Source organism: Aegilops tauschii, chromosome 5 (assembly GCF_002575655.3).
Source record: "Aegilops tauschii subsp. strangulata cultivar AL8/78 chromosome 5, Aet v6.0, whole genome shotgun sequence".
Taxonomy (NCBI): Eukaryota; Viridiplantae; Streptophyta; class Magnoliopsida; order Poales; family Poaceae; genus Aegilops; species Aegilops tauschii.
The window spans coordinates 54,904,564-54,976,652 of record NC_053039.3 but is presented as its reverse complement, the minus strand read 5'-3'; the positions used below and the strand labels follow the sequence as shown (position 1 = coordinate 54,976,652).

General features: G+C 46.0%; 1 protein-coding gene, 1 long non-coding RNA gene and 1 pseudogene across 2 annotated transcripts; 2 read left to right on the top strand and 1 right to left on the bottom strand.

The window, feature by feature from the left end:
* The first annotated feature begins 6,278 nt into the window (after nucleotides 1-6,278).
* Nucleotides 6,279-7,930, top strand: LOC120963839 (uncharacterized). The gene is made up of 4 exons (XR_005755545.3): nucleotides 6,279-6,434; nucleotides 6,983-7,209; nucleotides 7,280-7,329; nucleotides 7,403-7,930. It is a non-coding gene; the product is annotated as an uncharacterized lncRNA (long non-coding RNA).
* Nucleotides 7,931-23,502: 15,572 nt separating this feature from the next.
* LOC109787561 (uncharacterized) lies at nucleotides 23,503-25,161 on the top strand (annotated as a pseudogene).
* Nucleotides 25,162-42,383: 17,222 nt separating this feature from the next.
* On the bottom strand, nucleotides 42,384-49,872 carry LOC109787570 (protein ACCELERATED CELL DEATH 6). Its single transcript, XM_020346110.4, has 3 exons — nucleotides 49,005-49,872; nucleotides 45,641-46,191; nucleotides 42,384-43,161 (listed from the first exon to the last, which is right to left on the bottom strand). Exons 1-3 carry the CDS (start codon nucleotides 49,771-49,773, stop codon nucleotides 42,460-42,462), a joined length of 2,022 nt encoding a protein of 673 aa, XP_020201699.1. The 5' UTR covers nucleotides 49,774-49,872; the 3' UTR covers nucleotides 42,384-42,459.
* Between the last annotated feature and the right edge of the window lie 22,217 nt (nucleotides 49,873-72,089).

Here is a 72,089-nt window from a genome sequence, read left to right as displayed (position 1 = left end):
GAGGCGCGAGATCCTGCGCCCGCTGGCTCGTCGACACGTCGGGAAAATTCATCTCGCGACGAGGCCGCCGGAGGCGCCACGCCGCCGTGTCGTACGCGCGGGCCGCATCCTCTGCGGTGTCGAAGGTGCCGAGACCGAGGCGTTTCTCGCCAAACCAGATCTCGAAGGACAAGGCGCCGGAACGGCGCTCGCGGACTCCACGAAAATCCTACGCGCCCAGGCGGCGCATCAACATGGTGGCGCAGAGGCGGCGAGGCTAGTGAGAGGGGGCGAGGTGAGTGGGCGGCAGACAGAGTGTGGAGGGAGCGCCTTCTTAATAAAGCGTGCCGGACGCGGCGCGCCAAAACTAGCGCGCGCTAGGCCTATTTTTCCCCGCACGTGCAATCCTTTCCCGCGTGCTGGAGCGCCAAAATCAGGGCGACGGCATGGCCGCTGACATGATCTATGACCGTGAGTATTTTTTAAAAATTACGCGCGGACATGAAATGGGTCGGCGCATTGAGCACACTGCCGATAAAACCGCCGTCCATTTGAGTCGCCCCGTTAGAGTTGCTCTAAATGATTGGATTGTGGATTTGAACTGTTCATTCACGCATGAATCATCAACATCGAGGAAACTAAACTACGGAGTAGCTTGTACGCACTGAAACTGAACTAGCTAAGCTGAACCAACGAAAACACACGCCGGATCGACGGACGTCAGTAAGCAAATAGCGGGACTGCGGGAGGGAGGAGGGAGGGGCTCTGCGGCTGTGTGCGTAGACCTGGAGGCGCGCGGGCGTGGGCCGGTGGATTGTCTGGTCGACGGAGGCCTCCCACTCTGAGGGTCGTGGCTGCTGGGAGTGGCGGCGCGGCGACCCCCCGGACCTCGATGTGCAGCTTCAGCTCAAGTGTCTCTGCCAGCGCGCTTCAGCTCGAGCCTTGATTAGTAGCTCCTTGGAAGCGGATCCTCTACGTCGTGGCTCCTCCCCGCCACGCTCGCACAGGGAGCACGTGCACTCCTCCGCCACGGCTCCTCTGCGCCGCCGCCGCCTCCTCCGTGTGTTGACCATGCCACCAAATCCATGTTGCGTCGAAAAAATCGCTGGATCCATGTGCTACCGGCCACATCACCGTCTCCGGGGATCGCGAGGGAATTTCGCCGGGAAGGAAGGGGATGGAGGACGTGGGCAGAAAAGGTGGGAGGTGCAGCTCGTCTCCCCCGAGGTCGCACCCGAGAGAACCTCCAGCGCCTGCCGCCTTTGCTCCCCATGAACACCACCTCCCACCGAATGACTTCTCCTCATCTTCCTTGACCACGCACGGCGGCATCGCCGCGAAGTAGCTTGCCGGTCGCCTCGGTGAGTTTGTGCAGAGGAGTGGAGAAAAAAGGGCAGAGGAGTGGGGAGAGGGGAGGTGGTGTTCGCGACCAAAGCTGCTCAAATGGGCCGTGCCAGCTGGGCCGGCCCGTTAGCACCCATACACGGCACGGCATGAGAAACGGGCCGAGCCCGGCACGCGGCACGCTAGGGGCCGTGCCTGGGCCTGAAGGCTGCGCACGCAGGCCAGCACGGCATAGCACAATTAGGTTTTCTTATTTATTTTTCCAGATTTTTTAAATATTTATAGGCTATAAAACAGATCAAAAAGGAAAAAAAAACATCCAAAATACGCCCAGCTGGCCGAAAGTACACGGCCAAACCGTGCCTTACGTGCCAACGGGCCGGCCCGATTAGCTAAGCAGTCGTGCCTGGGCTGTTAGGTGCAGCACATGGGCTGGCGCGAGACGACCTGCTTACTAATCGTGCCCATGTGGGGACGTGTCGTGCGAGGCACGATTAGCATGGGTCACGTCATGCTGGGCTGGTCCGGCCCATTTGGCCAGCTCTGTTCGGGGCGGATGGACTAATTCCCAAACGACTTTGTGCGCTGACGTGGCTACATACCCTGCTCCAAGATTTGTAATTGATATCCTACTATCCAAAGGACATTCACATCCAACTTCTAAAATACTGGTCGTTCGGGAGTTATAGATTCCACTTTTTTAGGGTTTATTTGTATTCATATGGAAACGAAAGCAGCAGTACTATATCATACAAAGTTTGAGGAATTGGGGATTAGGGTTACCTCTCCTCTCACGACCCCTCTCTCTAAGTCTATTTTTAGGGAACTCTTTCTTTCTCTCGAAGCTTGAGGAAAGTCGGTGGTATTGACCTCCGCCTGGCCAAATGGGCCCAAAGTATAACCACCAGCTCAACATCAAAATAGTACAATCGCATTTACTTGGCCCAAACGGTTAGTTCCCTTTTCATTTTCAGCAGCTTCAGACTTGGAAGACTTACTTATAGAGGATATTTATACTCCTAGGGTTTTCCTACTCCGGCGACTCGCACACACTCGGGGGGGGGGGGGGGGGGTTCTCTTGGTTTGTGCTTAGATCTAGCAGAGTCAGGATCCCAGGCGCCTGGGGGCGCATCCGCGGGGAGGAAGAAGGGGGGGAATGAAATTGATCTGGAGGAAGCCATGAAGCGGATGAAGTTGAAGGTCTTCGAGTTTTTTCTTTTGTGAGAAAACTTCTGATCTATTCATCTTCAAACATGGTAGTACAACAAACACCAGAAATAATAAAAATTACATCTAGATTCATAGACCACCTAGCGATGACTACAAGCACTGAAGCGAGCCGAAGGCGAACCGTTGTCATCGCCCCTCCATCGCCGGAGCCTGGCAAATATTGTTGTAGTAGGCAGTCGGGAAGTCATCATGTTAAGGCCTCATAGGACCAGTGCACCAGAATAGCAACTGCCACCGATGAAGACTAGTGTATCTAAAGGATCCAATTTGAAGACACACGAACGTAGACAAACTATGACCAAACCTAAGCATATCCATCGGAGACACACCTTCACACGCCTACCAAGGATGCTAGACGCACAACCAGAATGGGGGTTAGACGGGGAGAACCTTATTCCATCTTCAGGGAGCCTTCGTAGTCTCGCCTTCCTGAGCAGGACACAAACTCTAACGAAACTCACAGAAAGATCTAAAAACAGAGCCCTCCTACCGACAAGGGTCGGGATCCACCGCGCCCCCATGTCCCTAAGGCCACCAGAGATGATGCGGACCGGTGGCGGCGCCGAAAGTAGGCGAAGGAACTCTAAGCTTTTTGGAGGAGTGCAGCCAGAGGCGGCGGCTGCTGCATGTACTAACTGGTTTCCTTTGGTTCTGCTTTGAAGGTCTCCGACCTTGATGACATGTTTGTGTGCGAGGAAGAGATCTCGATGCTCTCTAAGGAGGCAAGATGGCTTTGTTGTTGCTAGGATTAACACCTCAGAAACGTTCAGTGTCGATGCCTTCAAGAACACCATAAGTATGCATGGCGACTTGCTAACGAGAGCGAGTTCTGCGAGGTGGAATCGGGTAACACACTAGGGGCCATGGACCTTCCTTTGATCTGGTTGGGCAACGGAAGGGGTAGACCGAGGGGTGTGGTGCTTAACACAAATCATGTTTAGGTGCAGATCCACGACCTCCCGGATCTTTATCGGTCACAACCCAAGGAGGATTGTGCATGTAAAGAGTGTGGACATGAACCCTTCTAAGGTGTATGAAGGAAACTATCTGAGAGTAAGGGCCAAGATAGCACTTGCCTAATCCGTTTTGCACCTCTAAATTTGAACGGGAAAGAGAGAATATACTTTCTTGTCAAATATGAAAATATAGGATTTTTTGCAAGGTTTGTGGTGTCTTGGGTCATATCAAAGTGGAATGTGGTGACAGAGTACACAACTCGAAGGAAATCGCATATGGATTGCGGATGGTTGTGGTCAGAAGGAGCATGCCGAGGAACCCAAACTTTGGTCGCGGGAGTGCTTCTCAGGCAGGAAGGGCCCCTGTGAGAGGAGCACGGGTCGGAATGCTGGGGTACAGTGTGGCAATGCCTATGTCCCACGAAAGAGTACGACTAGTGATGCCGGCATGGAGGAGGAGGAGGAGGAGGAGGATCTAAATGACACTACGGAAAATCTATTGGAACCTGATGAAGGGGAAGAAAATCGAGAGAGAGACAAGGAGTCAGCTTCAGCTAAAAATAAGCTTGATATGGATGTGGAGCATGACAAGGAGCATGGTGCCAATGCCGCCCCCACCCCCGCGCGCAAGGTTATGTTCCTCCACGGGAGCGAAAGAAGATAAGGAAATGGGCGTCCCCTGCCCTGCAGAAGCAAAACAAAATTATGAGTTAGTAAAAAATAAGAAAATAACTTGGCAACATCGGGGGCTCCCTCACGAAGGACCACCGTGCCTAATGTCTATCCTATGTTGGAACAGTCACCGGATTGTGAATCGGCTCGCATGCACACTAGGATTAGGAGATCATGCATATGCATGAAATCACTTAGAGTGCGTGGGTTTTGAAAAGTTTTGGATTTTTCTAGAAACGCGGTTCATATATCTCCTCTCCCTGACTTAATCGAAGAAGACAAGTTGTTGGCACCGACGATGCGATGGCAGCCGCGACAGGCTCTTTAATGTATTTTCATCTACTATTACTGTGTTAAAATTTATTTTGCCCTCGTAGCAAGCACGGGCAAATAGAAAGTAAGAAAAAACTATACTTTTAATTACCTGCAGGTCTAATTAACTATCTGCCTGATTAACTAACTAGCAAAAGGGCCCGTGTGTTGCAACGGGAGAAAAAGATAATATAATCTCCAATGGCCATGACCATGTTTTGCTACATCACCGAGATACATTATCGCTATCAATTTTGTGAAATCATGAATAATTTTTGAAATCATGAACATTTTTATAAACTTGTGCACATATTTGAAATCATGCACACCTTAACGAATTTTCAAACAATTGCTAGAACCAATAATTTTTTTTAATTTGTGAACATTTTATGCTATTCCAAACATTTTTTTAAAATTGTGAACAATTTTCTTGAATCGGCGAACATTTCTAGAATCGACGAACATTTTTCTAGAAATTGGCGGGACAATTTTTGAAATTCATGAAACTTTTTTTGATTTAACAGACATTTTTTGAAATGCATAATCATTTCTGAATCAGCGAACATCTTATGAATGAATAAACTATTTCGTAAGTCACAAACTATTTGAAAACTTTTAGGATAATTTTCCATTCATGACCATTTTTTGAATTGCCAACATTTTGTTCAATTGCATTAACATTTTTTAATACAGAATCGTTAAAAACAAGTTCAAGAACACTTTTTGATTTTCTGAACATTTGTTTTCAAAATCTGGAACATTTTTTGAATAAGCAAACAGTCGTTTAGAAAATTGAGAACATTTTTCTGAATCCACAAGCATTTTATGATTTATGAAATATTTTATTTCAAAGTTCTGATTTTCTTAAAATTTTGAAATTTTCTTAAATTCGCAAATTATTTAAAGTAGAAAAAGAAAAGACGAAATTTGAAAAACAGGCTGCCTAGACATGGGCCGGCCCGAACAAGCACGTTGTGTCTTGTTCCAGCGCGCAGAGCGCAGTATAGGAGGTCCCTACTACATGGGCCGAATCAGGCAAGGATTCCTTGTGTCTTATGAATTATAGGTGGTATTGGTGGGTGATATTTTACAACTTTGGGGGTAATTTTCGCGACGTACCGCCAGAAGGAATAACAGTTTATTATTTGGTATATATATAGATATAGATTATATTAATGACTTGGTTTCCAAATCAATTCGGTGTGAAAAAAATATTTATTTAAAGTAAACTAACTAATTATATGAGTAATTAATTTTTGGCTAATTAATTATATTAATGACTTGATTTTTAAATTGATTCGGTGCTCGATTTCTAAATTATTTTCGCTTTAATAGCTGCGTGAGAAAGACGTATATACACGCATCCTCTTTAATAAGTAGGAGTAGTAGAGATTAATTGTGATAGCAAAATCCACCCCCCTACCTACCAAATTTATTCAAATTTCCACTGCTGACCGGGTAGCCCACCTTGCCAGCCTCGCACGCGGCCGTTACAGTTTGTGTCGCCAGTCTATAGCTAGCCACCCTCTCTCTAGTCTCCAGTCCTCAATCCATCCCAAATCTTCTTTGGTTCCTCCACGCGAGAATTCCAGCCTACCACCGCCTGCGGCGGCGGCCGCTAGGGCCAGGGCCTGATGGCTAGGGTGTGTGCTAGACCCTGTGGCACGGCCGAGTAGGGTGGCCAGGAGCTGGCAGGAAGAGGCACCGTACCGGGCGTTTCTCCTCGGCCGCCGCCGCATAGGCTGCTATCGATACCTCGCCGTTATTTACCTTTGATCTTCCATTTCCCGATCTGGTTCTTCATCATTTTGTGTTTTTGTTGGATGAATCTAGTCATTGGGTGCTGTTGCTCGCAGGCTGCGGCCATGGAAGATCCCGGAGGAAGATTGACACCAGCGGATGCCGATCTTGTACAGAGCGATCGAGGATCCCGTCCCACAGGTTTGCAGATCTTAACCTGTGATTCCAATACATGTTCTAGATCAGAACTTCTGATCTTCAGCAGCTGGTAACGGAAAAACTTGCACGGTTAGTAAGTTTCCATGCCATGTCGAGTTTTACTTCGAATCTCCGCCACAAGAGATAAACATGGCCTGAATAATGATTAATGAATACTGACATATTCTAGTACATGGAGTGCTTCTGTAAGGAAACAACGATCGAGTATGGGAAATTAAGAACACCGTTGTAAGGCTGCTTGTTATCAAGTGAGAGGCTGTGGACTCGATTCTAATCATAGGGGATTTAAGTTCAGGAATCAGGAATTCTTCTTTCCACTTCAGTTGAAACTTCAACGTTGCTTAGCAACTCTAGCTAGCAGAGTGGTCAGATAACATATGGATGCAATTTTATTTTATTTTGAGAAGTATATAGATGCAAATCATGCTACACTATTATTGCTTGCCTATTAATTCACTGCCGTTACAGTTCTAATTTATTTACTATTATTCAATTTATTACCTACTTACCAAATTTACTCAAATTTCCAGCGCTGACCTGACGGCCTACCCTGTGAGTAGCCTCGTTCACGCGGGCGTTACAGTTCGTCTCGCCCGTCTATACCATGGGATCGGAGGCCAGGACGCCAAGTTTCCAAATTTCCCGAATTGGTTGCGGCGAGGGGCTGGTGGCTGGACTGTGCGCTCGGCACCGCGGAGCATGGTGGCCGGAGCGTGCTATAGGTGTTCCAGGTTTCTCGTCACTTCTTCATAGACCTGTAAGCTTCCCACCTCACTTCTTCCCGTGCTGCAGTATAAACTTTGACTGATCGGATTGGTTGGGCACAGGGTAGACGCGAGCAGGAGGAGCAGGAGATGTGGGTTTCGCAGTGGTGATGGTTCGTTTACCTTTGATGTTCTTCTTTTTCCCTTTGTCTTTGTGGACACCGTGGTGATTTCTGTTGCTGGTAGGCTGCAGCCATGGGACGTTAGGATGATCTCGGTGGGAGATTGAGGCCAGCGCGGATGCCGATCTTCTCTGGAGCCCCATGAGGTTTGCCTTAAACTGTTGGATCTAGTGCACATTCTATGGTCAGAGCTGCCGGCTTTTAGCAGGTGGAACTGAAACTTGTACCCAAGTTTCCATGTCCATGACACAGCACCATACCGTAGAAAACTTTTCTTTTTGTTAGCAAGATAGGAGGAATGTGAAGTCTTACTTGAAGCTTGGCGACAAGAGCTAACATGGTCTGGATAACTAATATCATAATATAGTACATGGAATGATTCTGCAATATTCTTGGTAGGTGGCATAGGTACTAGCAAGACCAAGATGAAGGCAGTTTCCATTAGCAGAGAGACAAGCGTTGTCATGTTCTCTTACATAGGCACTCAACGAAGCTTAATCTTAATTATCAACATACGGGCAGTGTCGATCGATCATGTGGGCCTAGCTTGTCATGTCTTGTCTTCCACACTTCTACGTCGGTCCATGGCATAAGGGGATATGAATGGCCATATGTTCGTCTGTGTGGGGGAAAATCCTCATAGGGCTGAAAATTTTAATATCTCTCTGTGGACTCAGGAGAATTCCATGGGGCCTACCCTTGCCTCCGACTGCTCCCATAGCCTACTTTGTTGGTGCGTAATCCAAGAGCTGCGATGTCCCGCTCTATGGGACAGGAATACCATGGCATGTGAGCTAATAACTGGTAAGTCTTGGTGGTATCTAGTCATTTCCAGCGGATGGAGTCTAGCTAGTGACCCGAGATGGGGCATACCGAAATCCCAATAAAATTATCGAGCGGTACCTAGTTTTCGAGTGGGTCGGGTCAAACTGGTGTCCCTCAAGGGTAATATCCTCAGGATTCATTTCAGAACCAGAACACAAGTTGTGATGCTTCAGTCATGAGTTGTTCGGTATCCGACTGGTGTCTTGCTGGAGGCGGAAATTAGCTTCCCTTCACTTGCATGTATTCGAGTGGTCCTAGATCCCTTGAGGTCAACCATCGGAACCCTCAATCGGCAGTACTTGGGTCTCGAGTGCCCAATTCTCGAATGGTTGTCTATTGGAGGCGTATTGTATTTGCATTGATTTTGGTGCGTAGTCGCGAATGTGGCACCCATGAAGGTCAACCATTGAAACCCCAATTCAAACAAGCACAAGGGCGGGAATGGTCATGTGGTCCAGGAGTCTTCGGGCAAACTATTGTGAGGAAGCAGTCATTGAACGATCTCCATGTCTTCAATTGAGCAAGCATTAAGGTGGAATGACGTGTCATTAAAATCACAATGGGATCTATAGTGGAGGGGCCACATTACATGTTTAGTTTTCAGTTTCAAAGGGCCTCAACCCTCAGGAATGAGGTGCGGCATGACATGGGACCACTTGCAGCTTTTTCATGTTTTCATGGTGCGTGGCGAAGTGGCGCGCCATCTCGGTTTCCCCCTCTATAAAGTAGAGGGGCGGGGTAAAACTAAAAGTTAGTTTAGCCAGTTGTCAATTTTGCTTCTTCTTCCTCGCGCCTCCCTGTCGCCTCGCTTTCCACTCGCCCTGTGCTCTAGGCAACAAGCTTGTGCGACCATCATACCGATGCTTGGTGTTCTTTCTTTAATTTTGTGCCCGCCCTGCCCCATAGAGCCCCACTCTCATGTTCCTTCCATTGATTCCAAATCTTGATCACGTGACCCTAGATCTGGGCCGCCACTATCGAATTCAATCCTTCCTCAATGAAGAGGGAGTGCTAGAGGAGAAGTTTGTGGCGCCATAGTCTTGGCCCAGGAGGAGCTTCAAGCAATGGCGATGGTGGCATCAATGAAATCCACTATGGAAAAGGAGGCGACAGGAGGGCTTATCCCCAAGGGCATGCTCCAATGGTGAGCTACTCCTGGATGGTTTTCCCCACTCCTGAATGAATGTTCCATTGATTGCACCCATATCTAAAACTTGCGGCTCTAGATCTAGGACACCATAGTCTGGGACAACAAGGAGGAGCTTCAAGTAATGGCGATGGCGGAATGGATGAAATCCACTGTGATAGAGCAGGCAACAGGAGTGCTTCTTCCCAAGGGCATGCTCCAGTGGCGAGCTACTCTGGGGTGGCTTTCCCCATCCCCGACACGGATGAGGTTATTGTCCACACACCCATCTTGAATCTTCAACAAGGGATGGCACACAGAGTTGTTTTACTGCTCCAATTTACCACCCTCCCTCTCGTGTGGAGAGCGAGCTGGAATGAACTTCTGGGGGATTTGGAAGAGGCTTAATTTCAAGTCGTTCAGGCACACCTCTCACATGTGCTTTAGTAGGGAAACACCAGGGTTGGAATGATCTCAACCTTCATTGAGCGGCGGATATAGACCGTTAAGCAAAGGATCCACCTAATGTTTGAGCTCACTAGGCTTGATGATATGACTCGAGAGGTAGAAGTCAGATCCTCAAAGGATGCTTTGATACCCTGAGTTAGGAGATTGTTGAAAGTTGACATTGTCATTACCAATGCACCCCATCAGGGCCTTTCCAGTCAGTTATTGTTTTTCTTTTGATATGGACATCAGCAATTTAAGTAGTCGCCGAGTGGAAATCTTCACTTGCCCGCACCTTCTGGTTTCGTAGTTTCTTGAGACCTTCATCTCTAGGCTCCCCTGCCCAAAAACAAGGGAAACGGCCAACGTTCTTAAATGATGAAAGCACGCAAGGTGTAGGTGCCTCCGGCATTGGTGACAACATAGGCGACGCGGCTCAGGCGAAGGGGGAGTAGAAACAGGTATATGGCTCCCATGTTCAAAGACGGCGCGACTCCTCTATTTGTCTTGCCTGGGTTGTACCAACTGTCGCCAAGATATAGAAAACTAATGCACCACTGGGTAGGATCGGTGCAGCTCTGGTGAAGGGTAAATCCTCAACATCACCAACGACGAAGGTTGCCTCCAAGGTGGCGCGGTCTACCAGGTAAGTTGCCACGTACACACCTGGGTCTCGTACTTTGTCATCCATTGGTAGCACGGAATGATACTGGTCTTGTTGTGATTTCGGTAGTCTAGCAAAGAGGGGGGCTCGTACGGACACATTGAGTGACGAATGGTCCAGTCAAGATGTTGGCATACCAGAGCCAATTGTTATGCCATTGTCATCCCCGAGCCTCCTGAGTTCCTTCTCTACCATGTACCACTCAGCCACACAATAGTTTGTCGAGGTCAAAGGGCTAGGAGAGTGTCCTTAATTCTTAGCAGGGCACCAGTGCAAAGGAGTTGGAAATCATGCGTCCATCCAATCAGATGGAGAGGTAAGGTACCTAGCCGATCAAGGATTGATGGGATGAACTATAGTTACCTCCATCGCCCAGCTAGTTGGTGGGGCTCTCATCCGTCTAATGTCCAACAGGAAGAAGCGCCATTGGCTCTGTCACCGTACCACAAGATGGAAGTGCACGCGTGGGACCCCATCGCTGACTCATCAAACGGAAGTGTTGGGAGCATCCCCCTCCACTGTAGTAGAGTGGACACAAGATACTGGCGGTAGCTCGCTGGATTCACCCAAAATCTTCCCTAGGGGTGATCATTTCAGGATCTTGAAATGAATCAATATGATAGAAGCCGAGTCATGTGGGTGGCGACCAACGAGAAGGCGAAGCAATTAGAACTCCATCGGCTCACTCCTGATCATGTTGGAGACCGTGAAGGAGTGCACCAACTTGGTGAAGAGCAAGTTCTAGCCTGTCACGGAGGTATGCTCTCTCAGCTTGTATATTTCCCACTTGGCCCGCAGAAGATCGCGCGGCAAGCTCGAGGAGGAGTTTGAGTCAATGAGGATGCGCAATAGGATCCTTAAGGAAGAGAAGGTTGAGACCGTGAGTGGACTAAAGAAAGCGCAAGAGATTGCCAAAGGTAAGCCCGTTACTCATGTCGTGCTTAGCCACGAGTTGCCGTGGGTGTTGATCAAAGTTTTGAATAGCTAGCTATCGCCCCACTATAGCAGTCTGAGCAGGGCGCGCTAAATAATCGATAATAGGCTTCACGCACAATTGTCCAATAAAGTTACGATATAGCTGATTTGGAGAACCATCGCTATTTGTCATAGCCCACCTTCTAAAACAATGGTGTTCATGGTATGTGAATGTACTTTGTAGAGGCCAACCATGTGATAAAGGTCTTGAATGCGATTGTTGAGATACCTTATGCTCCCCTCTTGGGGGGGGGGGCTAAGTGAAATTCGTAGAGATTTTTTGGATCGCCTCCAGCAGGTGCTTAGGCGGGTAAAAGAGCTGAAGGACGTGAACCAGGTAGTTTGCAGTGCCCTCTAGGAGCGCGGATCAACGCCTGATTGTGTGGACACGATCATAAGCCTCATGTACTATGGGCCCAAGTAGGTGATGAGGTGATGAAGCTGTAAAGAGTGGCTGAGAAAGTTCCCACATGGCGCTTATTGTAGCAAGTCCCACTACCCTGCGATCCCGCTGAAGGAAATCGGTGATGACTTCACTATTGAGTTCCATGAGGAGAATGTCGAGGCCTTGTTGAAGTAGACTAATTCTGATAATGATTTTATTGATGGCAAGTCTAAATAGGATATGGCATAATGAGTGCTAAGATTATTGATGGTCTTAACCTGAGATCTATCAAAACCTTTGTTAAGCGCTGCTATTGATAGTCAAACTCATGTAACAATGGTTAAATCTCAAGACCATGGCGTTGTTGATTAAATCAAGTGGGGTAATGTCTTGGTGTAGAAGACTAACAAGAGGAACCATGACAGGTAGAACATCAAGAACGAGTTGTGATGTCATTTCTAAAAACAAACCTTATTTTGTTGGGTTCTGAGAGACAAAGAGGCAAGTCATTTATGATGGTTTCCTGTCTAGTGTAAAAGCAAACCTAGCTATTTTGGAAGATGAGGATATATAGATGTGTTTATGACATTGAGGTGATGATGGCAGTGGCCACTAACTAACACCTGACTTTCATTGGGTAGCCCTTTCTGGTCACATGATGAGCTTGTCAGCAAGGAATAGAATGAAGCTTTGGAAAACCCCTTCTTTGAGAAAGTAATCAAGAAAGCTATCATTGGCATATATGCACATGTGGCTCTTAGCCCTTACGACCCAACTTATGTTTCTATCAAACCTTTTAGTATTTGATTGATAATGATTTCATGGCTCTTGTTAGAAGTTTTGAAAATTGCAAATTTGATATGTCTACACTTACTTTTTCTCTCATCACCTTGATTCCCAAAGAGACCAATGCTAAGAATCTTCAGGCCCATTAGTTTGATCAATTGCTTTGTTAAGATTTTTACCAAAGATACGATAACAAGGGTTTTCCCTGCGGAAGAAAGCCTATATTCCCTAATCAGAATGTTTTTATAGGCATATTCATTTTTAGAGAGTGTTGTTAGTGCGCATGAACTTATTCATGAGTTTCATAGACCTGGATCTGAAGGTATATATAATTTTAAAACTATATTATGAGAAAGCCTATGTTAGTGCCGCTGGGACTTCCTTGTGAATATGCTAACCACCAGAGGCTTTGCAAGTAAACAGATTAGTTGGATATACAATACTATTGCTCGAAGTTCTTTTTATCTGAGATTAAATGAGGGAAATGGACAATACTTTATGGGTGGAAAAGGCCTTAAGCAGGAGGATCCTCTCTCCCCCATTTCATTCAAACTAGTAGGTGACGTGTTTTCAAAATACATGCAAAAGCCATTAGTTGTGTGATCATATCTTAATCGTGTCATCAGCCGCTAGTACACTGATGGAAGCATCCTATTCATTGGTCCCTACATTGATAATGCAAGAACCCTTAAGGGTTGTTTTCCTTCTTTGATATGTTGTCGGGCATGAAAATCAACTTTAACAAAAGTGACCTAGTTACTATTAATATGGATGAAGAACATTCTAACATCTTTTCTCGAATTTTCTACTGCAAGATCATTTCCTTTACTCTTAAGTATCTTGGGTTTCCCTTACATTTTACCAAACTTTGGAGGGAAGATCTCCAACCTATTGTAGACAAGGTCATTACAAATATTCCTTCTGTGAAATATAAAACACTGAACTATGATGGGAAGCTTGTGCTTTCCAGAATTAGTATTGCTACCATTCTAATGTATTTAATGTAAATTACTAAGTTCCCTAATGAGCGACAAATGTTATCACTTCTAAGATGTCTCATTTCTTTGGGGTAAATTTGGAGTTTCACATCAATACCACATAGCTATTTGGGGACGTATCTCTCATCGTAAGGATTTTGGTGGGATGGGGGTACCTAATCGAAGAGCCCTTAATTTTGCCTTCTTATCCTCTTGGCTAAGAGATACTTCCTTGGTGGTGATAAGAACTACCAAGTCCTTGGTGGATAGAACCTCCTAAAATATCGACCAGTTTATGATTTGAGGTGTTTGTCATGGGGGAAATGAAACTACACAACACCTCATTTTTTATTTGCATGCTCTTTTGGTCTTGCATTTATGAGAGTTTTGAGTGTGATAGGCCTTAGTGAATGGGTAATATTTCAAATGTCTGGTCTCCTTGGAAAAAATGATGTTTGCAATATGTTTGATGTTGCTTCCTTGTGGAGTATTTGGACCTTACGTATTGAGATATCTTCCCACGGAAACGTATGGTCAGATGGCAGGTATTTCAAGGAAGAATGAGCATGTGGCTTCATGATTGGGAGATCATGTGCGATAGTACACAACTACCATGTTGGATCGTTGAAGAGGCAAGCTCCATAGAATCTCATGGGAAGGATCCTACCTGTGGTGGGAACTGATGAATAGTGACATATCTTCCTATGTGCCATAACCAACTGTTTTGAGGTCACTGAGTAATGCATTTGGTGACGTAGTTTGTGTTGGGGATCGTAGCAGAAATTAAAATTTTCTACGCATCACCAAGATCAATCTATGGAGTTTACTAGCAACGAGAGGGGAGGAGTGCATCTACATACCCTTGTAGATCGCGAGCGGAAGCGTTCAAGAGAACGGGGTTGATGGAGTCGTACTCGTCGTGATCCAAATCACCGATGATCCAAGCGCCGAACGGACGGCACCTCCGCATTCAACACACGTATGGAGCGGTGACGTCTCCCACGCCTTGATCCAGCAAGGAGGAGGGAGAGGTTGAGGAAGAAAGCTCCAACAGCAGCACGACGGCATGGTGGTGGTGGAGTGACAGTTCTCCGGCAGGGCTTCGCCAAGCACACGCGGAGGAGGAGAGGTGTTGGCGAGGGGAGGGGCTACGCCTTGGATGTGGTGCTGCAGCCCTCCCCTCACCCCTCTATTTATAGGGAGAAGGGGGAAGGGGGCCGGCCCCTCTAGATGAGATCTAGAGGGGGGGCGGCGGCCAAGGGGGGAGGGAGATTGCCCCCCAAGCAAGGGGGGCGCCCCCCTTTAGGGTTCCCCCAAAACCCTAGGCGCATGGGCCCTAGGGGGGTTGGCGCCCAGCCCACTAAGGGCTGGTTCCCTTCCACCTACAGCCCGTAAGGACCTCCGGGGCAGGTGGACCCTCCCGGTGGACCCCCGGAACCCCTCCGGTGGTCCCGGTACAATACTAGTATACCCCCGAATATTTCCGGTGACCGTATGGTGACTTCCCATATATAAATCTTTACCCCCGGACCATTCGGGAATTCCTCGTGACTTCCGGGATCTCATCCGGGACTCCGAACAACATTCTGTAATCACATACAAACCTTCCTTATAACCCTAGCGTCATCGAACCTTAAGTGTGTAGACCCTACGGGTTCGGTAATCATGCAGACATGACCGAGACACCTCTCTAGCCAATAACCAACAACGGGATCTGGATACCCATGTTGGCTCCCACATGTTCCATGATGATCTCATCGGATGAACCACGATGTCGAGGATTCAAGCAATCACGTATACAATTCCCTTTGTCAATCGGTACTTTACTTGCCCGAGATTCGATCGTTGGTATCCCAATACCTCGTTCAATCTCGTTACCGGCAAGTCACTTTACTCGTTCCGTAATGCATGATCCCGTGACTAACTACTTAGTCACATTGAGCTCATTATGATGATGCAATACCGAGTGGGCCCAAAGATACCTCTCCGTCATACGGAGTGACAAATCCCAGGCTCGACCCGAGCCAACCCAACAGACACTTTCGGAGATACCTGTAGTGCACCTTTATAGCCACCCAGTTACGTTGTGACGTTTGGTACACCCAAAGCATTCCTACGGTATCCGGGAGTTGCACGATCTCATGGTCTAAGGAAATGATACTTGACATTCGAAAAGCTTTAGCAAACGAACTACACGATCTAGTGCTATGCTTAGGATTGGGTCTTGTCCATCACATCATTCTCCTAATGATGTGATCCCGTTATCAATGACATCCAATGTCCATGGTCAGGAAACCGTAACCATCTATTGATCAGCGAGCTAGTCAACTAGAGGCTCACTAGGGACATGTTATGGTCTATGTATTCACACATGTATTACGATTTCCGGATAACACAATTAAAGCATGAACAATAGACAATTATCATGAACAAGGAAATATAATAATAACCATTTTATTATTGCCTCTAGGGCATATTTCCAACAGTCTCCCACTTGCACTAGAGTCAATAATCTAGTTACATTGTGATGAATCGTACATCCATAGAGTTCTGGTGTTGATCATGTTTCGCTCGTGGAAGAGGTTTAGTCAACGGATCTGCGACATTCAAATCCGTATGCACTTTACAACTATCTATGTCTCCATTTTGAACATTTTCACGAATGGAGTTGAAGCGACACTTGATGTGCCTGGTCTTCTTGTGAAACATGGGCTCCTTGGCAAGGGCAATAGCTCCAGTGTTGTCACAGAAGAGAGTCATTGACCCCAATGCATTGGGAATAACTCCTAGGTCGGCAATGTACTCCTTCATCCAGATTGCTTCATGTGCTGCCTCCGAGGCTGCCATGTACTCCGCTTCACATGTAGATCCCGCCACGACGCTTTGCTTGCAACTGCACCAGCTGACTGCCCCACCATTCAAAATATACACGTATCCGGTTTGTGACTTAGAGTCATCCAGATCTGTGTCGAAGCTAGCATCGACATAACCCTTTACGACGAGCTCTTCGTCACCTCCATAAACGAGAAACATATCCTTAGTCCTTTTCAGGTACTTCAGGATGTTCTTGACCGCTGTCCAGTGTTCCATGCCGGGATTACTTTGGTACCTTCCTACCAAACTTACGGCAAGGTTTACATCAGGTCTGGTACACAGCATGGCATACATAATAGACCCTATGGCCGAGGCATAGGGGACGGCACTCATCTTTTCTCTATCTTCTGCCGTGGTCGGGCATTGAGCCGTGCTCAATCTCACACCTTGCAATACAGGCAAGAACCCCTTCTTGGACTGATCCATATTGAACTTTTCAATATCTTGTCAAGGTATGTGCTTTGTGAAAGACCTATGAGGCGTCTCGATCTATCTCTATAGATCTTGATGCCTAATATGTAAGCAGCTTCTCCAAGGTCCTTCATTGAACAACACTTATTCAAGTAGGCCTTTATACCTTCCAAGAATTCTATATCATTTCCCATCAATAGTATGTCATCCACATATAATAAGAGAAATGCTACAGAGCTCCCACTCACTTTCTTGTAAACACTGGCTTCTCCATAAGTTTGCGTAAACCCAAACGCTTTGATCATCTCATCAAAGCGAATGTTCCAACTCTGAGATGCCTGCACCAGCCTATAGATTGAGTGCTGGAGCTTGCATACTTTGTCAGCATTCTTAGGATCGACAAAACCTTCCGGCTGCATCATATACAATTCTTCCTTAAGGAAGCCGTTAAGGAATGTCGTTTTGACGTCCATTTTCCATATTTCATAATCGTAGAATGCGGCAATTGCTAACATGATTCGGACGGACTTCGGCTCTGCTACGGTTGAGAAGGTCTCATCGTAGTCAACTCCTTAACTTGTCGATAACCCTTAGCGACAAGTCGAGCTTTATAGATGGTAACATTTCCATCCGCGTCCGTCTTCTTCTTAAAGATCCATTTATTTTCTATCGCTCGCCGATCATCGGGCAAGTCTGTCAAAGTCCATACTTTGTTTTCATACATGGATCCTATCTCGGATTGCATGGCTTCAAGCCATTTGTTGGAATCTGGACCCGCCATTGCTTCTTCATAGTTCGAAGGTTCACCGTTGTCCAACAACATGATTTCCATGACAGGGTTGCCGTACCACTCTGGTGCGGAACGTGTCCTTGTGGACCTACGAAGTTCAGTGGTAACTTGATCATGATCGTCATCATTAACTTCCTCTCTAGTCGGTGCAGGCACCACAGAAACATTTTCTTGTGCTGCGCTACTTTCTGGTTCGAGAGGGGTCATCTCATCAAGTTCCAGTTTCCTCCCACTTACTTCTTTCGAGAGAAACTCTTTCTCCAGAAAGGACCCGTTCTTGGCAACGAAGATCTTGCCTTCGGATCAGAGGTAGAATGTATACCCAATGGTTTCCTTAGGGTATCCTATGAAGACGCATTTTTCCGACTTGGGTTTGAGCTTTTCAGGTTGAAGTTTCTTGACATAAGCATCGCATCCCCAAAGAAACGACAGCTTAGGTTTCTTTCCAAACCATAATTCATACGGTGTCGTCTCAACGGATTTCGATGGAGCCCTATTTAAAGTGAATGCGACAGTCTCTAAAGCATAACCCCAGAATGATAGCGGTAGATTGGTAAGAGACATCATAGATCCCACCATATCCAATAGAGTGCGATTACGACGTTCGGACACACCATTAGGCTGAGGTGTTCCAGGCGGCGTGAGTTGTGAAACAATTCCACATTTCCTTAAGTGTGTGCCAAATTCGTGACTCAAGTATTCCCCTCCACGATCTGATCGTAAGAACTTTATTTTCCTGTCACGTTGATTCTCAACCTCACTCTGAAATTCCTTGAACTTTTCAAAGGTCTCAGACTTGTGTTTCATTAAGTAGACATACCCATATCTACTCAAGTCATCAGTGAGGGTGAGAACATAACGATAGCCACCGCGAGCCTCAACGCTCATTGAACCGCACACATCAGTATGTATGATTTCCAATAAATTGGTTGCTCGCTCCACTGTTCCGGAGAACGGAGTCTTGGTCATTTTGCCCATGAGGCATGGTTCGCATGTGTCAAATGATTCATAATCAAGAGACTCCAAAAGTCCATCTGCATGGAGTTTCTTCATGCGTTTGACACCAATGTGACCAAGGCGGGAGTGCCACAAGTATGTGGGACTATCATTATCAACCTTACATATCTTGGCATTCACACTATGAATATGTGTAACATCACGTTTGAGATTCATTAAGAATAAACCATTGACCAGCGGGGCATGACCATAAAACATATCTCTCATATAAATAGAACAACCATTATTCTCGAATTTAAATGAGTAGCCATCTCGCATTAAACGAGATCCAGATACAATGTTCATGCTCAAAGCTGGCACTAAATAACAATTATTGAGGTTTAAAACTAGTCCCGTAGGTAAATGTAGAGGTAGCGTGCCGACGGCGATCACATCGACCTTGGAACCATTCCCGACGCGCATCGTCACCTCGTCCTTCGCCAGTCTCCGCTTATCCCGCAGCTCCTGCTTTGAGTTACAAATATGAGCAACTGCACTGGTATCAAATACCCAGGAGCTACTACAAGCGCTGGTTAGGTACACATCTATAACATGTATATCACATATACCTTTGGTATTTCCGGCCTTCTTATCTGCTAAGTACTTGGGGCAGTTCCGCTTCCAGTGACCGTTTCCCTTGCAATAAAAGCACTCAGTCTCAGGCTTGGGTCCATTCTTTGTCTTCTTCCCGGCAGCTTGCTTACTGGGCGCGGCAACTCCCTTGCCGTCTTTCTTGAAGTTCTTCTTACCCTTGCCTTTCTTGAACTTAGTGGTTTTATTCACCATCAACACTTGATGTTCCTTTTTGATCTCCACCTCAGCTGATTTCAGCATTGAATATACCTCAGGAATGGTCTTTTCCATCCCCTGCATATTGAAGTTCATCACAAAGCTCTTGTAGCTAGGTGGGAGCGACTGAAGGATTCTGTCAACGACCGCGTCATCTGGGAGTTTAACTCCCAGCTGAGACAAGCGGTTGTGCAACCCAGACATTTTGAGTATGTGTTCGCTGACGGAACTATTCTCCTCCATCTTACAACTGTAGAACTTGTCGGAGACTTCATATCTCTCGACCCGGGCTTGAGCTTGGATAACCATTTTCAGCTCTTGGAACATCTCATATGCTCCGTGCTGCTCAAAACGCTTTTGGAGCCCCGGTTCTAAGCTGTAAAGCATGCCGCACTGAACCAGGGAGTAATCATCACTACGTGACTGCCAGGCGTTCAGAACGTCTTAAGTTTCTGGGAAAACAGCTGCATCACCTAGCGGTGCTTCAAGGACATATGCTTTCTTGGCAGCTATGAGGATAATCCTCAGGTTACGGACCCAGTTCGTGTAGTTGCTACCATCGTCTTTCAGCTTGGTTTTCTCTAGGAACGCATTGAAGTTGAGGGCAACATTAGCGTGGGCCATTTGATCTACAAGACATATTGTAAAGGTTTTTTAGACTAAGTTCATGATAATTAAGTTCATCTAATCAAATTATTAACGAACTCCCACTCAGACAGACATCCCTCTAGTCATCTAAGTGATACATGATCCGAGTCAACTAGGCCGTGTCCGATCATCACGTGAGACGAACTAGTCTTCATCGGTGAACATCTTCATGTTGATCGTATCTGCTATACGACTCATGTTCGACCTTTCGGTCTCTTGTGTTCCGAGGCCATGTCTGTACATGCTAGGCTCGTCAAGTCAACCTAAGTGTATTGCGTGTGTAAATCTGGCTTACACCCGTTGTATGCGAACGTTAGAACCTATCACACCCGATCATCACGTGGTGCTTCGGAACAACGAACCTTCGCAACGGTGCACAGTTAGGGGGAACACTTTCTTGAAATTTTAGCGAGGGATCATCTTATTTATGCTACCGTCGTTCTAAGCAAATAAGATGTAAAACATGATAAACATCACATGCAATCAAATAGTGACATGATATGGCCAATATCATTTTGCTCCTTTTGATCTCCATCTTCGGGGCGCCATGTTCATCATCCTCACCGTCATGTCACCATGATCTCCATCATCATGATCTCCATCATCGTGTCGTCATGAAGTTGTCTCGCCAACTATTATTTCTACTACTATGGCTAACGGTTAGCAATAAAGTAAAGTAATTACATGACGTTCCAGTTGACACGCAGGTCATAAATAAATTAAGACAACTCCTATGGCTCCTACCGGTTGTCATACTCATCGACATGCAAGTCGTGATTCCTATTACAAGAACATGATCAATCTCATACATCCTATATATCATTCATCACATCCTTCTGGCCATATCACATCACATGACACTTGCTGCAAAAACAAGTTAGACATCCTCTAATTGTTGTTGTAAACTTTTACGTGGCTGCTATAGGTTTCTAGCAAGAACGATTCTTACCTACGCCAAAACCACAACGTGATATGCCAATTTCTATTTACCCTTCATAAGGACCCTTTCCATCGAATCCGATCTGACTAAAGTGGGAGAGACAGACACCCGCTAGCCACCTTATGCAACTAGTGCATGTCAGTCGGTGGAACCTGTCTCACGTAAGCGTACGTGTAAGGTCGTTCCGGGCCGCCTCATCCCACGATGACGCCGAATCAAGATAAGACTAGTAACGGCAAGTAAATTGACAAAATCGACGCCCACAACAACTTGTGTTCTACTCGTGCATAGAAACTACGCATAGACCTAGCTCATGATGCCACTGTTGGGGATCGTAGCAGAAATTAAAATTTTCTACACATCACCAAGATCAATCTATGGAGTTTACTAGCAACGAGAGGGGAGGAGTGCATCTACATACCCTTGTAGATCGCGAGCGGAAGCGTTCAAGAGAACGGGGTTGATGGAGTCGTACTCGTCGTGATCCAAATCACCGATGATCCAAGCGCCGAACGGACGGCACCTCCGCGTTCAACACACGTACGGAGCGGTGATGTCTCCCACGCCTTGATCCAGCAAGGAGGAGGCAGAGGTCGATGAAGAAGGCTCCAACAGCAGCACGACGGCGTGGTGGTGGTGCGGTGACAGTTCTCCGGCAGGGCTTCGCCAAGCACACGCGGAGGAGGAGAGGTGTTGGGGAGGGGAGGGGCTGCGCCTTGGATGTGGTGCTGCAGCCCTCGCCTCACCCCTCTATTTATAGGGAGAAGGGGGAAGGGGGCCGGCCCCTCTAGATGAGATCTAGAGGGGGGGGCGGCGGCCAAGGGGGGAGGGAGCTTGCCCCCCAAGCAAGGGGGGCGCCCCCCTTTAGGGTTCCCCCAAAACCCTAGGCGCATGGGCCCTAGGGGGGTTGGTGCCCAGCGCACTAAGGGCTGGTTCCCTTCCACCTACAGCCCATAAGGCCCTCCGGGGCAGGTGGACCCTCCCGGTGGACCCCCGGAACCCCTCCGGTGGTCCCGGTACAATACTAGTATACCCCCGAATATTTCCGGTGACCGTATGGTGACTTCCCATATATAAATCTTTACCCCCGGACCATTCGGGAATTCCTCGTGACTTCCGGGATCTCATCCGGGACTCCGAACAACATTCTGTAATCACATACAAACCTTCCTTATAACCCTAGCGTCATCGAACCTTAAGTGTGTAGACCCTACGGGTTCGGTAATCATGCAGACATGACCGAGACACCTCTCTAGCCAATAACCAACAACGGGATCTGGATACCCATGTTGGCTCCCACATGTTCCATGATGATCTCATCGGATGAACCACGATGTCGAGGATTCAAGCAATCACGTATACAATTCCCTTTGTCAATCGGTACTTTACTTGCCCGAGATTCGATCGTCGGTATCCCAATACCTCGTTCAATCTCGTTACCATCAAGTCATTTTACTCGTTCCGTAATGCATGATCCCGTGACTAACTACTTAGTCACGTTGAGCTCATTATGATGATGCAATACCGAGTGGGCCCAGAGATACCTCTCCGTCATACGGAGTGACAAATCCCAGTCTCGATCCGAGCCAACCCAACAGACACTTTGGGAGATACCTGTAGTGCACCTTTATAGCCACCCAGTTACGTTGTGACATTTGGTACACCCAAAGCATTCCTACGTTCGGGAGTTGCACGATCTCATGGTCTAAGGAAATGATACTTGACATTCGAAAAGCTTTAGCAAACGAACTACACGATCTAGTGCTATGCTTAGGATTAGGTCTTGTCCATCACATCATTCTCCTAATGATGTGATCCCGTTATCAATGACATCCAATGTCCATGGTCAGGAAACCGTAACCATCTATTGATCAATGAGCTACTCAACTAGAGGCTCACTAGGGACATGTTATGGTCTATGTATTCACACATGTATTACGATTTCCGGATAACACAATTAAAGCATGAACAATAGACAATTATCATGAACAAGGAAATATAATAATAACCATTTTATTATTGCCTCTAGGGCATTTTCCAACAGTTTGCACGTTGTGTATCCTGATGTCTCCAGTTTCCCTTTGCTTGTGGCTTGTAATAAATCCTATATGGTTTTCTTAAATTCCGGTGCAGCTACTTTCCTCTTTTTCCTGAGCATTGTATACTGTTTTGATTGTGGCCTCATTTTCAATAAAATGGGGATGTGGGGAAAAACATCCGCCACCTCGCTGACCATTGGATGGACGCGTCAATAGCCGCCCGATGTGCCCACGTGAGCAACCATCACTTTTGCAACAAGAATGATGTTGCAGAAATTTCCGCAACAGAGGTCTTGTTGCAAAAAAATCTGCAACAGAGGCCGTGTTGCAGAAACTTTCCGCAACAGAGGTCTTGTTGCAGAAAATTTCCGCAACAAAGGCCTTGTTGCAAAAATAATAATTCGAGGATTTTCTGAAACATGGCCCTTTTTCAACAAAGAGACCAATTGCAATTGCAACATGCCCTTTGCTGCGCAAACAAAACCGCATCTGATGCCTCGTCGCCTCTGCCACAGGAGCTTGGTGCCGTGCGGACCAACTTTGCAGGCTGCAAGAGCTTATTTGCTAGGTCTGGTGAGGCGAGCATTGCTGCAGGATCTTGGGCGGCTAGATCTGTGCGAGGAGGTCGGCAGATACCATGCCGAGCTCGGGCACACCACGACGGCCGACGGCCATGCGGCGGTACTGGCGGCGCCCGCACCAGACCCGGCTGCAACGACATCAATTCCCAGGTCAACGACATCAATTCCCAGGTCAACGACATGGATTCCCATTGCCGGATGCCTCTTTATCCATCCGTGAGAGAGAGATTCAAGAGGGAAGGAAGCAATCAGTTGTTGTAGTGATAGTGCTGAGTTGTCCCCACATAGGACACGCGTCACACGTGCAAGACGGCGGAGGTTCTCGTGTGATCCGCCGGCTAAACGCTAGCTTTTTCCATATGCCAATTGGTAATATCAGTTCAACAAAGAATATTTCATTAGATCCACTCTAAAGAGAAGTTTAAAATGGTATGGCATATAACTCTTGCTTACCAAATTAATGGTGTTTTATTAAAGGTTTATTAAAATGCATAGAGACTTATAAACCGGGATAAAGGGAGTACGAACTTTGTCTAATACTTGATTGATGAAGTACCAAACAAAGCAAAACAATAGAATGGCATTTGAAGCTGAAAGTTCAATTTACAGGAGGGTGGCAAGGTCATTTGTGTTTCCTATCAACCTTAGAGGAATATATTTTTTCAAGTTGCACAAAACAAGTGTCAAATAACTAGTCACATGGCTATTTATGGTAATTCTAGCAATTGAGATTTTTTGCGACAACTAAAATAAATCATTTTATACCAAAAAAGGCCACAAACTTTAGTGTGTGATAAAAGAAAAGTATCATTATCAAGCTTGTAGGTTGGGGATGACCCCCCAGCCCCCGCGTCGCTCCCAGGGGCGACTCAGGTGGCGAAGCCCACGTCGGTGGACGGCGGCGGCGGGGCCCTTGTTCGCATGCTCGCGCGCAGGTGTTCGGCGCGCTGGAGCGGCGGGAGCGCGCGGTGGTGCAGCGGACGGCAGTCGACGCGCAGGGGAGGTCGAGATGGCGCGGTGCGCGCGCATGGTGGCGCTGCCTAGCGACGGCTGGCCGCTGCAGCAAGCCGCAGAGCTGCAGGCACCCAGATCTGGGCCGTGCGGGCCCGCCCTGGCCCGCGTCAACCACTCTGCCCCTGCCCACCCTTCTCCCTCCTCCCACCCCTCCCAGCCGCCGCCAGTGGTCGCCGTTGGGTTGGTGAGCACGCGCGCGACAACCCTGGCGGTTGCTACGATGCTATGCCCCGGCGGATCCTGGTGGCAGAGGCTGCGGGCCGATGCAGCGGCGGCGCGGTGCAGGTGACTGCTGTCGCCTGCTGGACGCGCTCCCGGCGGTGGCCGGCCTGATGGCGCTGCACTGGCCGGTGCTAACTTCTGCGACTATCGACGTTCCTAGGCTTCCCTCCTCCATGTGTGTCTGTCTTCTCTGGCGTTCACTGCCATGTCCAGTCTGAATCTGCATCTGAGGTCCTTGCTCATGGGTCGGGGCGAAATCCCCGCGCGGCGATGGCCTGCACTGTCAACGGCGACGCCCGAGGGTGCCGTCACCTCCTTGGAGGCGTTGGCATGACCCTGACCGGACCTCCTCCTAGAGCATCGGGAGAAATCCTAGGTCCGGCCTCCCGGACCGGGCAGTGGCGGCATCTCAACGTCGTTACCCTATTGATGGCGCTGCTTTGGCTGCATGTGGAGTTTTATGCGGCAGATGGTGGCTGGTGATGCATCGCTCTGGCGTCGACGGCTGCACAGGGAGCAGGTCGCAACGTATGCCGGCGCCGGCGCTCCCCCAACGAATGTTAGGCCAGTTCCTGTCAGGCCTGCCTTTCACCCGCCGACTCCTAGGCACATGGGTGTGTGGTACGTTGGTCTAGGCAGTCCTGGAACTGCAATCATCCCTGGTGGTGTCTAGCAATGGCGGTGATGCTGCCCTGTTGCTCCGAGTCTCGGCGCCTCGCCATCTTTGGCTGGAGGTCTGGCTGGGCGAGGCCTAATTTCATTGTGTGTTGTAGTTGAGGGCACCTCACCTAGTTGCAGTCGCTTGGTGAGGACGGTCGTGTGTGTGTGTGTGTGTGTGTGTGTGTGTGTGTGTCCCTCCTTTTTGGAGGTTGTACCCCCGATGTCTTCCTCTTCAATGCAATGAAACGCAAACTCTTTTGCGTTTTCTCGAATCATTATCAAAAACAACAAATCAAATAATATGTTCCTTTTATTAACTCAAGGGCAATCAATTTAACACAATAAAAAAACTTCGAGGCATCCATGTATAGATGTACTATATCATTGGGCCATGAAGCAATCGGCTTCAATCCCTTGCAACTCGTGAAGCACATGATTGCTTATTTCCATGAAATCAGTGGTAGTTGTCACACAACCAAAGCACCGGAAGGACGGAAGAATGCACAAGTAGGTTAGGTTGTTTTGAGTAGAGTCAAAATGGACAAACATATAGTGCATCGCGGAGTGAGAACAAAAGGTGCAATTATGTGAACACAAACCAATATTTCATTTATTGGAGAGAGGACACTTTTGAAGTGTATATGTGTGGATTGGGTAGCCCTTTCCATCAGTTTAGACTTTTAGTTGTGTTGGCTCATGCATGAAGTTTGTCATAATATCAGATCCTAAGGTCTTGAGTTCAAGTTCTGGCTTTCGCATGATATGTGTCAGCTCGTTGCCCCCCTATGTGTCCATGTATTGTCCTCTTGAGCCATACATCTGAGTCTATTCATGTGTTGTCTTTTTTGCCTCACACGTGAGAGGGGGTATTGAAGTGTATATGCGGATTGCCTAGAGATTCCATAAGTGTTTAGAATTTTGGCTGTGTTGGCGAGTGCATGAAGCTTGTTAGACACAAACATTGTGGAGGTGTCAATTTGTCGAAACCCTAATGGCCTACAAGGGAACTTTGACGATGATTAAGACTCTACATAAATCAGATGAAACTTCCGATGTCTGATAAAAGAGCAATGGTTTGTAATTATGTATGCCAAATTCCTATGAAATTTGTGTAAAATTATTGCATTAAATAAAAATAACCCAAGTTGCAATTTAACAGTTTGATGCACTTGAGACATAAGCCATAAAGCACACCCACTGAATAAAATTCATATTTTTGGTACAAAATAGAAACTACCCACACAAAAATGCAATCATTCACATTGAAGCACAAGAAAGTCCATAACCAAATCTTCATCGGCGGCCCCTTCCTATTGACAATTCTTCTATCCAGCATCCACCTTCACAACATGTTTAGCACATTGTATGGATCGTCTTTGATGGCGTGCTTCTGAAAGGTTGTCCGTGTAGTGCAGGAACTGCCAAATTCAGTATCCTGGAGGTGAGTGATACCGCCATGGTGCTCGGCACCCTCATTCTATTACCCTTAACCATTCATGATGGTTAGGAGGTTGGTGAAGTTAGGTGGTTGGATGTTCACGATGGTTTCATCAGGGTTGATCTCATTCCATGAGATGCAGACATTAGTGCTTGTCTGCATTAGGATAGTCGTAAAAATCCTTAAGCATTAGCTCATTGCTATGGAGATTCAAAAATGATGTGTAAAAAATAAATTGGGTTCAATCAAAAAATGTTAATTGGCTATTCTCAAATGCATTCGACTACAACGTTTCTTGAAGTAAACAATGTAGAGGAAATTACTACATTCAAATGCATTTCAGAATAGCCAACTGACAATTTTTTTATTGAACCAATTTATAGTTTGGTCTGCATTTCTGAATCTCCGTAGCACTTACATAATGCTTTGGGATTTCTATGATTATCTTAATGCAGAAAAACAATGGTGTCGGCTTCTCATGGAATGAGATCAAACCTTATGGCAACATAGTAAACATCCAACCACTAGACTTCACCACCCTCCTAACCATCATGAACAATGAAGGGTACTGGGATGAAGCTTTAGAGCACCGTGGCAGCATTGCTCACTTCCAGGATACTGAATTTTCCACCCTCATGCACTTTATGAATACCTTGGGAAGCATGTCATCAAACACAATCATTGTGGCACACTCAATATGCTGATGAAGGTGGATGCTGGTTTGAAGAATGGTTGACGGGCAAGGGACTTCAATGAAGCTTTAGTTATCGACTTTCTTGAGCTTGAATGTGAATGGTTGTGTTTCTGTATGGATTATTTCTATGGTGTACCAAAATGATGACTTTTACTTAGTGGGTATCTTCTATGGTTGATTTCACAAGTGAATCGTTAAATTCTCAAATTTCAAACTTAAGTTGGTATTTAATGCAATAATTTTACATCAAATTTATAGGGAGTTTACATAAAACATTGCTCCTTTTCTAAAACTAGAACTTTCTATGATTGGTTAAAGTTCTAATACTCGAGAAAGTTTCCAAGCAAGCCATTATGGTGTTTAAGTTGCTTAAATCCTAAGGACACCTTAATGCATGGCACATATTAAATCCAAAGTTATAATTATCAAAGGCAACAAAGCAAATAATATGTTCATTTTATTAACTCAGGGGCGATAAATTTATCACAATCTAACTCAAAACACTTCAAGGCACCCACCTATAGATGTAATATATCAATGACATAGATAAAGCAATCGGCTCTAACATCTTGCAGATCATGAAGCACACGATTGCTTCTTTCCATGAAATCGGTGGTAGTTGTCACATAATCAAAGCACCGAAAGGAAGGAAGAATGAACAAATGTAGATTAGGTTGTTTTGATAAAACAGTTGGAGTGTATATGTGGATTGCCTAGCCCTTTCTATCAGCTCAATCTTTGGATTGTGTTGGCTAGTGCATGAAGGTTGGCATGGTCTCAAGCCTAAGGTCTTGAGTTCAAGTCCTGGCTTTCGCGATTAATCCCAAAATTGTTGTGTGTCACGGTGTAGTCCTTTTGAGACTTACCTCTGATTCTATTCACGTGTTTACTTCCCATGTCACACATGAGAGAGGGTGTTTTACTGTATTTGTGGATTGCCTAGCCCTTTCCATCAGTTTAGAATTTTGGTTGCGTTAGCGCGGAATTTGACGATGATTAAGACTCTACATAAATCATATAAAACTTCCATTGTCCGATAAAAGAGTAATGCTTTGTAGTGTTGTATGCCAACTTCCTATGAAGTTCGTGCAAAATTATTTCATTAAAAATAACCCAAGTTGCAATCTGATAATTTACTGATGCACTTTAGACATATGCCACTTGAGACATATGCCATAAAGCACACCCACTAAATAAAATTCATAGTTTTGGTGCAAACTAGAAAGAACCCAGACAAAAACACAATCATTTACATTGAAGCACAAGAAAGTCCGTCATCAAATCTTCAATGGTGGCTCCTTCCTATCGACAATTCTTCTTACCAAAATCCACCTTCAACAACATATTTAGCACGCGGTATCTAGGGATTGTCTTTGATGGCGTGATTCCCAAAGTTGTCCATGATATGCAGGATATAGTGGCAAATTCATTATCCTGGAGGTGAGAGATGCCGCCATGGTGCTCCGCACCCTCATTCTAGTATCCTTCACCGTTCATGAGGGTTAGGAGGTTTGTGAAGTTATGTGGTTGGATGTTCACAATGGTTTCATAAGGGTTGATCTCATTCCGTGCGAAGCAAACACTAGTGTTTGTCTGTATTACAATATTCGTAAAAATCTCGTAGCAATAGCTTAGTGCTATGGAGATTCATAATGTCCAAAATATAAATTGGGTTCAATAAAAAAGTATTAATTGGATATTCTCAAATGCATTCGACTACAACCGTTTCTTGAAGTAATCAATGTGAGGAAACAAGTGCATTCGAATGCAATTGAGAATAACCAACTGACAGTTTTTTATTGAACCCAATTTATATTTAAGATCGCATTTCTGAATCTCCATACCGACATAATGTTTTAGGATTTATATGGTTATCTTAATGAAGATAAGAATTGGTGTCAGCTTTGCATGGAATGAGATCAACCCTTATGACAACATAGCAAACTTCCAATCACCAGACTTCACCACCCTCCTAACTATCATGAACAATGACGGGTACTGGAATGAGGCCGCAGAGCACCGTGACAGCATCGCTCACCACAAGGATACCGAATTTTCCAGTCTCATGCACTTCGTGAACAACCTTGGGCAGCACATCTTTAAAGACAATCCATGCGGTGCACTCAACATGTTGTTGAAAGTGGATGCTGGTCATAAGAATGGTCAACATGCAAGGAACACTAATGAATATTTGGTTATCGAATTTCTTAAGCTTGAATGTGAATGGTTGTGTTTCTGTATGGCTTATTTCTATGGTGTACCAAATTGATGAATTTTATTCAGTGGGTGTCTTTTGTGGCTGATGTCTCAAGTGTGTCATTAAATTCTCGAATTTGTAACTTGATTTAGTATTTAATGCAATAATTTTACATCAAATTCATAGGAAGTACACATAAAAAATTTCCAAACTTTTCTATTGTTTGATAATGAAACTTCCTATGATTATCTAGAGTTTAAATCCTAGGGAAATTTTTCCTGGTAGTCCAGTCCATTAGGGTGTTTCAGCTGCTTAAATCCAAAGTAGACATTAATACATGGCACATCTTAAATCCAAAGTTATCATTATCAAAAGCAAAAAAGCAAAAAATATGTTCATTTTATTAACTCATGGTGAACCAATTTAACACAATCTAACTAAAAACACTTCAAGGCACCCACCCATTGATGTACCATATCGATGACATGGATGAAGCAACCAAATCCAATCTCTTGCAGCTCGTAAAGCACATGATTGCTTATTTCCATGAAATCAATGGTAGTTGTCACATAACCAAAGCACCAGAAGGATAGAAGACTGCACAAGTGTAGTTTATCTTGTTGTGCGGAGAGCCAAAATGGTCAAATATATAGTTCATGATGGAGTGAGAACACGAGGCATAATTATGTGAACACAAATCGATATTTCATTTAATAGAGAATAGACACCGTTGAAGTGTATATGTGGATTGGGTAGCCCTTTTCATCACTTCAGACTTTTGGTTGCGTTGGCTAGTGCATGAAGCTTGTCATGGTTTTGGAAACTAAGATCTTGAGTTCAAGTCCTGGCTTCACAATTTATCTAAAAAAATGTTGCCCCCTTTGTCTACAAGTATAGGTCTCTTGAGTCATAGCTCTGAGTCTATTCACGTGTTGACTTCCGTGTCACAAGTGAGACGGGGTGTTGAAATGTATGTGTGGATTGCCTAGCCCTTCCCCATACAAGCATTGTTGAGGTGTCAATCTGTCGACAACCTAATGGCCTATCCCTAATGGCCCACCAGGGAAATTTATGACGATGATTAAGACTCTACATAGATCATATGAAACTTCCATTCTCCGATAAAAGACCAAAGGTTTGCAATGTTGTATGCCAACTTCCTATGAAGTTCCTCTAAAATCCTTAAATTAAAAATAACCCAAGTTTCAATTTGACAATTTACTGATGCACTTGAGATATAAGCCATACAGAACACCCACTGAATAAAATTCATAGTTTGCTACAAAGTAGAAATAACCCAGACAAAAAAGCAATCATTCACATTGAAACATAAGAAAGTCCATAACCAAATCTTCATCTATGGCCCCTTCCTATCGACAATTCTTCTGACCAGGATCTGCCTTTCAGCAACATGTTTAGCGCGTTGTAGGGATTGTCTTTGATAGTGTGCTTCCCAGGGTTGTCCATGAAATGCATGATATAGTGGCAAATTCAGTATCCTGGAGGTGAGAGATGCCGCCATGGTCCTCCGCACCCTCATTCTAGTACCATTCACCATTCATGATGTTTAGGAGATTGGGAAGTTAGGTGGTTGGATATTCACGATGTTGTCATAAGGGTTGATCTCATTCCATGAGAAGCAGACACCAGTGCTTGTCTGCATTAATATAATCGTAAAAATCGTGAAGCATTAGCTCAATGCTATGGAGACTCAAAATGATCTATGGAATATAAATTCGGTTCCATAAAAAATGATTGCATTCGAATGCATTTGAGAATAGCGAACTGGCAATTCTTTTTTATTGAACCCAATTTATATTTCAATCTGCATTTCTGAATCTCCATAGCACTAACCTGATGCTTCAGGATTTCTGTGATTATCTTAATGCATAAAAGCATTGGTGTTGGCTTCTCATGGAATGAGATCAACCCTTATGATAGCATAGTAAACATCCAACCACCGGACTTCACCACCCTCCTAGACATCATGAAAAATGAAGGGTATTGGAATGAGGCTGTAGAGCACTGTGGCAGCATCACTCACCTCTAGGATACTGAATTTTCCACTCTCATGCACTTCATGAACAACCTTGGGAAGCATGTCGTCAAAGACAATCCATGTGGTGCACTCAACATCTTGTTGAAGGTGGATGCTGGTTAGAATAATGGTCAACGGGCAAGGTACACCAATGAAGCTTTGCTTATCGACTTTATTGAGCTTAAATGTGAATGGTTCTGTCTTTGTATGGATTGTTTCTATGGTGTAGCAAAATGATGAATTTTATTCAGTGGGTGTCTTTTGTGGCGATGTCTCGAGTGCATCATTAAATTCTCAAATTTGCAACTTGAGTTGGTATTTAATGCAATAATTTTACATGAAAGTCATAGGAAGTTCACATAAAACATTGCAAAACTTTGCTCTTTTGTCTACAATGGAGTTTCTATGATTAGCTAGAGTTTCAATCCTCAGGAAATTTATCCTGCCATTAGGTTGCTTCAACTACTTAAATCCAAAGTAGACGTTAAAGCATGGCACATCTCATATGTAATGAAACACTCAAAATTATACTCCCTCCGTTCCTAAATATAGGGTGTATAGTTTTTGGCACGAAAATTAAACAACACACGTGGAGGGAAAATTTCACAAGTTTTTGACATGGAAATTAAAGAACGCACGTGGAGGATAAAGAGATCTTACAATGTTTGAAAACATGTTAACAACAACAACAACAACAACAACAACAACAACAACAACAACAACAACAACAACAACAACAACAACAACAACAACAACAACAACAACAACAACAAGGCTCTGGCACATGGATAGCAAGCTTCCACACACCCCTGTCAATATCTTGTTCTTTGGTGATACTTCAAAACTTCAGTTCTCTCTTATCGGACTCCTCCCATGTCAAATTTGGTCTACCCGACCTCTCTTGACATTCTTCGCACGCTTTAGCCATCCGCTATGCACTGGAGCTTCTGGAGGCCTGCGCTGAATATGCCCAAACCATCTCAGACGATGTTGGACAAGTTTCTCTTCAATTGGTACTACCCCAACTCTATCTCGTATATCACCGGACTTTATCCTTCATCGTGTGGCCACACATCCATCTCAACATACGCATCTCCGCCACACCTAACTGTTGAACATGTCGCCTTTTAGTCGGCCAACACTCAGTGCCATACAACATTGCAGGTCGAACAACCATCCTGTAGAACTTGCCATTTAGCTTTTGTGGCACTCTCTTGTCACAGAGAATGCCAGAAGCTTGGTGCCACTTCATTCATCTGGCTTGGATTTGATGGTTCACATCTTCATCAATACCCCCATCCTCCTGTAGCATTGACCCCAAATATCGAAATGTGTCCTTCTGAGGTACCACCTGCCCATCAAGGCTAACATCCTCCTCCTCACATCTAGTAGTACTGAAATCACACATCATGTACTCGGTTTTAGTTCTACTAAGCCTAAACCCTTTCGATTCCAAGGTTTGTCTCCGTAACTCTAACTTCCTATGTACCACGGTCCGACAATCGTCAACTAGCAACACATCATCCGCAAAGAGCATATACCATGGAATATCTCCCTGTATATCCCTTGTGACCTCATCCATCACCAAGGCAAAAAGATAAGGGCTCAAAGTTGACCCCTGATGCAGTCCTATCTTAATCGGGAAGTCATCAGTGTCGACATCACTTGTTCGAACACTTGTCACAACATTATCATACATGTCCTTGATGAGGGTAATGTACTTTGCTAGGACTTTGCGTTTCTCCAAGGCCCACCACCTGACATTCCGTAGTATCTTATCATAGGACTTCTCCAAGTCGATGAACACCATATGCAAGTCCTTCTTTTGCTCCATGTATCTCTCCATAAGTTGTCGTACCAAGAAAATGGCTTCCATGGTCGACCTCCCAGGCATGAAACCAAACTGATGTTTGGTCACACTTGTCATTCTTCTTAAGCGGTGCTCAATGACTCTCTCCCATAACTTCATTGTATGGCTCATCAGCTTAATTCCACGGTAATTAGTACAACTCTGAACATCCCCCTTGTTCTTGAAGATTGGTACTAATATACTCCTTATTCATTTTTCTAGCATCTTGTTTGCCCTAAAAATGAGGTTGAAAAGCTTGGTTAGCCATACTATCGCTATGTCCCCGTTGCCTTTCCACATCTCAATGGGGATACAATCAGGGCCCATCGCCTTGCGTCCTTTCATCCTTTTTAAAGCCTCTTTGAACTCAGACTCCTGGATTCACCGCACAAAACGCATGCTGGCCTATTAATATCCTAAGATATCCACCGCATAGAATATCTTTTTCTAACTTATCCTTGTGTGCCGATTCATTCGTGTATTTTCGTCACCTTCTATCCAACTAGTGGCGGCGCAATCTATTTGTGTACATCGCAATCACCAGATAACGGTGGTTCAAGATAGGGAGAGGATGATTGCATCATCGCCAAAAGTAGAAAAGCACGGCTACACCTAGACCTAATTTATGTGATGGCTATATGGAAAGAATGTAATAGAAGAGTATATATTTAGGCAAGCTTTTTTATGAAATAGCATACATGCGCGCGCATACACATACACACAACATGTCCACATATAATGCATGACATTCCACTCTAACATTCTTGACATGTCCAAAAGAACTTCTAAATCCGAGCCAAAAGAAAAAAAGATATAGCATTTCATCACCAAACACTATAAAATAATGGCAAGACAATAAGAAAATCTCTAATTACAATAACTGCAAGAAAACACACTGAAATAGTGTATACTTCTTTTTGACTATATAAGAAAATAATCGTCTGTAATTTAATCCTTCATTTCGTCCAGCGCAGACCTTGGTCGAGCTAATCTATCCTTACTTTTTGCTTCCGAAAGGAAGTTAAGTAAATAACAATTGTGCCCTTGTCAAATGTCGTAGAAACGTACAAACATTTTCGTTCCATATGCCTATGCCCCCAGGTACAATTCATGGGTGTTAGTAAAAACCTGCAGACGAAGTTAGTGGCACGCCTACCAAAGAATCCCCAATAAAGAATGAAAAGGTTGATGGTTGATCTAACACCACATATGCTTCCACGATGAAGAATGTGCTCGGGTAGATGACAGGGGAATGTCGGTCCCAGTTCTTCGATATTTGAAAAAAGGATGAAGTAGTCATCGACTTAATTTCTTCTCCAGAGCATGAATGATGGATTGATCAACTCGGCCAGTTCTCCTCTAGATGAAATGATGTATGAAGAAGAATGCTATGAACTTGCTTGCAGTTACTGAATAATGATATTTTTTTAATTTCTTGGCATGTTAATTTCGTCTTGTTTGCTGTTGAAATGGTATTAAAAACCTTGTTTTCATTGGGACTTAAACAAGTTATTTTGGAGATATCAAGAATGTTAAATTCTAGAAGGAATGTACTCTCATTGTTCGACATGCTGTTTGTGCATATATGCTTGGCACTTTTTTGTTTTAGGCAGAGGAATTGACATCATTATTATGGTAAGTGTCTGATGCATGTGAGGGTGTTTCTATTTTCAAGCTAAGTTACGAATTTTTTATTTTCTTTGTTGTTGTAGGCAGAAGCAATGAACATCTCATATTGTAGGCATAATTCTATTTTTGAAATATTTCTTTCAAGTTGTGCCATGTAGGGATGTTTATTTATTACTAGTTTCTTGAAGTTGGTCGGATACTTTTGTGCTCCTTTTGTGTACCAATGCTTCCGTTTTATTGGTGGGCTTTGTAATATTTATAGCAACATTGTCTAGATTAAGTAACCATGTGTATTTTCTGGGTCAATGCTCACTTTAGCTTGTAAACTCCTTCCACAACCAAGGTGTCTAGCTTGCATGTGTCTATAAGAGAGCGAAAGTGTTCTTGTTATTTCTCCGGTGCTTCTAGGGTGCTTTCTTATCCCCTGATGCAGACGTTCACATTCTAGGTATGTAATACACACGTAAAAGGTTTTACAACCATAGTATTGATTATAGAGAGTGATCACTTGAATTACTTTTGATGCAAATTTTAATAGCCTCTGGCATATCTTGGCCCGACCTTCAACCGGGTGGGGAGTTAGGATGGGCTGCTATCGAAGGCAGCCTAGATCCTGCAGTCATCCTTGCACTGTATACTGCTGATATATACATATCAGGTATTTTTCTAGTGGTGTTCTTTCGTATCTAAATTGATCAAAAACATCTTATCGAATGTTCGTCGTTTTTGATGGTGGTATCTGAAATTCTGAATACACCCAGGACAAAGAAGATGTAAGTCCACAACGTTAAGGTTTGGAGATTTGGCCAAGCAATGGATCTGTGCCTTTGGTGCTGCATCAATTGGCAGCTTGGCGCTCAGTGGCTGGCCACAATGCTGATCTTGGTTGATTATCAGACGGCAGAGTGTTCTATGAAGAATAAACTGTTTTTGACATAACATTGACTACATACTTTAATCATGTGGGATAGGATAGAATGGCCCTACTACCCTCTTCTGACAGCCGCAGCTTCGCAATTGGCATTGTAGATTTCAACCGTCGACTTATCTGATCGCGGAGATTGCAACAGAAAGTATGTTTCTTCAGATTGAAACCATGGAGATTTAGAACAAATGGTGTGTTCATTGGTTTGTTAATTAGACGTACCATTACTGGAATTTACTGGAATTTTGTTCGGGTGACTTGCATCGTTATACATATGTCTAATCCCTACTCTGCTGGTTTGTCTCAAATAAGTGGTTTGGAGCTCTGGTATTTACTGGAATTTTGTTCGGGTGACTTGCATCGTTATACATACATGCATACATAGGTATATTTTTTTGTAGGATTTTGATAGTTCTGATAGAACCAGTACATATTTCTGACTAGTACGAGAAGGACAATCAGATTGTTTTAACCTTGTGATCTGCTAGATGTAGTCTACTACAGACTGGACATCTGCAATTTTCTCTCACTCTCTCTCTGTCGTAACATGTGCTTTTCTCAGTTTAATTTTTTTTGCGGGGTGAAAGGGAGTTTTATTCCAACATTATAGGGTTACAATCCCAAGCCAACTACTTCTCACAACATGGAGGACTCAAGTTCAACCATACCATAGTACAACACTCGGTACGGCTATAATGTGCCAACGGATGTGCTACCATATTCTGCTCTCTACCAATTTTACAAGGAACAAAGTCCCTAACATCCATGTGAGCTTTAATCTCAGCGCCAAGATGACCATAGGCTGGTCTGGATAGTGTGTCACCAGTAAGAGTTGCCAATGCATTTCAACAATCCGATTGGACCATCACCGGCTTATCTGAATGTTGGATGGCCAAAGCCATGCCTTGCATGATTGCATGCATTTCCGCTTCAAGGGCGTCATTACAATGAAAGATGTACCTATATGCCGCAAAGATCATAGAACCATCATCGTTCCGCAGTACCATTCCGGCAGAAGCGCGCACGTCCTGGCTCGAAAAAGAACCAGCAACAGAGAGGGCTACCCAACTAGCTGGAGGCCGAGGCCATGGTACAGGTGTGACAACCGTTTACTAATCACCACACGGCCTTCCTCCGAAATTGGCATCTTCCCTTTTATTATTTCTTCCGTAGTAAAATTTCTTGCTAAATGAAGTGACTTGTAATAGCTATCCAAATAGTCAACTGTAGCATGAACCGGGGTCTCACCCTTTTCATGAGTCATGTCGTTCCGTAGCTGCCATATTCGCCAAATGGTCATAATCACCAAGTCCCTGGTATGTTCTGAACACTTTAATAGCAGTTGCAAGAGCCAATCCTTCCCTGAATCAATTAGTAGTGCATCATCAGGCGATGGCCAAATCTTGCGTAGACCTTCCCAGTCTTGCCAAGCATGCATATGCATGCATGTTATAAGGGCATGAAAACTTCTATCTTTCTCCTTGCCACTTATAAATCTTCGGAAATGTTAAAAATCTCATGTCGTATTTTTGCTAAAAATCTGACGATTAGATTTGCCATGCGAAAAAAATTCCATGCTTGTGTATAAGAATTGCCATATTCTATGGTGAAAATTGTCATGTAGCATAAAAAATCAACAGAAAATTGCCATGTTGGAGCATTTTCCTTAATTTACATATTTTTATAAAGTTTAAAGGTTTTTCATGAATTATAGAGATCTTAGAGCAGTTAACTGAATATATGATCATTTCACACAAATTAGGGCATTGTGTCTGAATATTAGAGCATTTCCCTGAATTTAACTTATTACATTGCATTTTGCTGAATTTATATATAGCTTTTCATTCATTATATATGTTCAAGCAAGCAAAAACTAGTGCACTTGCCCTGCCCCAGGCCCCAGCAACAACAACACGCTCTCAGACTCAAGCCGCAGCAACACATCTCAAACTGCTACATCTTTAGTGCCTGCCTGCACAAGCTAACAAGTTTAAACCTCCTAAAAAAGATTTGCAACTGTTGATGTTGTGCCATCTTCAGTCCCAACTCAACATCTGCTGTCACATAGAGAGAGAGAGACAGAGAGAGAGAGAGAGAGAGAAAGAGGGGCAAACAGGGGAAGCGATGCATCTTCAGTGCCAACCTATTCCTGTTCACATGTTGTTCTTGTTGTCTAAGATGAAATTGCCCTGTTTTTATGATGCAAATGTTGTCACACATCTATGGAAATGCCAGGAATATTTGCTGTTACATTGCTATGAAAATGCCAGAAATATTTTTGCTATATGTATAACATTATCATCTCTCTTCTCCCATATCTGCCCCAATAGTAGCAATCTCTTCATTCTTCTCTTTCCGTTGATCTTACAGAGCAAGTTGTCCGTTCTTGAGAGCGAGTCACATTTTCATCATAACGCAGCCCCTAAGCTTCATCGCATAAACCGCCAAACAGATCACTAAGAAACATCGTCAACGTCCAATCATATCATTCAACATACCCACACCCACCGGTATGTTCATTTGTCTGAACAGAAATCAATCAGAACGGACGGGGAGAAAAAAGTAGCAACCCAGAAGACTGTAGCATGTCTGCATTTTTGGCCACAAACGGCCGCAAGATCCAAATTAGACTAGGATTTTTTAGATGAAATTAGACTAGGATTTGATGGTTCACAGTGCTAATTTTAGGGAATCAAATGTTAAGTTTCGATTTGGCTAACCTCTACAAGTTCAAGGTTTAAAATGAACCTTACTCGCTAAAAGAAAAAAGTTGGGTGCAAAGCGTGGCATGTACGTCCATGGCTATAGGCCAACTTCTAGTGGGATGTTTGGAAAGAATCAAATGAGGATTTAATCAGTAAATTAAAAGGGAACCCAGATAATACTAGGAGTAGCTCTGAGAAAATGGAAATATGTATACTATGCTTTAAAAAAAAAGAACAACCCGTAAGCATCAATGATGTGAACTGTGTGTTGCGCTAAGCATAGATCCAGAGCTCTTTGATCTGGGGCTTTGTAGGGTGAATATAGATTTAAGGGGGAAATGACAAATGGTATGGATCATCAGGACAATTCCTGCCACAGCGAATGATTAAGCTGTAACACGTGCAAGTGCCAGAAGATACACAATTTTTCAGCAAAAAACATTTAGCCAGTAAATGAAACCCTTGCAGTAACGCTGGAGTAACCCGTTTGTTTGTACAAGAACGAATCAGAAAACATTATCTACCAAACTTAACAGCACAAAACTTTTCCAACTGGACCATTGTGCTGTCATAACACAAAAATGGCATATCAGCAACAGGCACATAAACACCAAACCTTCAAGCTACTGTAAAGCATTTCTATCGGCTAACTTTAGATGCATTTCCACCAAAAGGAAAAAGATGCAACAGAGCAAAACAAACATCTTCTCTATCGGTTGCTCATGCTTGCTTTCTTGATCGCGGTAAGGTTCCTTTTGAGAGAATTGACAGCAGATAGAACCTGTAGATCTCCCCATCGTGTTTCCGATTCGTCTTCTTAGAAGATGCATCATCTGGATTCCCCGGAGGTAATTCCTCCACAGGCGGTTCACTGTCTAATGTGCCTGCATCTGCATGCGCACCCTTCTTCCTGGCTTGTTTTTGCATGAAGGTGGCACTCCTGCACAAAACCATTCACGGTAAGCATAAATTAACACTATGGAGATCATGCAGATTATACACTAGCAGGATAGGGATATGATGATTATGGAATCTGGTGGCACCTCTTATTCTGGGGATCAGTAGGATCCAATGCAAATAGATGATTCGCCAACATGGTTTGAACCTCGGGTCGTCTGTGCTAATATCGATCACATGAAGTTTGTCCTCGACACACTCCTTGCCCTTTTTTGCCCTTCTTACTCTTGCACTTTATGTTGTAACCCTTTTGCACCATTGGCTGTATCCTGGTCAGCAGCAACCAAGAGCTCCAACTCTTCTTTAGTTGCTTCTGGCTCAAAATGTTCCTCTGGAAGCATCCTGTCCTTTCCTTTCCCTTTGGTCTTCTTCACCTTCTATTGCTTGATTGGCTTAACTTCTTCATCATCCTTTTCATCCTCAAAGAAATCATCATTTCCATGAGCACTATCTTCCTCACTATACTCATCATCATCCTTTGACGACCTCTTCCTAGCTTTCCGCTTCTCCTTTATTTTTTCTTGAAGCATCTCCCAGACAGTCTTCGTCTCGGTGCTCTTTCTCTCAAGGATATGTTTGCTGAGGTCCTCAAACTCCACGTTGAATGTTATCTCCACGTCCTGGTCATCAGTTTGTTCCTCATCAAATTTATCTCCTTGTAGTAAAAGAGCCAATCTTTCCTTGTTTGTTAACTTTCTTTTCCCTACACCATTTAGCAGAGACTCGTCACCAAAATGGTCTACATCATCATCTGATGCACTGTCATCACTTGGTAAAAGTATTCTAGGGTCATCTAACTGCAACAGAAAAAAATTGATAGGTGGTCTATGGACCTGTATGTTATTTTTATTATTTCTAGTGTTCCTTGTACTGAAGTAAATAGCATAAATCGACCACAATTCGGGCTAGGGTTCCGGAAAACTACCACTTATTCAAAATTTCCAAAAACATACCACAAAGTTGGTTTTTGATTTCAACAAACCCAACTGACCATGTGGTTTAAAATTGGTCTAGTTTATGACAGGTCGGGTTTGTTCCTAAACAAACAGTTTGTTTTACTGGTTGTTTGACTGTTAACTTACATCTCGGGACCACATGTAATCTCTCTCTCTTCCTTCCTCTTCTCTCCCTCTCATTCACTGATCTCTCTCTCTCTAAAGCCATGGTCGGCCACAACCACGAGCATCGATGCCGACGAGCCTACATCAAGCCACCACGACCAGCCACCACCACGGTCGGTCCAGCCATGACAGTCACCAACACGCTTGGCAAAGCCAAGGCCACCGCAGCCATGGAAGGCTACCACCATGCCTGATGCACAAGGGCCTGATTGCTTTTTAAAAAGGATTAAAAGGGACCTAATTAATTTTTTAACTTACAGGGACTCGATTACTTATTTTTTTAACATACGGGGGCCCAATTGCCTTTTAAAAAAAATTACGAAGACTTTATTGTTTTTAAAAACTTATAGGGACCCGATTGCTTTTTAATTTTTTGCAGGTACCAACATGCATGTGGGCTTCACCAATCATAATGGTCAACCTAATGGTCCAATATAGTGGTAATGACTTATGCCACGTCAGACCTAATGAGTGGACCCAGTATATCATAATCGCGCTTAAAATTAACCAACACGGTCATCAGTGCAACATGGCAGTTTTATGAAATCAAAACCCAACTTTGTGGTAGGTTTTGGAAATTTTTGTCAAAGTGGTAGTTTTCCAGAATACTATCCCGAATTGTAGTAGTTTTATGTAATATTTACTCTGAATAGAATGAAAGTTTTTTCCAAAAAAGAGTAGCAGGAAACAATTACAACCACTCATCAACTAAACCTATGAAAGTAATACCCCCTCCATTTCCTAAATATAAGTCTTCTTAGAGATTTCAGTATAAACTACATACAGAGCAAAATGAGTGAATCCACACTCTAAAATACATCTACATACATCCGTATCTAAAAAGACATATATTTAGGAACGGAGGGAGTAAAATTTATGAACTTCCCGTGATACAAAAAGCAATGTGCATCGTGAACCAACCTGTGGTTGGATGGTTAGAGAGACAGTGATATCCCCAGCCCACCAGGATTCAAGTCCTGGTGCTCGCATAATTCCTGGATTTATTTTAGGATTTCCGGCGATGTGCTTTCAGTGAGAGGAGACGTTCCCGCCGACGACGAGACGCCTACGATGACTTCGTAAATTTTAAGATGATATGCCGGCTCAGTCTTTCGGAGGTGCTCATAAGGGTAAGGTGTGCGTGTGTGCGTTCATAAGGGTGTGTGTATGCGCGTATGTATGAGCGCTTGTGTCTGTACTGATGTTAAAAAAAGAAAAAGAAATGTGCATCCCTGAAGGCTGGAGCAAACAGAGATCAGTAAGAATCAAGTGACGAGCAAACCTAGCTACACCACACACGGGGGAAAAGAAATACAGTACCAAAAACTACTGTCCCTGAAGTAGACTAGGAAACATAAAATCATTACTATGAATGAGGCCATGAGGGTAGCACGTTGAGCATGAACTCTTGAATTAATTTCACTTACTCCATAATGTAATATAGGCTAAGAAACCGGCGATTATGACGTACGGCCAGAGACACGCCAGCACCCCACGTAGGACCAAAAGCGCAAACCATTTCAAGGCCACGCCAACACCCATCCTCTTCCGAAGCACTAGCTGATCCTTGGATGTCATGTACGTGAACCAAGCAACGTCAAGCAGCGTGATAGTGGTGCCTATAACCGTAAGAGTAACTGCTGCGCCAGCCGCAGGAACCAGCGTCGCGTACATGCCCAACGCAAACGCCGCAGCCAGCGTTCGGGCTGAGCTGTTGAGGAAGAAGATGGACATGACGAAGGCTTTCATGCGCATGCTGATGTCGACAGTGGTCACTCCGGCGTACATGAGGCTGATGGTGGCCATGGCGGAGCAGAGCAACGCTAGGTTGTTGGCGATAATGAATGCCTGAAGAGAGTGGCTTGTGACAAGCACCGGCATGCCGCCCTTAATATTATCGACCTTAGGGTCATCATCAGTTCGATAGCCTCCGGGTATGGTGAAAGCTACCGCAAAGGAAATCGTCACGAGTAGCGCTGACACAACCCCAATGGTCTGTGTCGAATCCAAGATCCTTTTTTCTTCCTTCTCCTCATTTAGTTCAGGGATGCGGGTTTTACTATGAACACCGTACTGAGCATCAGCATGCACTAAAAGTTTGTGGATCGACACCCGTCGGCCCTGCAAAAAGAAAGAAAGATAGTAATTAACGTGATAGTATTCAACAACAGTCTTCTAATATATCTGCAGAGAATTTGTTTCCATGTGCATAAAGGTGTTGACAACCAGATTTGGCAACATAACTACTTCCTTTGTAAACTAATGTCTACTACTTAAAAAGAATGTAAGATTCCCATTTCACATTTCTTTTCACCACCTCTTCGTCCAACATTCCCTTTATGATAATGAATCAACTTAATTTATTTACCTTCTGAACCAATTTCACTTTAATTTACTTACCAAACTTCTGATCAAAATATAAGGTAATTTATGGGCAGAATTTGGTAAACATTTATTTACACAATCACATTATTATGAACAGTTAAATCAAAAGCTAACACAAATATTTTATATCTCGTTGTAACGCACGTTCATTGTTCTAGTAAGTGATCTAAAATGTCTTATATTAGTTTACATATTTTATATCACTTCTTATATTAGTTTACAGAGAGAATAGCATCTAGAAGAGCTAGGAGAAGAACAGTAGGCGACTTGTCCAAGGCTCTTGGGGTTCCTTCAATGGTGGGAACCTCCTCCTCATTTGTAAACCTTGAAGCTTGTGGTTCTGAATTTGTTGTTGATGGGAATGAACCTGGATTGAGTGACACTGCTGCTGCTCATGGGGAAGCTGCTGCTGCTCATAGGAAAAGGGCTAGCTTGATGAGTGAAGAAGAAGTTTTGGTCATGAGCAACATGTCCGAAACTGTCCGTGAAGTTGCTATTGCTATCAAGTCCACCGGAGAGGCACATCCTGAACTTTATGATGCTGTCATGGAGCTCCCTGGTTTTACCGAGGATGATCTGTTGATTGTCTTCGATTATCTCAACGAGAATGCCAACAGGGCTAGGAGTCACTCATTCGTGCAAATGTCGGAGACTCGTCGCACTCGCTGGGTCATGCACCACCTCTCCAAGGTCAACGGTGGAGTGCCCGTGCCCAAGGATGGACTGCCAAAGGATGGAGTGCCCGTGACCAGCGATGAAGTGCCCAAGGGTGGAGTGTGAGCAAATATGTGCTAATTCACCTAACGAAGCTGACCATATTTTATTGTATTTGGTCAGAAAACCATGCCCCTATATATGCGAAGGAATGTAACATGGACCTTATGTTATGTTCCTTTGTTGGACTGTAATGTGGACAATATGAATTTGTGGCTATCTAATATGTGAACTCTAGGATGTGTTGGACTGTAATATGGATCATATGAATTTGTGGCTCTAAAATATGTGGACTCTTAAGGTGTACTTGCACTGGATACCTGATTTATGTGCACTCTCTATTATCCTGATGCATTTCTTTAGCTATTTTGTGCCATCAATTGCTTATGTGTATATAAACTGCTTATATACTTGTACAAACAGCAAAGATGTTGCTAAATTTTTGTTTTTCTTACTTAAATCATCTCTGCAATTTTGAAGGCATGTGAATATATATTCTTTTATTACTTCAATCGGCAAAGATATCTAGTCTGGAGTGCATTTCACTAAAATTATATTCTAATTATTTTACATACATGAACAAGCATCGTAGAGTCAAATTTCACATCATACAACCTACCAAACAACATATGTTGTATGCTCCATCTCTCATGCAACCACACATGCAACAAACCAAACAAAATCTGAGCTGAGCCTGTCTCGTCTCATGCAGTACACCAAACACACATTTCAACCCATTTTTGCATGAGCTCAACCAGGCCAGCCCCAGCCAAGCTCCTTCATGCAATACATGACAGATGCACCCAGGCAACCAAACACGCCCTATGTGAACGTAGTGGTCACAAAGCACCACAAGTTTTTTTCTAGAGACAATAAGTGATCTAAAATGTCTTATATTAGTTTACATATTTTATATCACTTCTTATATTAGTTTACCGAGAGAATATCATCTAGAAGAGCTAGGAGAAGAACAATAGACGACTTGTCCAAGGTCTCCTTTACGTGAACGTAGTGATTACAAAGCACCACAAGTTTTTCTTAGAGACAAAAAAACTAAAAGGAGCGATCAGTAGCAATGCCCAAAGTTGCTAGGTGGTCCTTTAATTTCTACCAATGGATACGGAGGGGCTCCTCCTACCAATGGGGGTGAGATCTATAGCGGGGTAGCAATCAGTAAGACGCATTTGTTAAAGATGGAGTTTACATGAAACGTATGACTAAAGTCTTAGGATTAGGCATCTTTAGCCAAAAAAAGCTATGAAAAAATTAACTACATAAAATAAACTGCCTTTTATATTATTCCATTCTGAAATATATATAACTTCTTAGATTCATGCACTCAAACTTTTCTAACAACGACTATTTATATACAAAATCTATTGAAATAGTGTAACTATATTTGCTATGATTATTATTATTCTAATATAAAATTTCAATTAAATAACATAGGCATACTATAAAGTAATGCAGGTCCCATCATTAAGGGAGTTAGATCACATACCAAACCAAAAAGGACACCTGGGGTCCGCATGCGCTGTGAAAGATCCAGTGCAGTTTCCCTCTCGTTATTTGATAAATTTAACATAACTTCCTTGTCCCACAGTAAAAAGCACACAGTTTCTAAAATTCCGGCCTCGACAGCAAGGTGCAACCCAGTGTTGCCATCATCATCCTGCATATTCATGATGGCTGCAAACATCTGCTTTTCTTGTAATAAAACCTGTAAAACAGGAGGAAATAGTTTTGCGTAGCCTTGTTTGGCAGCTACATGGAGGAAGGTCTTGCCCTCGGCATCACGTAGCTGGGCGCAGTCCGGGCAAATTTTGAGCAAGGTGCAAACTACACTGACTTGCTTTTCCTTAACCGCCTCATGTATGGGGAATGACCCCTTGTTGTCGCACTGATATGCAAGAGATTCCTCAGCGTCTAGTAGACACTTTACTGTTTCAAGAAACCCACATGAGGCTGCCAAATGTAGAGGTGTGCTCCCATTTGTTTGTTCCCCTTGTTTGCTGAGGTGATTGTTCCATTTCAGAAGATTTTTTGTCATACCTACAGTTATTATAAAGTAACCCCACAAAAATGTTATAATAAAGGTAGATAGAGTGACACATGAGCTCGGTGGAGGAGCCAGGAATCAATGATTGAGGGAGCCTAATGAGTCAAACTTTTGATGACAGTGGCCAAATTGTACTAATACATGTACTTTCCCAAAATCTAAGAGGTCAAGTGTACAAATTAAGCATTTATATGTGCCAACGTGGGATCATCGGGGAAGGCATATATAGCTCCTGCCGGGCCCCCCTACCTCCACCACTGCATGAGCACCAACTATTTTATGAAGAAAGTTAAGATACAAGAATAAGCAGAAATACCATATGGTTAGCTGGCCTGACATTTGTAAGCCTCGGGACCAAGGAGGACTAGGTATCGTATGCTCGAAGCGCATGAATATTGCTCTCCTATCTCGATGGTTTTGGCGCATTTCGCAAGGGCAAGGCGGCCTCTGGTTAGATATAATCCGGGCCAAGTACCTGCGTGGACAACCCCTTGCTTTCTGTTAGCGTTCAGGCGGCTCCCAGTTTTGGCAGTCGATTATCCAGCTTCTCCCGGTCCTCCGCATTGGGACATCCATCTCGGTTGGTTCGGGTTCTGCGACCTTGTTCTGGTTCGACCATTGGGCTGGTGACTCCCCCTTCGCGGCGCGGTTCCCCGACCTCTTCTCCATCGCTGTAGACCCAACCATCTCCATCGAGAGGGCCCTTATTGACTTAGGGCGCCTCGCCTTCCGGAGACCGTTCGGTCCTCCGGAATCTGCCGCTTGGCGCGAGTTGCTTGATTGCATCGCCCTGCACGAACCGGCCGTCGACTCTGGCCCAGACCAGGTTAGGTGGCGTCTTGAGCCTTCCGGCCAATTCTCCACCAAGTCCCTCTACCAGGCCATTGCTCCCTCCATCGCCCCGCCCCCCTCCCGGCGGTTTGGTCCATCCGTCTGCCTCTGAAGATCCGGATCTTCATGTGGCAATGGATTCGCGGACGGATCCCATCTGGGGTGGAGGTCCGCAAGCGCAACGGCCCTGGGACGGGCATCTGCCCGCTTTGCGATGTTCCCGAAGACTCGAATCACATCTTCTTCACGTGGATGCCTGCTCAGTTTCTATGGAGCTGCTTTAGGGAGGTGGTCGGTGGCAATTGGTGTCACACCAACTTCCCCGACCTATTCGCCAAACTCCAGATATCCCCCCTACCTTCTCGCCACATTAGGTGGCTTGAGATTGGGGTGCTAGCGTGGACCCTCTGGACGATCCGCAATAAACTTGTGATCCAGCGCATTCCTCTTCGGCGGGCCACTGACGCTCTATTCAAACTGTCTGGTTACTTGCAGCTCTGGCGGCCGCTTAGCCGCCCTTCGGACCGGGACGCCATCACCGCCTTCAATGCCGACCTCCGCTCGATGGCCGTTCGTCTGTCGCCGCCTGCTCCCCCGCCGCCACTGGAGCCTGATTAGGGCCGCCATTAGTCGCCGTGCCGGCGCCCCTTGTGTTTCCTTTTATTTTTAGGACTTGTTTAGCTGTGCCCTCAGCAGAACCTATGTACTTTGTGTCGTGAGACTTGGGTGTGTGTGTGTTCTAAACTATGCTTGTATGTGTGTTATTGGCGGTTTGCTTTATTTATAAAGCAGGGCGAAAGCCTTTTTCGGTATAATTCATCCCATGGATGTATTTGATGGTATATCAGCAGTCAACTCAAAAATTCTCCCTCGGCTCTAAATTAATTAAAGTTATGGCTTTCTCCGGATCAAACTTACTCAAGTTTGATCAAGCCTATTGAAAAATATACTAACATCTAGAACACAAAATTAGCTCGATTAGGTTGTTTCAAAAAGAATGCTTTATACTATATATTTGATGTTGTGTAGATCTCATATTTTCCTATGGACATGCTTAAACTTGAACATGTTTGACTTAGGACAAACCTAGAATTTCATTTCATCTAGAACCGAGGGAGTAGCAAATATATAAAGAAAGAAAGACATATATGTTTGTGTTTGGTGAACACCAACTAGCCAGAGGTTTCCAAAGTTCAAACAAAAGGTAGCAAATGCATGGAAATACAACATCCTAATGGATAACCTGCAACAAGGGAAGATAGAATATTCATTTATATGTTCATATTTACTAATTTGAGGCTCTTTTAAGACCATTATATCAACCCACATGATCTTACAAATATCTTAAGCATATTCAATTTATCTAATGGGCGAAAGTTGCGACTAAATAAAATTGCATGGTCATGACAAAAAGAAAAGTACGTGCATGAAAGAGACCAACTTGACGGAGGTTTAGTGGGTCATGTCATATTTTGATTCAATGGTATATCTGATGGACACATGATTTTAAATTAATTAAAGCATAACTATACCTGGTCATGGGCAACCCGGCCCGGGCGGCCTGACCCGACCCGACCTTTGCCCACAGGCCGGGCCTGGGCCTAGATTTTAAGCCCAATGGCCAGGCCGGGCCGGGCTCAGGCCCGTCATATTTGTGGTTTAAGGAAGAGGCCTGGCCCGAGGCCCGATGGGCTTTTGACTAATGGGTCGGGATTGAGCCTGATTTTTAGGCCTGGCGGCCGGGCCGGGCCGGGCTTGGGCCTAGGTTTTCTGCATCGGGCTTTGGTAGGCCCGGCCCGGCCGACGGATGGCCAGGTATAAGCATAACCAGGGCAATGGTGATCTATTATCTTAATAACAACCAGACAATGAAAACATAACATTGGCGAGTTTAAAAGTCTAACAAGTTTAAACCAGATTTTACCATGCATGATGTGCTATGATGAATGATATAGTAGCATATAGTATAACTCACTTGTGCTCCTGAGAACGGCAACATGCAAGACGTTTTGTCCATTTGGTCCAGAGTAGGAGAGCCCCGGGTCCTGCTCATGCAGTCCCTCGGCAATATCCTCACGCCCTAACGAGACGGCCAGGTACAGTGGCGACGTGCCGCTTGCAAGAGGGAAACGAGTCAGTTCTGGATCCGCGACCCATAACTCATGGACCATTGCCCGAACTGTCTCCTTGTCCGACAAGCGGAGGGCCGCATGGAGAGCCGTCTCCCCCTGCTCGTTCTGCTTCCTCAGTGCTGCCTTCACCCTGTCGTCGCCGCCCTCAGCTTTCGCCAGACAGATGAGGTGAGTGACCATTTTCAGCATCCCAGCTCTAGCAGCGCAATGGAAGGGCGTGTCGCCCTTCTTGTTGCGTGCGTCCAGGAGGTGCTTGGCCGTGCAGTAGATGCCCCTCGCGCTCTCCAGGAACTCGTCACCGTCTCCACTGGACGCCACGACATGGAGGACGTTGTTCAGCTCCACGTCCAAGGTGATCGTCGTTGCAGAATTATCAACGACGTCGGCCTGCTCGTCATCGATGACGATGTTGATGAGGCCTCCGGGCGGGACAGCATGAACCGCCGGCGGAGTGGCGCCGGCACCGCTATTGCCCATAAGAACATTTAGCGGTGTCCAGTGGCCCTTTCGGGCGGCCATCAGCAGCTTGGGGTGCTGCTGCACCACCGCCGGTTTTGCTTTTGCCTCCTTGTCCTTTGGCGGCCCGGAAGGTGCTTTTCCCCCCGACTCCATTGGCGTCAACCTGACGTGCTGTGTATTCTCTAGTGGTAATTGGTATAGTACGTTGTACTAAGTAGCACGATGGAGCAGTTCTCCCTCTATGTGTATATATAGTACAGTTAGCTGCAGCCTCAAAATATATAGAGACAACAAAAGTTGTTATTCGTCCACTTGGTTAGGAATCGTTCATTGTGTGTAGCAGCTTTACTCCGATCCTTTGGTTCGGTTCGAATTTGATTCTGCACAATTTGATGACACGGACTACTTGGATGCAACCACTAAGGCCGGTCTTTCTTTAACGATTTTGTGAAGATGAAGGCACCAGCTGGAGGTCCTTTATCAATCATTATTACTTCCTCCGTTCCAAAATAGATGACTTAACTTTATACTAACTTTAGTACAAAATTAGTATAAAGCTGGGTCATTTATTTTGAAATGGAGGGAATAGTACACAATAACCTATCGGAATGGCATATTAAATACCATCGTTCTGTAATCTGCATTAGAAAAGGTTCTCTTTTTTAAGTTGGAAGTGAACTTAATTTATTTTTTTTTAAAAGGAGGATATACCCCCGGCCTCTACATCTGTACGGTGCATGCAGCCATATTATTAATTATTCACAAAGACCATACAAGGTGATACATCAATAAGCCGGAAGCCACCCATCTTGGCAACACCGTTGCTACTCCTATCTACTTAATGAAGGCGTGCCGTATGTCCGGGCCTAATACAAAACAGACATTGCATCAAAGCCTAACATCTAAAGCCGGGTGTCCCATCCAAGACACTACCTGGATTGGGTCCCACACCGGCCTGGCACACTCCCAGTGAGCAGCGCACGCTGCAAGGGCCGTCACCTCCATCATCCCTCGGTCCATCCTCACAGCAGAACTGAAGCACCGACCTTGCCAGGCCTATCTGCCATCAACGCCACCATGACGCCAGATAGCTTCCTCCTCCTGCACGAGTCCATCTCCGCGCATCAGACGCCGAGTCTCCACAGCGCCACGCCGTCGAGATCCGCCACCATCAATGTGTAAGATGAAGCACCACTCCACCAAAGTCGCCGTCCTCTAGTCCCTCGAGCCCGTGTGCACCTCCAAGAATGACGCCCCCATGGAGGAAACGACACCAGAGAGCCGCCGTCATCCGATCTACTGATCTAGGGTTTCCCCCGAAGGTAGCAGAGAGTGGCCTTGAACTTCTCCACGGCGATGCCTTCAGGAAGGGAACGACGCAGACAGCGTCGCCATCACCGGCCTTGGCAATAGCCAAAAGCAGGTTTTCACCCAGATATGATTGAAGACCTCCATCTCTCGTGCACGGGTCGCCGCCATCCTTGCCAGGATCTGGATGATCCCACTGCCAGATCTCAGCAAGGAGAAGCCCCCCCCCCCCAACCGAGACCCGTCGGCCGAGCAGGGGAGGCCGAGACCGCGCCCGCAGGACCAGATCCGCGATGGATCCGTGCCCACGCCATCGTCCCGGAGTCAGCCCCGCGCGCAGCCGCCACCGCCTGCCGAGGCCCGCCGCCGCGCGCCCCGCCACCGCTCGCCGAGGCCTGCCACGTCGCGCCAAACCGCGAGCGCCGCAGGACACCGCCGCCTGCCGCCTTGATCCGCCGCCCGCGAAGGAAGGGGAGCCGGGAGAGGGAGTCCCCCCACCGCCGCCGTCTGGCACGCGGGTTTCACCCGGCGGCGGCGCGAGGAGGGGAGGAGGAGAGGGCAGCGGCGGCGCCTAGGGTTGGAGAGCCCACGAGTCGCCCAGGGTGGGGGCGACGCGAGGGACGCCTAGGAAGTGAACTTAAATACATAAGCAAGAAAAAATCAACTGCAAGTTGTCTGAAAAAGTTTACACGACAGGCTGGTTTTCTATGGATAATAGTTTCTGTATTGACAGCTAAGTTGTCGCCATACTCCTAAACAGGAAAGGCCTATTACAGTTTTTCCTTCCCTTGGCTCAGATGTAAGCTTATTCTTAGTTAATTCCAAAAGAAACACCATTATTATTGCTAGCACTAAAAAAAAGACACATCCGTGACATTTTGGGCCGAACGAAAATCTTTTCTGTCATACTTATGACACTTCTATGACGATAATTGTGACAAAACCCGGTATCATCATAGATGTGGTGGGGCCCTACTTCTATGACAAAAAATCATGACAGCAAATGGGCTTTTCGTCCTGGGCGGGCCGGAGACGCAGCTGCATGACATTCTTTGGGCCGTCCATGACGGGAAAAACCATGGTAGAAGCGAGGGCGCGGAAAATATCGGGGAGTCCCCGGTTACGGTGGGTGGTCGGGGCCGAGCGATGCGCGTTACTCTCGTACGTACACGCATGTGTGCGAGGCGTTGGGGTCTAACTGAACCCGAGCGAGGCATTGGGCTCTAACTGAACCCGAGCGATTGCACTGCAGGCTACGCGTTACTGAACCCGAGCGATCGATCGATGGCTGTTAACTGAACCCGATCGAGTGATTCCTTCGCTACTGCTGCTAACTGAAGCGGATCGATGCTGCCTCTGGATGAACAGTGAGCGTTGCGGGGGGGTTTGGATGAACAGTTCCCGGTGCGGGTGGATGAACGGGACCCTGTGGTGTTGCCTCTGGATGAACAGTACCCCGATCGATCGAGCCGGTTGGGGCTGGATGAACAGGACCCCGTGGAGGGCTGGATGAATAGGACCCCGTGGAGGGCTGGATGAACAGGACCACCCCGTGGAGGGCAGGATGAACAGTAGACGGTGAAGGGCAGGACGAATAGTAGCCCGTGGAGGGGTGGTTGAACAGGAGCCCGTGGAGAGGGCTGGTTGAACAACAGCCGGTGGAGTAGCGCGCAGTGGAGGCTGGATGGACAGGAGCCCGTGGATGAACAGTCGCAGGTGGAGGCTGGACGAGGTCGACGGTGGATGAACAGTAGCCCGTGGAGGCTAGAGGGGGTCGACGGTGGAGATGAACAGTATCCCGTGGAGTCCCGTTTTGCGGTACGCCACACCCCTCCCGATGAACAGGACCCCCGTTTCGACCGTAGCGCTCCAACACAAGTCTGTTTCCTCCGTTTTATGGTACGCCATACTCCTCACGATCAACAGGACCCCCGTTTCGACCGTAGGAGGTCCGTTTCCTCCGTTTTGCGGTACGCCAGACTCCTCAGATGAACAGGATCCCGTTTCGAACGTGGCCGATCGAACACAAGGTCGTTTCCTCCGTTCTGCGGTACGCCATGCCTCATTTTCATCGGCTGTTCCGTCCAAGCCCTCCCGATGAACACGACGACGCATTCCGTTCTGACCCAGCCGGTTGGCTCCCCATGAACACGACGACGACGTTGTTTCTCCGTTCCGACCCAGCCATGTACACGAGCCCTGGCCGTACGTATGCGCGAGTAGGCGTTCGAGACCCTACCCGTCTGTACGTACGTGGCCGTATTTTCTTTCTTGCACACTGGCCGTTGTACGTACGTGTACATGCTACGTGCGCGCCTCTACTATGACACGTGCGCGCCTCTACATCGATCAGTATGTACGTACACGTTCGCGACCAGAATGACAACGCTACGTACGCTTCGACGAGGTGGGTCCCGATTGTCAGGCAGTTCCTTGCGTGCGAAGATGTAGCTGGAGGGTCCCAACAGTCAGGGGGGCGAATCGTGTTTTTTTTTTTGCCCGGACGCACTTTCTTGCTTGCGAAGATGTAGCTGGTGGGTCCCAGCAGTCAGGGGGAAACATTTTTTCTCGCGAAATACGGTGGCCCGTCCGGTGGGTCCCCGCTGTCAGGTGGATGAATAATTATTTTGCGCGTAATAAGGAGGCACTGCCTTGCTGCGGCCGTGGACCCAGCTGTCAGCCTATCCACGTACAGTCCACGTCCGATGGAAGCCGTTCCTTGACCACGTTGACCACGCCGCGCCGAGAGCACCAGGGCGGTGGACGACGGCGAGGCCTAGGAAGGGGACGACACAGAGCCGGGGAAGACGCGGCATTGGATGCCCACGCGTAGAGGAGTATGAGGGTTCACTGGTTCGCTGCGGTGTGAGGCTGCCGTCGCCGCAGAATAACAAGGGGTGTGAGTGAGTAGAGGGATGGCCTGGCCAGTGGTGGGAGTAGTAGGGGCGGTGAGGCCTCCGCTGCATCGCAGCCGGCCACGGGAGGCAGGAGTACGAGGCACGACCGGCGCTGGTTTGGGCGGCTGGAACAAGAAGACCAGAGGTTGAAGAAGCACTACGGCCGTTGGATGGACATCGTACGGTCAGTGGAGCTAGAATCGTGCATATTGACTAAGTTGACAAAGCCCTCCGTCCCCGTCAACTTAGTAGGCCCACAAGTCAGCCTACCACTATACTGGGTCCCAGCTAGCAGGGGGAGTATTCATTTTTTTGTGCGTAATAAGGAGGCACTTCCTTGCGTGCGAAGATATAGCTGGTGGGTCCAAGCTGTCAGCGGCGGTAACGTTTTTTTCGCGAAATACAGAGGCCCTTTCGGTGGGTCCCAGATGCCAGGTGGAGGAATAATTATTTTGCGCGTAATAAGGAGGCATTTCCTTGCGTGCGGCCGTGGACCCAGCTGTCAGCCTCTCCACGTACAGTCCACTTCAGATGCATGTCGGTCGTTGACCACGTTGACCAGGCCGCGCCGAGAGCACCAGGGCTGTGGACGACGGCGAGGCCTAGGAAGGGAACGACATGGAGGCAGGGAAGACTCGGCAGTTGTTTCCCACGCGGAGGGGAGTACGACTGTATGAGGGTTTACTAGTTTGTCTGCTGTTGCCGGAGAATACCAGCAGGTGTGGGTGAGTAGAGGGATGGCTAGGCCAGCGATGGGAGTACGGTGGGGCGGTGAGGCCTGCGCGGCAGCATAGCCGGACGCGGGGAGGAGGGGGCAGGCACTCCCGCCGGCGCTTGTTTGAGCGGTTGGATCAGGAAGAGCAGAGATTGAAGAAGCATGACGGCCGTTGGATGGAAATCCAACAGTCACTGCTTGTGCGTCAACCTTATTTTTTAGGAAAGCCTCAAATCTGTGGAAAACAACATACAATCAATCTACCATTATTTCTAATAATTTACAGCCCATTTGCTAATTCTTAAGTTTTTTTTGAGCCTATATTCTTTTTGTTAGCATTACAGGTCATATTGTGGCCACGGTTAAAAAATTATATGAAATTTTGCATATTTCGGTGCGGTCCGAACTGTTTTTAATCCCGAAATTTCGAGTCACATTCAAACTGATTTTAAAAATAAATGTATATCAATATAAAATCCAACAAATTGTCCACGCATCAAAATCAATGCAATTTAAAATCTCAAAATGAAAAAAAAGAAATTTGAAACCAATTGCCGGTTTGATGTGTTTTAAAAATGTACAGCCCATTTCTCATTACTGATAGGCCATTTACTCGGCCAGCCGAACGAAGCTCTCCTCGTCTTGAAAGATTTGCAGCCCAACATGCCTGACAAAATGACTTACTTGGCAAATCACGAAAAAACTGGGTTGTGGCCGTGGACCCAGCTCCGGCGGTGGACCCAGCTGTCAGCCTCTCCACGTACAGTAGTCTTCCGATGGAAGTCGGTTGTTGATCACATTGACCACGCGGCGCCGAGAGCACCAATGTAGTGGACGACGGTGAGGCCTAGGAAGGGGATGACGCGGAGCCGGGGAAGACACGGGAGTGGATGCCCATGCGGAGAGAAGTACGAGGGTTCACTGGTTCGGCTGCGGTGTGAGGCTGCCATCACCACAGAATAACAGGGGGTGTGTGTGAGTGGAGGGATGGCCTGGCCAGCGGTGGGAGTAGTATGGGGGCAGTGAGGCCTCCACGGCAGCACAGCCGGCCACGGGAGGCAGGAGCAGACGGCACAACCGGCGCTGCTTTGGGCGGCTGGAGCAAGAAGACCAGAGGTTGAGGAAGCACTATGGCCGTTGGATGAACATCGTACGGTCACTGGAGCTAGAATCGTTCATATTTACTAAGTTGACAAAGCCCTCTGTCCCCGTCAACTTAGTAGGCCCACAAGTCAGCCACCCACTATGGTGGGTCCCAGCTAGCAGGGGGTATTCATTTTTTTCTGCGTCATAAGGAGGCTCTTCCTTGCATGCGAAGATCTAGCTGGTGGGTCCGACCTGTCAGCGGGGGGAACGTTTTTTCTGTGAAATACATAAGCCCTTCCCATGGGTCCTAGCTGTCAGGTGGAGGAATCATTATTTTGCGCGTAATAAGGAGGCATTTTCTTGCGTGCGGCCGTGGACCCAGCTGTCAGCCTCTCCACATACAGTCCACTTCCGATGGATGTCGTTCATTGACCACGTTGACCAGGCCGCGCCGAGAGCACCAAGGCGGTGGACGACAGCGAGGCCTAGGAAGGGAACGACACGGAGGCAGGGAAGACTCGACAGTATTTCCCACGCGTAGGGGAGTACGACTGTACGAGGGTTTACTGGTTCGTATGCCGTCGCCGGAGAATAACAGCAGGTGTGGGTGGGTAGAGGGATGGCTAGGCCAGCGATGGGAGTACGTTGGGGCGGTGAGGCCTGCGCAGCAGCATAGCCGGCCGCGGGAGGAGGGAGCAGGTAGTCCCGCCGGCGCTTGTTTGAGCGGCTGGAGCAGGAAAAGCAGAGATTGAAGAAGCACGATAGTCGTTGGATGGACATCCAACAGTCACTGCTCTCGTGTGCATTATTTCTAATAATGTACAGCCCATTTGCTAATTCTTAAGAATTTTTTTGGAGCCTATCTTCTTTTTGTTAGCATTACACCACATATTATGGCCACGGTTAAAAAGTAAACAAATTTTTTGCATATTTCGGTGCGGTCAACTATTTTTAATCCTGAAATATCGATTCACATTCAAACTATTTTGAAAAATAATTTATATAAATATGAAATCCAAATAATTGTCCACGCATAAAAATCAATGGAATTTAAAATCTTGTAATGAAAAAAATTGAAACTAATTCCCGGTTTGATGTGTTTTAAAAATGTATAGCCCATTTCTGGGCAAACCGAATGAAACTCTCCTCGTCTTGAAAGATTTGTAGCCCAGTAGGGCTGATAAACCAAGTAGCCCTCGTTTGGGTATTTCTTCAAAAAATTAGAACTGGGCTAGCCATTTTCAGTAAGAAAAAAACACAACTGGGCACATGATGTGGTAAACATAAATAAAACCCTGGCTAGACGGGCCAAGGCCCCAGCACAGCCCCGTTGTTACCCTGATCCGTCGCTAAAACTAGTATAACAACTGCTTGTTCCTCAAAAAAAACTGCGCGACCTGCTGGGTCCCTGGTGTCAGCCGCTCGTAGTGTAATTCTCTCGTTTATTGACTACGTTGACAATGGCGTGAGCCCCAGATGTCCAACCATTAGGAAGAACCATATTTTTGGGCTTGTAATATAGAGGCACTTGCTTGCGTACTGCCATGACGCTGGTGGGTCCCTACTGTCTTCCTAGCTTTCCGCTTCTCCTTTATTTTTTCTTGATGCATCTCCTAGACAGTCTTCGTCTCGGTGCTCTTTCTCTCAAGGATATGTTTGCTGAGGTCCTCAAACTCCACGTTGAATGTTATCTCCATGTCATGGTCATCAGTTTGTTCCTCATCAAATTTATCTCCTTGTAGTAAAAGAGCCAATCTTTCCTTGTTTGTTAACTTTCTTTTCCCTACACCATTTGGCAGAGACTCGTCACCAAAATGGTCTACATCATCATCTGATGCACTGTCATCACTTGGTAAAAGTATTCTAGGGTCATCTAACTGCAACAGAAAAAAATTGATAGGTGGTCTATGGACCTGTATGTTATTTTTATTATTTCTAGTGTTCCTTGTACTGAAGTAAATAGCATAAATCGACCACAATTTGGGCTAGGGTTCCGGAAAACTACCACTTATTCAAAATTTCCAAAAACATACCACAAAGTTGGTTTTTGATTTCAACAAACCCAACTGACCATGCGGTTTAAAATTGATCTAGTTTATGACAGGTCGGGTTTGTTCCTAAACAAACCGTTTGTTTTACTGGTTGTTTGACTGTTAATTTACATCTCGGGACCACATGTAATCTCTCTCTCTTCCTTCCTCTTCTCTCCCTCTCATTCACTGATCTCTCTCTCTCTCTCTCTAAAGCCAAGGTCGGCCACAACGTTTGTTTTACTGGTTGTTTTACTGGTTGTTTTACTGGTTGTTTGACTGTTAACTTATGACTGGTTCGGGTGCGGGTGCGTGTTGGGGCTGACGTCACCGGAGAATAACAAGACGTGTGGGGGGATATAGGGAGGGACTGGCCAACGTTGGAGGGTACGTACGGTAGGGCGGTGGAGGCGCAGCCAGCCATGGGAGGTGGGAGCAAGCGGAGCCGACGGGGTGGTTTGGTTTGGGTGGCTGGAGGAAGAAGAAGACAAGAGATAGAAGATACACGACAGATGTTGGATGTCAATCCAACGGCTGGTAGGCGGAATCATTTGTTGACTGGCTAGTAAGTCGACACCACCTTGGATAGGCTATTTCCTCGCGGGTCCCAAATGTCAGAATCCAAATCCGTCACGGTCATGCAGCCCTTCCTATGAAAATTTACAGCCCATTTGATGTGCTAGTTGGAAATAAGTTTGTGGGTGCTGGTGGGGGCTAATGACTTGGCTTCTGTAATGCACAGTGAGCTCAAGCAGCCGGCGAGAGTGATGTTATTTCCCTTGGTTGGGATTTGTTAGTTGTTACAATATTTCACTTTAAATTAAACGACTTGCAAGCCATTTGCCTTGCTTCAAAGAAAATATGACAGTCACAGCCGATTTGAAAAGGGCAAGAATATCTAACTTCAGCTTACAAACTGTACAAAAGCACGAGGGTTAATTGTTCATCAGGTTTACAAAAAAACCAGGTTGAAAAGGGCAACAACATCTAACTCCAGCACTGTTTTTGGCAGTCACAGTTAAATGGATCGGTCAGGTACATAGAATGAACATCCTGGGTCGTAAAATTTACTGGATTATGACCACACTATGTTGTATATAGAAGCCCGGCACGTTCAGAAGCTCTTTTGCCCACCTGAAACTCCTTTTTTGCTCTTCCACATACCCATCCGTCAAAACCATGCTGGTGATAAACTTAAGCCTGATGGACAATAGTAACCACGCATTCAGCAGGAAGAATGTGACAAATCTAGTGTTTGCACGGTTGGCTACGTATCGTTCTAGCGTTATTGTCTTCAATCGAATCTCATGAGAAGTGAGAAAATCCCGATGCTTACGAATCCACCGATTGGTTATAACTTTCTTACCCCGTCATGTTGCCTAAATAGACATGAAGATTGAAAACAGTTAAGGTCTAAAAAAAGGAGTGTCGAAAGAGCAACAGCTGAACGATTAATTCTAGTACACTATATGCGGGCTTCCAATGTGCGTGAAATTATCACCTTTATATACAACTTCTCCAGACATGGAAAGCATTGCAGCAAGCCAATACTCTTGTTCAAATCAAAACTATTCATTTGGATATATAAGATCTTGAGCACCATTGATAGGCCATCCATGGAGAAACTCTTCATTGAGCATAGAACATAATATTAGTACAAATGTGTACTCCAAGATGACATATAACTTATGCGCAGAAATTTAAAATGCAGCTTATGGTTACAAGTGTACATGATAATGTAAAGTACCTGAAGAACTGTGGAGCCAAACACCATATTGAAATGAGCACAGAGATCATGTATTACACCCAAGGTCTCCAGTTTAGGCGCAGAGAGGACGGTTATTTGCAACGGTGAATAACTAGAATCAATGATCAACCTTTGAAGTGAAGGGGCATCTTGGATGATGAGATGCCTTCCATCAAAACAAATTCCAATTCTTACAAGGTTAGGCGACTTTATTTGGAGACAACGATTCTAACTGTGAAAACAAGCACCAAGCACTCCAGGGCAGGAAACTGGAGTGGATGATGCTGTGCAATGAGGCCTCCGATATACGAACCCGCACAAGTGAAAGTTTCTTCAGAAATGGGAGTCGAAGGTTTAGTACCAGATTGTCTGGTAGGTCGCACAGCGCAAAGGTGGCGGTGTGGAGAGAGGAGGAAAACCGCGAGATGGACATCAGTGCTGAGGGCACAGGTAGATGGCGTTCGGTATCTGGTAGGTGATTTCTAGGGGAATAGTAGAACTCAAGCAGCTGTAGTTCTATGAATTCAGGGGATTTTAGCCAGGCATCCACCGTGCTGGGCATGGTACGCTTGCTTAGGTAGCTTGACGGGATGCAGAGGCTTTGAACGGAGCCCTGGTGGGAGGAGATGATGGCTCTGGGATTTCAAAATCATTGAAGAGAGATAGTTGATGACAGTCGAGATTAAGGGGCACGATGCACCATAGAGGGCGCCACCGAATTGAGAGGACTGGGGATTTGGCAGCAATCCTTGATGGGGAGAAGCGAGATGATCTCCCCAAGGATGGCGTCCGGGAGATCGCCGATGCGGTCCACCCGAGATTCAACAGGTCCTTGGGATCCGGTGGGGGCGGGGTCGCCGCTTCTCCCCGCTGGCGGGAGCCTCATCTTCTTGGCGCTGGGGTCAGCCGACTCCATTTTCCTCGAGGGCGTCGCGTCACGCTCACGGATTTGAGCAGAGTAACGAATGACGAGCCTAGATGTAGTGCGAGTGAAGAAGAAGGGGAGCTGGGAGTTTTCTGTAGTAGTGAGAAAGAAGGGGAGCTGGGGTTTTCCGTAGGAGTGAGGTGAGGAATTTGGGGGTACGAGTGGAGCGAGCTGACGTGAGGTGGGTGGGAGTGAGGAGGAAGAAGAACACCCAGGTTTTTTTGGGGGGCAGTGTGCTGGGTGTGGGTAGCGCCTCTCATTCAGTAAATATATGGACTTTTGAATTGATTTTACTATTTACTAGGGTGGATGGGCTGTTTTGTCTTGGTCCGAGAGAAACAATTACTACTAGTACAGTGGAGACACTCTACAGCTACCCAGAAAAACAATTACTACTAGTATAGTGGATACAATACCGCTTTTGGCTCCTCCTAGGTCATCGAAACGTCTCCCTCTACTGAATGCCGTTATACTTTTGTCACCGACATGCGAACCATGCAACGCGTGGGCCCAAATGCCATCCACCAAATTAGAAGGCAGTATGCAGGCGGAGAGTCACCCCGGTCGTAGCGCGGCAATAACGAGCCATCGTATCACAAAACCCCACCTCCCCGCAGTCTAAGTTTGACAGACGAAGCAACCATCATTTCACTCTTCGTTGAAACCCCTTCTCCCTCACCGTCTTCAAGAAAGGCAACAGTCACATCTGCCACTGTTCTTCTCTCCCAACGAAGGGAAGGTAAGCGGATCCATGATGTTGGTATATTTTCGTTCCGAGAAAAAAAAAAGAACTTTTGCAAAGTAGTAACCGATCCGCACTCTCTTTTTTGTTTCATTGTCATTGCGATTGTGTTTTCCTTTCAGTTGTCTCCTAGTATCCGTCAGTTTCATGATGGACAAAGGAGAACCAGGCAAAGATCTGCCGATATTGGAGCAGACACGGGAGGCTGATCCCCACGAGACAGAGAGGTCCAAGAAGATGGAGGCAGCCACCGAGCCGACCCCAGATACGCTCACGGCCACTACTGAGATGGTCAATGCCCCGTTTGAGGTTACAGCCCCCGTGGCACTGCAGGAGCAGTTTTCCCCCTTCGAGGATGTGTCCCCCCCCCCCCCCCCCCCGCTGACCTGCCCAAGTTGATTTTCTTCTTTGCCGATCTCAATTGTGGTTTTTCATCTAAGTATGTGGTGATGAATGATGCAAAATTTTATTAGCTTCGATGCCATGCTATACATAGTGGTTTAAATAACTTGTGTTTCTTATGCTGGAAAGTAATTCATAATTTGTTTTTGTTTCAATTAGAGCCCTGATTCAGACAAGGATTGTGTGGTTGTACATGTCACTCGCTATGAGGCGGATGACCTGCATATACGCACTGGGAAAACAGAGTTTTTAGGCTGTTGGATCCTCGAAGCCATTTGCGCTTATACCAATGAAGAGTTGTATTCCAGCCTCACTGTTGTCAGGCATGTTGTCCAGGGTGTACTGAAGCACAAGAAGTCCAAAGCTACTCCTTCGTTTGTGAGGCATACTGTTCTTGTCAAGCTTACGCAGGAAGATGACGTGGCATGCCTCCACAAAAAAGTTTATGAGTGGCAAGGCCACAAGGTTTTCTTCATGAAGGTTCACAGGATTGAGCTGCTGCCGGACGTCCTCGCTGATGTTCATGGCAAGGTCCGTCTTGTGTCCAGCCCAAATTAGATCGAGGCATGAAATACTTGCCCCAGCTAGTGTTTAATAGTAGTTTGGATTCTGTCTAATTACCCGAACCTTGCCTATTATCGAGCCCTCTGGGGCTAGTACTCTGTTTGAATCCGTCTATGGGAACTGCTGCTACTTTTGTGTGCCCGTGAATCATCGTAATTGTTGCCGAAACATATGCGTCCTCACTAGTTTTATCATACGAGCAGTGTGTGTTTTGATGACATAGAGTAGTCGTTCGAGAACTGTGCGCCGACGTATACATAAGTACTTGTAAACACTGTTGGTGCTACCCTACTTGTAAGCAGTTGTGCAAAACACGGCACATTGGCTCAGCTCGCTTCAACACTAGGCTATCGACCAGCTAACAATCAACAATCTGCTGTCTGACATATAAGCAACTATGTATCTTGTTACAGTGGTTCATGCAGTTAACTGAGGCCACAATGTAAATTCCAAACGTTCACACGCTAGTCCAGCATTCATGTGGAACACTCACATTAAACTCGGCTTCATAAAAAACTTGAAAAGCATAAGTTAAGCAATTTTATACATCTCAATGATTCATAGAACATAACAAACATATACTAGTTAATAGCAAAAGAAAAAGTTGTGAGAAGGTTTACAAATCAGGAAAAAAACAAGCAGGCTTCTCTGAGCAAAGGGCCTCCCGACAGGCTTAAATTTCCTGGAGTTCACTCTGGTTTTTGTTGTTGCCACCATCCAGGGTTAGGTTCTCTCATTCCAGAATAACCAATTATAATTGTGTTCTCAGTTGGAATGCTGAACTGAACCATGCAGTGTACTGACCAGCTGAAAGTCTTGTGCATTCCACTAAATTTAAGCGCCGCTATTTGCAGAAATAAGCAGACCACAATGCCTCTTGTCCGCACACCTGTCCCGAAAACCTCTGTGCAGCCATGCTTGCTTGTCCTCGGTCCATGGATGAACTGGAGGAAAGTGCATTCGGGACTAGGATGCAGATGTTTTCGCTCGTCCCTGCACAATCAGGAAGTAAAACGTATGAATCAGCTTCTTTTAGATTGCGTTGGTCATTCTACCTAGTAACTACCAATGTAGGAATACCTGGAAGACGGGTGGTTAGACGATGACAACGAGGGATAGCCATCTCATTTTGCGCAGTTCTACTAAAACTGAGGTGTGTGCTTTTGATTGCGCGGATAGAAACGATACGGAGACAGACATCCCGAAACGATATGGAGACAGACATCCCTGTTTGCGCAAATACGAAATACGGTTATTTAAATAGTAACATATATTTGCAGTGGCGTATGATTAACAACATCATCTATTGTGTTATAATTGGCACTATATTGATAGTATGAAAGTGTCCTTAAGTAAGTAGCATCAAATCACATCAACACTGCCACTAGATTAACATGCAGAACAATAGCATTAGTATTACTGTCATGAGAGTAGCACATGGTCAGTAAATGTGCAATCAAATTTGTGCAGTTCCACTGGCATGAACCAATGTTAGCGGTGTGAGATTTAAGTGTAACTGCAAAAACACAATTTATGGGAAATAAAGCAAGACGGAAGCACTTCATAAAATGGTGGTGGCATTGCTTCAATTTATCGACGGCACTAGACCATTACTTATAGTGACATTAGGTGGCATTGCTTAATGCTTCATGTGATTTTACATTAACGGTAGTGATATGGGCGTAGGGACGGCAGAGGCATAAAGTGGTGAGGCAGATGTGGTTACCGAGAGCGGCAAACACTCAGGCAGCATGTCTACATTTGTCCCATTTTTTATCTCCTCGGCGACATTTTCCTATGTGAGCACAGGAAATCTAGACCTACTCATTCTCATTTGCGTTGTCCCCCACACCTGTCACTTTCTTTCCTTTTTCAACCAAGAGATAGGTCCACTTCCCCCCACCCTTCGCCATCCACCATGCTTTCTTCGTCTTTTCAACAGAGAGACCGGTTGGGTAGCCAGTATCTACTACTTTCCCCCGTTTCCTCTTAGAACCAAGTCCTAGATTCATGCTACAGCTTTCCCACTTTCTTCCCTGTTTGAACCAACTCTTAGAGTCGACTGTATGATCTAGCTTTACCTCTAATAATAGTAAAAGTCTAGGTGGCTTTGGAACAGTGGACTGAAGTAGAAAAAGATCCACACGAAGCCAAGTGGGGAGCTGGGGCAGTAGAGCAAGGCAGGTTTCGAAGGAATATATACCTGAGGGTCGTCGGCATGTGGCAAAGATGGCATCGGGAGGCCGCATCTTGGCCACAATACCACAGGGAGGAAGAAGGGGTCGGAGGCCCTCCGGAGTCGGCGCTCTCTTGGAGAGAACAGCACGGCCGCCGATTGGGACGAGCGAGCTGTTGGGGAACGTAGTAATTTCAAAAAAATTCCTACGCACACGCAAGATCATGATTGGGAGAGTGTTGTCCACGTACCCTCGTAGACCAAAAGCGGAAGCGTTAGCACAACGCGGTTGATGTAGTCGTACGTCTTCACGATCCGACCGATCAAGTACCGAACGCACGGCACCTCCGAGTTCAGCACACGTTCAGCCCGATGACGTCCCACGAACTCCGATCCGACTGAGTGTTGAGGGAGAGTTTCTTCAGCACGACAGCGTGGTGATGATGATGATGTTCTACTGACGCAGGGCTTCGCCTAAGCACCGCTACAGTATTATCGAGGTGGACTATGGTGGAGGGGGGCACCGCACACGGCTAAAATATCAAATCAATTGTTGTGTCTTTGGAGTGCCCCTGCCCCCGTATATAAAGGAGCAAGGGGGGAGGTGTGGCCGACCAGGAGGAGGCGCGCCAGGAGGAGTCCTACTCCCACCGGGAGTAGGACTCCCTCCCTTCCTTGTTGGATTAGGAGAAGGGGGGAAGGAGGAAGAGGAGAGGAAGGAAAGGGGGGCGCCGCCCCCCTCGTTGTCCAATTCGGACTAGAGGGGGAGGGGCCGCACGGCCTGCCCTATCCGCCCCTCCTCTTCTCCACTAAGGCCCACTATGGCCCATTAAACCCCCGGGGGGTTCCGGTAACCCCTCTGGTACTCCGGTAAAATCCCGATTTCACCCGGAACAATTCCGATATCCAAATATAGGCTTCCAATATATCAATCTTCATTTCTCGACCATTTCGAGACTCCTCGTCACGTCCATGATCACATCCGGGACTCCGAACAACCTTCGATACATCAAAACTCATAAACTCATAATATACCGTCATCGAAACTTTAAACGTGCGGACCCTACGGGTTCGAGAACAATGTAGACATGACCGAGACACGTCTCCGGTCAATAACCAATAGCGGAACCTGGATGCTCATATTGGCTCCCACATATTCTACGAAGATCTTTATCAGTCAGACCGCATAACAACATACGTTGTTCCCTTTGTCATCGGTATGTTACTTGCCCGAGATTCGATCGTCGGTATCTCAATACCTAGTTCAATCTCGTTACCGGCAAGTCTCTTTACTCGTTCCGTAATACATCATCCCGCAACTAACTCATTAGTTGCTATGCTTTCAAGGCTTAAGTGATGTGCATTACTGAGTGGGCCTAGAGATACCTCTCCGACAATCGGAGTGACAAATCCTAATCTCAAAATACGCCAACCCAACAAGTACCTTCGGAGACACCTGTAGAGCACCTTTATAATCACCCAGTTACGTTGTGACGTTCGGTAGCACACAAAGTGTTCCTCCGGTAAACGGGGGTTGCATAATCTCATAGTCATAGGAACATGTATAAGTCATGAAGAAAGCAATAGCAATATACTAAACGATCGAGTGCTAAGCTAACAGAATGGGTCAAGTCAATCACATCATTCTTCTAATGATGTGATCCCGTTAATCAAATGACAAATCATGTCAATGGCTAGGAAACATAACCATTTTTTATCAATGAGCTAGTCAAGTAGAGGCATACTAGTGACACTCTGTTTGTCTATGTATTCACACAAGTATTATGTTTCCAGTTAATACAATTCTAGCATGAATAATAAACATTTATCATGATATAAGGAAATAAATAATAACTTTATTATTGCCTCTAGGGCATATTTCCTTCACGGGCAGCCGTTGGTCTCCTCCCTCGTCGTCGACGACAGCGTGAACGATGCACCTACACCCCTGCCCCGGTCGAGGTTGTCCGTCCGGATTTGTGACCAGCCGTGAGCTGAGAGAGAGTGTGGCCACCTATGTCTTGCTTAGATCTGGAGAGCATGAGAGGGTGAACGAGAGGAACCCTAGTAAAGCAAGCGCTAAGGCTCCTGCTTATATATGTAGTGGAGTGATTTTGTTGTACCAGCTTCAAAAAAATGCGCTCCTACGAGTAACCGTGAGTGGGTGTGAGAGAACTAGTGCGTGCGTGCACCGCTTCTCTTCGTGAGAGTACAATATCCTATGCCCAAAGAACGTTCGCCAAGAGAGTAATAGTATAAGTTTGTGACGTGTGAGCTAAAATAAAATGTGCGCGACGTCTTTTGTTTTTTAGAAGTTCTGAGGGTAGGGTGTGAAGAGCACATATGTGTGTGATGTCTACCTGCAGATAGACGGTGGGTGCGAGAGGACTCGGGAGGGTGCGCGTGCGTGAGAGAGAGAGGGGGGCACGTATATATCAGTGCAATGCATGTGTCCGTAAATCATTATCCGACAAACGTTCGCCATAAGCCTGGTCCTGACGAACGCCGTAAGAACCATTAGATCGGCATCCGACAGTGTCAGTTTTGCCATGTCATTTAACAGAACAGCCACCCCTCCTACACACAAATCTTCCACGTGAGTGTTAGCAACTGTCGTATGCTCCCTCCATTCCAAAATGCAGTGCATATAGCTTTATTGAAAATTCGAACCTCGCAAACTTTTACCGAGTTTTCGTGTACCAAATTGCACATGTAGAATACCCTGTATATATCATTTCATTCATCTTTGAGAGGTAACTATAATGATGGGGGAGGAGTCTACAAAGAAAGACCATTGTATCACCTGCAGCAATTTCAACCATCCTTTGGTGTGGAGGAATATCATATGAACTCTATATGATATGATTTTTATAGGATTTTTTCCTTTAGAGCCAATTGCTTCATAGGAATAGATTCATATACTCCATATTTCAAAGGAAATAAACATGATATCATTTCTATAGCTTTAGAGCCACTTCGTTCATATGAATGGATTCCTATACTTCCATAATTTCAAAGGAAAATAAACATTAGCGTATATTCAATAGAAAAGTTCCTATGATATGAACCAAATTACATCTCTTTTCTAATCCCTCCTCATAGGAATTGAGATACATGTCATCTCTAGATTCAATAGAAAAGTTCCTATGGTGTCAACCAAATGACATCTCTTTTCCAATCCCTACTCATAGAAATTGAGATACTCCATGTCATCTCTTTCCCTACAACTTCCATGTATACATCTTATATTCTTAAATAGCTAGTACAACCCACTAGTAGCTTTTTTCCAAGACATGCAACTATGGCACAAGAACTATATAGTGTGCGAATAACTTGAAAGATGGTCACTGGATGAAGCTAATCCGACAGTGCAGAGATGGCAAATCCGAGCACTACTGGCCGTTGGATGTCATCAACATTCCACCAGATCTGCCACATGTACAATTTAGAAGACTCCATGGTTGAACTTAAGCATAATGCACAAACCTCAAAACACATGCTCTTCTCCTTTGTTCTAGAATCTTCCGTATCATAATTGATTTTTTTCTAAATGAAATGACATTATTTGTTTTTTACATTATGCTTTATAATGCACAACCCCATGAATCTTAACATTTTTTATAAAACTAATTGATTTTGAATGAGATGAACTATAAGAACTAAACGAACATCTACATCATGCATATATGACTCAAAGCTTTACATGCTATAGTGTGTATTTATTCATAATTTGGTTTTGAAATCTCATGCGTTCAATGCATGTGTACCTTACTAGTTTTGAGTAGAGTAGCAAATTTCACGCGGCCCCGGGTATATCAAAATGCAGGGCCCATGCATCATTGCCGTTCGGTCGAACCTACGTTCACAATTTTTTGTATGTACTATATCTCCACTGGTCCCCGAACCCAAAATGTTGCCTCGTTCCCCTAAAACCAAGCGGCCCACACATATTTAAGGTGTCGACTCGAACTCAATCCTTCTCCCGTTTACTACGACGTGGCCCCGCACGCCCTAGTAGTACTCCTACAAACCCAACCGCCGCACGCATCATCGGTTTTCTTCAAGAGGATGAGGGAGAAGCCGATTTGTAGTGGAGGCGCTTTCAAAAAAATGATCTATAGTGGAGACCCCTACCCTAGGGTGCCCTAGGTAGCTGCCGCACGCATCATTGGTTTTCTCTTTTCTTTATGCTCTTGCGCCCTAGAGTGAAATGATGGTTGCTTCGTCCGTCCAGCTTAATACGGGAAAGGTGGGGCTTTGTGATTTGACCCCTCATCGCTCATTTTCTACTACTGCGGCGCTACGGCCGGGGTGCCTCCAATTCCAACCGCTGCTCCGAATTGTAATTTGGTGCATCGCACGTGGAACAAGACGGTGGATGAGCCACATGTCGGCCAAAGGGGTCATGTTAAGTGTGTCGCCATTTCGTGGGCGGACTGACCCTGCTTGAGTCGCTACGCCAACACGACAGGTGCAGCCTACCACTTGGTTTTGCTCCTTGGTGAATCCAGACTATATTGATCTAAAAAGATATGTACTGAACTACCCTCTCCGTCTCGTTTTCTTTAGACATCTCGGTTTATAGGGCGTGCACGTAGTTCTAGGTCATCCATTTGACTAACTAAATCTGAGGTACTATGTCACAAAAAGTATATCATTGGATTATTAAGAGGATGTGGTTTCTAACATATACTGTTCATCACATATATAGCCAGTCAAATTCTCAACCTAGAACGACGTGCATGCCATGTAAACCGATACGGAGGAAGTATAGTAGTAAAAATGAGGTGATTTTACCGAGCGATCGGCAGGGGAGCATGGCCTGTCATGCGGTCCCACGTGTCATGATGTACCAAGGCGATGTACGTGTCCCTCTTGAGGCAGAAGCAATACTATGTGGTTTGAGATGATGGAGAACCGAAGTGTGAAATAATGGTTGCTTCGTCCGTCTGGGAAGGTGCGGGATTGTGATTTGACGTCTCATTGCTCATTACTACTACTACTGGGGCGGTACGACTGGGGTGCGTCCCCCTGCTGTTCTGCACTGTTATTTGGTGCTTGACACGTCGACCCGGTTGCTATATGTCCCACATGTTGGCGACAGGAAGTACAGAATTCATGAAAGCAAGCGTCGACGGAGGAGTACAAGACACGGCTTGGGTTTTTGCTGCTTCGCGCGATCCATCAATACAAACCCGGACTAAAAAAAGGCGAGGGCGGGTCTTTTCCCGCGCGGCAGGCAGGGGAGTTTGGCATAGTCTGTTCGAGGCAAGGAGGCTGGAAGGGAAACAAGCAAATAAAGGTTGAGCGACTTAGTTTTGGGAAAATCTGATTTTACGGAGTACGTACCCACTAGGGTTTATAGGGCTCATCTACAAAACATTCGTTTTTTCGTTTTATAAGTCTCAATTCTACTACTGGTAGTAGTACCATCGCATGTTGGATTTCGAGGTGCGTTAGATCACCCGATGCAAGCAGTGTCAAGAGAAAACTCACCAATGCATGTAGAAGTTCATGGAAATTTAGTGGTCATTTATGCATTCGTTCTAATTAATGCCTCGGTAAACATTACTTCTTGAGAAAAACGAGCGTACTAATTACTTGTGCAAACTAGGATTCCAAATTAATTCGACCACTCACCGTCTACCTTGGTTGGAGAGATTTTGAAATTGAGCCATAAACTGGAAAGGAGGGAGTAGTAACTTTTGTCTCGATTACTATTTGTGGCCTTGTATAGATGCAAAATTTATTTTTTTATAGTGGCCTTGTATAAGTAAATGGAGGGAGTACTAAAGGACATATATATTCCAAACAATATGATAATCTCTCTAACCAAGGTAGTAGGGACGAGGAGTAAACGGAGTGAGTACTAGTAAATTTTTCTCCTCGTCCTGCGAGCCACCGCGCGCGTGGGCGAGGGAGCGGGCGTAAGGCGTAGTAAGCAAGCTTCACCTCATGCTGCGAGCCACCGCGCCCGTGGGCGGGGGAGACGGCGTACTAAGCAAGCTTCTCCTCGTTCTGCGAGTTGACGGGACACATCAAAAGTACTCCAGTGTATAGAGCCTTGCATCTAAGGTAGGCCCCACATGGTTTGCCTCTTTTTTAACATAACGCATCAAGTCGCAATTTGTTTGTTCATCCGTGGTAGACGATCCTCCCTCCATCTAGTGGACAACCAGTACACGTGTGGAGTTACCACGTGGGCTGCCTTTTCGTACAGAAATGAGCTCCACCGTGTACCCGCGCGGGTGTGGTTGCGAAAGAGACGGGAGTACGTGCGCCGTGCGTGCACCTCTTATCTTCCTGCACGTCCCCCACCTACATGAGACGCGGTACGAGGCGGCGGCGTGGACGGCAGCAAAGACGACCATGCGCTGCTCCTCGTCAAGCTGGCCTGGAGTGGCGAGTTGATGAACCGCGCGCCGGCTTGGGGCGGCAACTGGCTCCGTCGGGCGAGGGGAGGGAGGTGGATCAGCGAGCTGCATAGCTCGTATCTGGCGGGATTGGCGGGCCACCCAGCCGGCTTGGATGCGGAATAACTACTCTTCGTAAGCCATTGTAAGAGTGGACAAAATGGTGAAGGAGGAGATAGGGGACCGGCAGAGGTGTGCGATTCTTGGCCGGCGTTTGGCCTCGTTTAAATAGGAGATTAAATAGTCGGCAGACGGGAGGAGCTCGGCCGGCGTTGCGTTTAATGCCGGTCCGGTCATGAACGGACGTGTGTCCAGAGTGGGTTTCTCGGCTTCCACACGGGCGGGTTTCATGGAGGCGTCTGAATGCGGCAAGGAGGCGTGTTCAGCCGGGCGTGCAGCGAGTGGCGCCCTCGACTCTAACGTAGGACAGCGCGCCGTTCTTCCACTAACGTGTGGGCTATTTGGGTACATGGCCTGCATGTCAGTGACCCAACACAGGCAGCGCACAGCAGAGGAACCTTTGGTGGGCCAGGGCAGTCAGAAGCGGGCATTTCATAAACCGATGATTGTTCATTGAGTGTGACATCATCCTTTTCATGTAGATAAGCCTACTATGTTGATAGCCCGTCCGATACGTTGTGATTCATAAAGACCGCTACAAACATCAATGTTCTGCTTATCACAGATAAGATTGATTAATACCCGTAACAATCCATGTCCTTAACAAAGGGTGCATGCACGTATAGGTTGAGCGTGTGTCTTGCGTCGTGTGTTGTGTGCATGCAGGCGTGCGAGTTTGCATGCGTGCAAGGGTACGTTTCAGTGTTGCATGCATGTGTGCGTACGAGCGTGTGTTCGTGAGTGCATGTGTACGCGTCAGTGTTGCACGCCTGTATGCGTGCGTGTGTTCGTTATGTGTACGTGTCAGTGTTGCACGCCTGCATGCGTGCCCGTCTTGCGTGCGTGCATGTGTACGTGCGGGGTGAGGCTACACGTCAGTCGACTGACTTTTTCATCTCTGGTCATTAGATTTTCCAGTCGTTGGATATGAAATAAAGGGCCTGCAGTTTATCACCAAACTCCACCCCCCTGAGCCGCCAGCCACCACCGGCAAACCGCCGGCCCGCGCCGCCCGCGGCCGTCCCGCGCCGCCACGCCGCCCCGCCCGCCCCGAAACCACTCCTCACCGTCGGTCCGCTGCCGCACCGGCCATCCCTCTAGGCCCCCTCGCGTCGGGCTTTTTCTCCGGCGATCCCCACCCCACCGCCCAATCAACGCCCCCCCCCCCCACCGCCGGCGACTGCCAACCAGAGGTCTCACGACTTCGAGTACCCACCGACCACTAATTTATTACCATTTATGTCCTTCATATACGCGCTGACGGGTGGGCCCTATGGTAATGTGTGCTGCTAAATGTGGAGCGTTTGACTGGTCAATTGATCGTGTCATCAACAAATTACGGAG

Excerpts from the sequence above, each read along its gene's own strand:
- LOC109787570 (XM_020346110.4), bottom strand. The coding sequence starts at position 49,773 with ATGGAGTCGGGGGGAAAAGCACCTTCCGGGCCGCCAAAGGACAAGGAG. Across the intron at positions 46,192-49,004 it reads TGCCGTTCTCAGGAGCACAA|GTATGACAAAAAATCTTCTG; the intron begins GTGAGTTATACT and ends TAATAACTGTAG. Across the intron at positions 43,162-45,640 it reads CAGGTGTCCTTTTTGGTTTG|GGCCGACGGGTGTCGATCCA; the intron begins GTATGTGATCTA and ends TTCTTTTTGCAG.